The sequence below is a fragment of the Bos indicus genome, chromosome 4 (assembly GCF_029378745.1).
Source record: "Bos indicus isolate NIAB-ARS_2022 breed Sahiwal x Tharparkar chromosome 4, NIAB-ARS_B.indTharparkar_mat_pri_1.0, whole genome shotgun sequence".
In the NCBI taxonomy this organism is placed as follows: Eukaryota; Metazoa; Chordata; class Mammalia; order Artiodactyla; family Bovidae; genus Bos; species Bos indicus.
This window is the reverse complement of record NC_091763.1, coordinates 103,094,043-103,146,995: the sequence shown is the minus strand read 5'-3', so window position 1 is coordinate 103,146,995 and position 52,953 is coordinate 103,094,043. Positions and strand designations below refer to the sequence as shown.

Genomic DNA, 52,953 nt, shown 5'->3' with positions numbered 1-52,953 from the left:
TCAAGCTACTCATACCTTTTTAATGGATAATTACTATCTAAAACATCTTCACAGCAATTTTGATAACTTTACAGACTCTCAAATCTCAGGTTGAGGATTAATATTCTGTCCAGGGTGCGGTAATCTTACACTTATGGAGAACTATACTTATAGAGAAAGAGCAGGTCAATCTGATCCTTAATTTAATGCCTTTCCCTTAATATTCTGTCCTAGAGGCAGAGCAGCAGGATTGTCCCCAAATCCGTGTCTTCCCCAGAATGAATTTAGCAATAAGCTTAAAACAGCTGCTTTGTGGAGTTAAATAGGAAAATCTTAAATGGTAATAGCAGAGACAAACAGAATTAACATGAATAGGTAGATTTAAAGACAGTTCAGTGTCATGTTAGTTCCTTTTATGTTAATCCTCTCTGAGAATGACAGGTTTAAGACTAGAATGTCTTGGGAAGATCCAAAGGCAGAGTATCACTGAGAAAGAAACGCAAGTGCAAAAGGTCTGTGTAGGGAGTAAGTCGGAGAAGGCAATGGCACCCCACTCCAGTACTTTGCCTGGAAAATCCCATGGATGGAGGAGCCTGGTAGGCTGCAGTCCATGGGGTCGCTAAGAGTTGGACACGACTGAGCGACTTCCCTTTCACTTTTCACTTTCATGCATTGGAGAAGGAAATGGCAACCCACACCAGTGTTCTTGCCTAGAGAATCCCAGGGACGGGGGAGCCTGGTGGCTGCCGTCTGTGGGATCACACAGAGTCGGACACGACTGAAGTGACTTAGCAGCAGCAGCAGGGAGTAAGTGGGACAAAAGGTCAGAGTGGCTGGAGCACAGTAAGCGAGATGGGGAAAGAGGCAAGAGACAAATCTGAGACAAGAATAAAATTTTATTTCACACCTTACAAAAGGATAAATACGTAGTGAATCAAAATTTTAAATGTAAAAAAAAGAAAAGAAACTTTAGAAGTAATCAGCTGAGATGTTTTTAAAAACTCACACTAGGAAAGGCCTTTCCAATTATGATTGATAATTTTGACTATTTAAAATAAATTTTATGAAAGAAAAATAGCCTTAGTCAAAAGACAAATTGGAAAGAAACAATTATAACACATTTCACGAAGGGTGAATTACCCTGATAATAATCGAGGAGAAACAACAACAGTACCCTGGCAGCTCAGTGGTAAAGAATCTGCTTGCAGTGTAGGAGCCTCAGGAGAAGCGGGTTTGATCCCTGGGTCAGGAAGATCCCCTGGAGAAGGGAATGGCACCTCACTCCAGTATTCTTGCCTAGAGAATCCCATGGATAGAGGAGCCTGGCGGGCTACGGTCCATAGGGTTGCAAAGAGTCAGACACGACTGAAGAGATAGCACACAGGCACACAATAACCTAATAGAAAAATGGAGAAATACAAGAACAGATAGTAAAGCACAAAACTCAGGAGCTAATTTTATGAAATTAAATACATGTCTGAATACTTGAATGACAGTTTCTAGTTGGAAACAGTTTTTCCTCAGAATTATTAAGGCTTTGCAACACTGTTTTAAAGCTTCCAGAGTTGCTACTGAGAAGTCCAAGGCCATTTATCAATTTGATTTTTGGATGCTGCTGCTGCTGCTAAGTTGCTTCAGTCGTGTCCGACTCTGTGGGACCCCATGGATGGCAGCCCACCAGGCTCCCCGTCCCTGGGATTCTCCAGGCAAGAACACTGGAGTGGGTTGCCATTTCCTTCTCCAATGCATGAAAGTGAAAAGTGAAAGGGAAGTCGCTCAGTCGTGTCCAACTCTTAGCGACCCCATGGACTGCAGCCTACCAGGCCCCTCCGTCCATTGGATTCTCCAGGCAAGAGTACTGGAGTGGGTCGCCAGTGCCTTTGTCTGCAATCTGTGCAGACCTTCCCCATTATAAGCTTTAGTTCTCTTTGTCACCAGTGTTCCAGTAATTATCTTTTTTAGTTCCACTGACACACTGGACAGATGGCCCAGGTCTCATGCCAGTTTCCAAACAGTGGTTGCAACCATAGCAGGTGAGCATGAACTTAAACCTGGGATTCTTTTGTATTTCTATTTTTTATTTTATTATTATTTTGGCTATACCTTGCAGCATGTGGAATCTTAGTTCCCCAACCAGGAATTGAACTCACACCCCCTGCACTGGAAACAGAGAATCATAACCACTGACAACACCAGGGAAGTCCCCTGTATTCTTTTTTAAAAATAGCTTTTTTATACCAAAAAAAGCATATATATATATTAACAAATCTATATATAACATATATATTTTATTCATCGGAAGGACTGATGCTGAAGCTGAAACTCCAATACTTTGGCCACCTGATGCGAAGAGCTGACTCATTTGAAAAGACCCTGATGCTGGGAAAGATTGAAGGCGGGAGAAGGGGATGACAGAGGACGAGATGGTTGGATGGCATCACCAACTCAATGGACATGAGTTTGAGTAAACACTGGGAGTTGATGATGGACAGGGAGGCCTGGCGTGCTGCAGTCCATGGGGTCACAAAGAGTCAGACACGACTGAGCGACTGAACTAATGACTGTATACATTTGTCAAAACCGTCGAACCATAAAAAACATACATTTGGTGATTTCCCCAGTCCTTTCCCAAAAGGACCTATGGCCATTTACTCAGATGATAGTAAACTGAGGAATACTTCACTTTTCTGAGGACTAGGAGACTCAAAGTCATAGTTGACATTGATACAGAGACCCAGGATGTACCATTGCCCTTTTGGTACAGCTTTGGAGTCTGGGAACTAAGTAATAAGTGCAGCCCTGGTCCAAGTCCATCTTACTGTGGGTCTGCTGGTTGGCAGACCCACTTTGTGGTCATTTCCCCTTTCTTTAACATATAATCAGGATCTACAAACTTGACAGAGAAACCCCAATGACTTCTTACCCTGGATATTGGAGCCTTTAAGGCACAGTGGAGTGTGAATTATTTTGTGTCAAATTAGATGTCAAAGCTTCATGCTTATTATGTAATAACAGTGTAGTAATTCTAGAAGAACACAATATGTCACATTTCCAGATTAAGCAGTCCCCACACTATTTCCAGCTCACAGGAAAGGAAAGTTTGAAAACACAGGAAAATTTAAAACAATGTTTCATTACAGCAGAATTTCTTCACAAAAATAAAATGTGAAAATGAGGCTGCAGTGGTTTCTGAGTGGCTCATCTGTTAGTCAAGCAAGGAAAGCCATTTACCAATGGAGAGTTAAACTGTGTTTGCTTGTAGCAGTCAATGAAAAATGTATGCAAATAGAATAAATCAGCCTTTTGTTCAAGGAGCTAAGATATTGGGAGCAACATCAAGAGTCAGTCCAAAAACAAGGCAAATGATTTGAGTGGTTTCTGTGGGCTCTTTGGTCTGAAGTGTACTTTGAAGTGAAAGTGAAAGTTGCTCAGTTGTGTCCAAATCTTTGGGACCCCATGGACTATACAGTTTCTCCAGGCCAGAATACTGGAGTGGGTAGCCTATCCCTTCTCCAGGGGATCTTCCCAACCCAGGGACTGAACCCAGGTCTCCCACATTGCAGGCAGATTCTTTGTCAGCTGAGCCACCAGAGAAGCCCAAGAATACTGGAGTGGGTAGCCTATCCCTTCTCCAGGGGATCTTCCTGACCCAGGAATCAAATTGGGGTCTCCTGCCTTGCAGGTGGATTCTTTACCAGCTGAGCTACCAGGGAAGCTAAAGTCTACTTTGCCTGGTTATTAATATAGACACGGCAGCTTGCTTTTGATTATTATTTGTATGGTATATCTTTTTACAGTCCTTTTTTTTTTTCATAGTGATTTTAAAAATCGCATAATATTGATGATCTTAATCATTTTTAAGTGTATAGTTCAGAAGTACCTTCATGTTGTTTTGGAACAGATCTCCAGAACTTTTTTATGTTTTATTTACTTTTTATTCTAGTTTTATTGAGAGACAGTTGATGTACAGCAGCACTGTAGAAGTTTACAGTATGCAGCATCATTTGACTTCATCATGAATTACCACAAATTTAGTGAACATCCATCACCTCATATAGATACAAAAATTAAGAAATAGAAAAAAATACTTCTCCTTGCGATGAGCACTCTTAGGATTTACTCTTTTAACAACTTTTATATATAATATACGGGCTTCCCTCATAGCTCAGTTGGTAAATCATCTGCCTGCAATACAGGAGACCAGGGTTCGATTCCTAGGTCAGGAAGATCCCCTGGAGGAGGAAATGACAACCCACTCCAGTATTCTTGCCTGGAGAATCCCATGGACAGAGGAGCCTGGCGGGCACTGTCCATGGGATCACAGGAGTCAGACATGACTGAGTGACTAACAGTTTCAGCTTAGCGACTAAACCACTACCACCACCATACATAATGTACACTCCAGAACTTTTTCTTCTTGGAGAACAAGAAATTCTATATCCATTAAACAATTCCCTCCCTGCCTCTGGCAATTACCATTTAACTTTCTGCTTCTGTGAATTTGACTGCTTTGGATACTTCATGTAAGTGTAATTGTGTAGTATGGGAGCTCAGAGAAGTCCCAACAATTTTTTCAAGCAACCACACCTTGCTTGAAAGTTTCACTTGAGGAAAATAAGGTAATATTCTAGGGCAAGAGTCAAAGAACTCTTTCTATAAAGAATCAGTTAGTAAATACTTTAGGTTTTGCAGACCAAGAGGCAAATTGAGACTATTCGGTAGCTATTTACTTAACAAGAGAGAAAACAAAGCTTCCCAAATTTCTTATTGATGAAATTAAAAATAGAAACTGACCACAATTTTTTTGGTAATACAAGTCTACTAACAAGAATAGAATTCTTCTCAAGTGGGAGAGTCTACACACCACGTGTTTCCTGACATGACAGGCGTCTCTTGTTGCAGAGCACAGGCTCTAGGTGCTCGGACATCAGTAACTGTGACACACGGGGTTAGTTGCACCATGGCATGTGGAATCTTCCTGGAACGGGGATCGAACCCATGTCCCCATGCACTGGCAACAGATTCTTAACCCCAAGACCACCAAGGACATCCAAGAGTCTCTCCTGAACATTTACTGAAGAGTGGAATTCCTGGGTCATAGTATGAAGCTAAAGTTTGCAAAAAAGGCCATACTGTTTCTCAAAGAATAAATGAAAGTAGGTAAATAGGAACAATTAAAGTTAAGATTAAACATCTTATAAATATTATTCAAGCCTTCATTTATGTTATCTTCATTGGACATAATTATTGACTTATTCTCTATGTGGTTAAAGTCTGTACTTCAAGTTTCATCTTAAGATGCACTTCCCCTATGTAGCCTTTTCTGTGTGACCCATCCACAGTATTTTCCCCTGTTACATTTTCTCAGTAAATGTATTAATATAAGCTATACTATCCTATCATTTCATTGCTTTTACTGTACCTTGCAATTATTCTTTAGATTGCTGTTATCTACATTTTCATCCTAACATACACTTTCAATTTTTAAGACTTGAATAACATGTCTCATCACCACCATATTAATAGCTACTTCTCAGTTTAAAACTAGCAAAGGAGGGTATAATTATATGTCTATGGAGGAAATGAAAAATTGGAAGGGCTCATGTAATTAACTGTACATAATATGTATGTGTAGTTTATACATAGTGGGAAAGACTTATACATATTTAGAGATGCAATAAGATTCCCTTGAAATTTCTGTTACACATATAGCTATGTCTAAGTTATGATGCAGAAACCCAACTCAGAACCCCATCAACAGAGATCTCAGTTTTTTTTCCCTGTAAGGAGAAAGGGTTCATTTACACAAGTGGACTGAGTTTTTTATCTGCTTGTATTTCTCTTTTTGCTTTGGTTTGTGGGAAGCTTGAAAGTAGATTTACGGCCCATTTTTCATAGTTCTGGTATGTATTTTTGTGTATTAACTTTACTCGTGCCTTCCTTTTTTTTGACCAGACTGCATGGCTTATGGGATTTCAGTTCCCTGACCACGGATCAAACCAAGACCTTCCGTAGTGAAAGCACAGAATCCTAACCACTGGGCCACCAGGGTATTCCTTCTTTTACTCTTAAATGCCTTCTATTTGTTATATATATATGTATGTATATATATATATATATATATTTGCTAATTTATCTCTAATTGTTTCTTGAACACAGTAGAAGTAACTGACCAAATAAATACATGAATCATTACACACACACACAAAGGTGAATTAAATCAAATGCTTCTGTAATTTGCAGTATGGATGCTCACATCTGTGTTTCCCACTGCCCTCTCTCCTGAGGTTCACCTAGCAGCCTCCTGCTTTCCTGTATCTGAGGTTTGTAAACTGTGTTGCCTTGTTCGGTAGCCTGAGTGGTGGGCCTGCTGTGTCTGCTTCCATTTCTCTTTTTGCCCCAACCACCAAGGCAGTCCTTTGGCTGCTGCTGCTGCATCACTTTAGTCGTGTCTGACTCTGTGTGACCCCAGAGACAGCAGCCCACCAGGCTCCTCTGTCCCTGGGATTCTCCAGGCAAGAACACTGGAGTGGGTTGCCATTTCCTTCTCCAATGCATGAAAGTGAAAAGGGAAAGTGAAGTCGCTCAGTCGTGTCCGACTCTTAGCGACCCCATGGACTGCAGCCTACCAGGCTCCTCTGCCCATGGGATTTTCCAGGCAAGAGTACTGGAGTGGAGTGCCACTGCCTTCTCCGAGGAAGGGGTTTGATGCAGAAAAGAGTGCAAGGTTGTCTATACACTACACAGTCAATACACATGCATCAGCTGATTGTGTTCACACATCCTTTTGGTGTGTGGCTGCCTCATAATATCACATATTCCTCCAGAGTCGAGGCAGGTTGTGGGCACATCATCAGGTCTCTAGCTCTGCTTTTCTGAGAGCATCTCTAAATAAGCAGATGACTGTTTGGACATTATCATAAAATACACACAAACCTGAGAAGTATTTTATAGGATGAAGAAGAAAGATAACTATTTATCTAAGTCATATTAAGGGAGTCATAAATACAGGAACTAGTAAATCACTAAAATTAGTAAAAACTAAGATCATAGCATCTGGTCCCATCACCTCATGGCAAATAGAAGGGAATAACTGGAAACAGTGACAGATTTTCTTTTCTTGGGCTCCAAAATCACTGTAGACAGTGACTGCAGTGAAATTAAAAGATGCTTGCTACTTAGAAGAAAAGCTATGATAAACCTAGACAGTGTATTAAAAAGCAGAGACATCACTTTGTCAACAAAGGTCTGTATACTCAAAGCTATAGTTTTTCCAGTAGTCATGTGTGGATATAAGAGTAAGTCCATAAAGAAGGACCCCAGAGACCCCAGAATTGATGCTTTTGAACTGTGGCACTAGAGAAGACTCTTAAGAGTCCCTTGGACAGCAAAGAGATCCAACCAGTCAATCCTAAAGGAAATCAACCCTGAATAGTCATTGGAAGACTGATGCTGAAGCTGAAGCTCCAATCCTTTGGCCATCTGATGCGAAGATCGAACTCATTGGAAAAGACTCTAATGCCGGGAAAGGTTGAAGGCAGGAGGAGAAGGGGATGACAGAGGATGAGATGGTTGGATGGCATCACCGACTCAATGGACACGAGTCTGAACAAAGTCTAGGCGCTAGTGAAGGACAGAGAAGTCAGGCGTGCTGCAGTCCATGGGGTCTCAGAGTCATACACAACTTAGTGACTGAATAAAAACAACAAAGGAAATCACAAATTCATTTTTGTTATTAGAAAGTAGATATAACTATTGTGATTTAATGCCCACTAGCTTGAAACTTTTTAAGTGTATCAAGCCATAAAGAAGGAAAGCAGTCCTTTGGCTTCTGTGTACTTGGATATATGTTGCATGTGCTGCACAAACGGCAGAGGTCTGGGCGTCTTGGTAGCTGTTGAGTTCTAGGATCCATTCTGGTTGCTTCTCCCAAATGGGGAAGGAGGTGTCTCCTATATAAGGATACAGACATTCCCACTGCCTTATTTTATCTCTCAGTAGCTTGTTCCTATTGAGACAACAATCACATGTTACTGTGTTTCGGTGGGTATACTTCTTTTAGACTGAGTTTCTTAAGGATCAGGATTGTGCGTTCTCTGCATCTCTAGCACCTAGCATATGCTTGCTGTGCTATGCTGTTCTTAGTCGTTCAGTCATGTCCAACTCTTTGCAACCCCATGGACTGTAGTCCGCCAGGTTTCTCTGTCCATGGGGATTCTCCAGGGAAGAATACTGGAATGGGTTACCATGCCCTCCTCTGGGTGATCTCCCCAACCCAAGGATCAAACCCAGGTCTCCCACAATCCAGGTGAATTCTTTACTGTCCGAGCCACCAGGGAAGCCCAGTATATGCTTGGCACACCAGAAAACAATTACTGCTATATTTAAAATGGATAACTAACAAGAACCTATTGTACAGCACAGGGAACTCTGCTCAGTGTTATGTGGCAGCCTGGATGGGAGGAGGGTATGGGGGAGAATGGATACATGTATATGCATGGCTGAGTCCCTTCACTGTTCACCTGAAACTATCACATCATTGTTAACTGGCTATATCCCAGTACAAAATAAAAAGTTCAAAAGGAAAAAAAAAATTAGATGGGAACAAGAATCCATGAGGTCAGATCTCACAAGTACCCTGCTCTTCCAGTTACTATGTTAAATTATTCAGTCAAGTATTTGGAAGCTTTCTATATATGAGACTTGTATAGTGTTGTATAACGTTTGTTAATGTTGTATAACGAACTTCTGGAATGCACTGTGACTTAGTAGAGAGCCAAACCTAACATGGCTAAGCAGGAAATACAAGCCTTAGTAGACAAGGCTTCTTAGGGCTGTCTATTCTCCTCTCAGAAAGAGTAACTTGTGGAGAGTAAAACTTGGTGTTTCCCCCTTCACTCTGAGGTCAGGAAAGAAAGGGGAGAAGGCACATTATAAACCCACCACCCTTACTCACCGCACTTAAGAGAATACCATAAATAACCAAATAATAAGCTTTAATTTAAATATGTTACAGTGGAACATAACAATTCTTTTGAAGTATAAAAATAACATTTTTTCCATTTGCAAGTAGTATCTGCTACAGAGTATAAAGAGCACATTGATGCTATGAATTGTACACATTATCACTCCATTCCCAAGCCTGGACCCTCTCCTCTCCATGCAACACTACTCTGCAATCTTGAGGCCCCGTCAAGGGGCCAAGCTACTTCAGAAGTAGCAATCCTTAATAACAGAATTGGGTAGTAGCTCTCTTAAACTAGTCTCTATGGGTTTTTTTTGGCGGGGGGGTCGGTTCTATAGATAAAAAACTTTTTTAAAAAGTTAATCTAAAATTCTGAGAATTGCTCTTTTTGGATTATGTTTTTTCCAGGAGACAGAAAAATGGCAGGGAGAAGCTGGAGCATTAAGATCAACAAGAGCTCATTTAAAAGTATATCACCATCTGTGGAAAAGCTTTCCAAGTATAGGAAATTTGAAAATAACAGCAACTAACTGGAAGACAAATTTCATTGCCAAAAACCACTGAAGAGGTCCATACGTCTTTCTCTACTGTCATGTTTCCTAATATTTTGAGTGAGGTAAGTAAGAATCACAAGGATTCTAAAGATTATGGCAGGTTCTGTCCAGATCTGATCCACCTAGTAACTTAGATACTGAGGACCAACTAGTGAAAAAACAGAAACAATATAATAAGGAACAGAAGCTTTTGTATATAAAAAATTGTGGTGTAATTTTGTTTTCTAAAACTCAGCTATTCTGGCCAGTTTATTTTGATTTGTGCTTTGACTTGATTAGATCTGGGTCTAATAAAAGACTGGAGAACTGGCCACCTTCCTGAGTGGAGGTGGGAGAACCCTCATAATCGTCCAGGAGGCAGAACCCTCTGCCATCACTGACCTCACCTCCGCTGCGCCGACTTCTGCCACGTTCCCGTCTCCATCCTATGCAACTCCTTCATCCTCAGTGGATGCTGGGGTGGGGTGGAAAACCTGACTCAGTGCTTATAGGAATTCTTGTCTTTAGTGCTTCAAGGAATGGTGACCTTGAGTTCTCCTGCTGGAGAGGAATGGCTCTGCGCTTATGTAATGCTGGTACCTTCAACTGGCAGAAACAAAGTATGTAATATAGAAACAAAGTAACCTGGTACATAAAATGTGTGGGTCGATCTTCCAAAAATGGGTTGTGAGCCTAAAAATGCTCAGTTGTATAAGTTGTGTTGCGAGAGCTCAGCAACATTGAGCTGGAATAGGACTTAGGACAAAGTCCATCCATTAGGGAGGGAATCCCTCAAAGAACTTTACATGATTCATATTCTATTATCATTGCATTAATAAATAAAATAATCTTTGGAGCCCTACTTTCAAAAATTGATGTTTACTTAGTGAGATAGAGGAAGGAAAACCTAACCTGTAAGACCACCTAAAATATAACGGAGAAGTGACTGATGAGACCTGTATACTTTGTTTCCTGAATATCTTTAAAATGTCCCACACAGATTTTCTTCATATAGAACTCACCTTTTAAAAACTGCAATATACATGTTACTCTGCTGTAACATGTTATTATCATCAACAATTCAACTATCAAAAGAATAACCCCATAAGTCTATTATCTATTAGTGCCTGGACAGTTTGATGAAGGGTCTTACTGCCATTCTTAGAACCAGGTAGCTATTTATAACTTCTGCTCTCCTAAGATTCAGAGATGCATTACAAAACTTTTTATGGATTTCCCCAGTAACACAGGATCACGTACATAGATGGCTAAAATTAAGATGACAGAAATGATGTGACCCTTGAGCAGTAAAGGCATCTGTTATTGCAACTTGGAGAAAATGCCATGGAATGCTAATAAATAAAAAAAGTTTATGTCATTCTCCTTTAAGTCAGTAAATTACATAAGAGTGCTCTGAGTATTTTTAGAATAAAGGCACTGGACAAGTCCAAAGTCTTATTGCTCATGGGATCATATGGGAGCCACAGCCCAGACTACAGCTCTTAACTCAGCCAGGAGGCTTGGTCTAAGCTAGCCTGTCACTGATCAGGAGGCTTGGAGACCAAGGAAGGAGATGTCAATAAACAGAGCCTTGTCTCTAACATAAACTTGAGGGAAATGATCTCCAATTTTATGTCAAAGTGGTGATGGGTTCTGGAGGACTTGGGGGCTGTTTTAGACAGGCACTCTGTTTTCTTTGGCCCATTTCTTCATGATCCGGACGATGTACTCGACTTGCGGGTTACCCGTGCTTCTCAGTAAGTGGAGCACTTCTCGAAGGGTCTCTCTGAGGAAACGGTGTGAAAGGACAAGAATGCAAATTAACAGCTAAAATAACTTGTGACGGTTCTTCACATCCTTCTAGCAGGCATATCTGCCTACCCTTTTCCTGTGTTTTCATAAACCAATCACAGACTTCCTAGCTTTCTATTCTTATGGTGCCATAGTAAAATGGAAATTCTGTGAACTCCTCACCAATCTCAGTTTTCTTTGTTTGCATACACACACATATACACATATTTTTTTTGTCTGAATATGACATAAATATTTCTGTTTCTATGGTTATTCTGTAGGACAGAATAGAAAGTGTGTATTAAGGAGCTGGGTTCAAATTCTAGCTCTGTGCTAACAGGTCACTTAACTTGACTGAGTCCCAGAGTTCTCCTTTGTTTAATGTGGTAATCACCCCAAACTGGGTGTCACTGCCATAAATGAAAAATGTCAGAAAGCTGGGGTAGATGATCTCTTCAAGAAAAGTGACACATTAATAAATACAGAAGAGGGGAAAGTTAAGGACCATGATTTGGCAAATATTCAATATTTATATCTAACTAATTTAAATTTAATTTAAATTAAAACTCATGTTTTAAGTAATACATACTAAATCTTCCCTGTTACATCATCAGATCTATAGATGACTGCCTACTGATCCTCTTCCCTAAGGGTTCGCTCATATTTTATCCTTTTTCCCTCAAGTATCTTCTTTCAACTACCCAAATTCTTTTAAACTTTTAATAGTACTAGAAATACATACAAGGTAGGAACTAATTTTTGATAGATTATTTACTTATAAAATAGTCATTATCTTCTATCATAGATCAGTAACAAATACATTCCATGAAATTACTTTCAGAAAATGGAATTTAGTTTTCAGTAGTTTAACTGTTATTACAAATGGAACTATATGCCATGTAATTTTGTGTGGTCTAATGTCTCAGTATTTCCTGAAATATGAGAAGGCAAAAAAAATTAATTTTTAACCACACTCACTCCATTTCTAATTCTTTGAGGTCTAAACTAAGAGACACAAGAAAAAAACCAACAGGCAAAGAAAAGAGCAGAAGAGATTGAAAAAGACATTGCTTGTGAAAATGGCAGTATAAAACTTAAACTTTCATTCATCATTCTAAAACGTCATTATTTTATTGCATTGAATCTATAGGTTGCTTTGGGTAGTATACTCATTTTATTGCATTGAATCTATAGGTTGCTTTGGGTAGTATACTCATTTTATTGCATTGAATCTATAGGTTGCTTTGGGTAGTATACTCATTTTATTGCATTGAATCTATAGGTTGCTTTGGGTAGTATACTCGTTTTATTGCATTGAATCTATAGGTTGCTTTGGGTAGTATACTCGTTTTATTGCATTGAATCTATAGATTGCTTTATAATTTTTAGTTTTCAGAGGATGTTAGCCAGGAAAACAATTGTCACCCCCCAGGAAACCAGCAAGTGCACAGAATAGCGTCTCTTGTCTGTCTACTTACTTGGGTTCCCTCCCAGCCAAGATCATCTGGAATATGCCCACACAGGCACCCCGCTTGCCTTCCCAGTATTCAGGGTTGGGGTCCAGCCTCTCTAAGACATCAAATGCTTTGGCTGAATAGTAAAACTGGCCCATCTGAATAAAAGAAAGTATTGTGGTAATACTTGTAGTCAAAAGACCCCACAAAATGAAACTAAATGTAAAGATACCATGAAACATAACATAAGTACATAAAACACGTGTATGGGTAATGACAACATTCTTAGTTAGCAAATTAACTTCTATTCCTTATTAAAACGAGAAGGGAAATCACAGTTTGTGTACATGGGTTCAGTTTAAATCCCCTTACCTTCATTAAGTTTTCAGCAATACAACATTTCTTCTACATATAGTCAAGTTATGCTATAATCAACACATTTCTCATTTCTTCTAATTCTATTCTTCTGTTCTTGAGGATAAATACTGATGACTGATCCAGACTGGTTATTTTTCAAGTTTCCTCAATACATTCCAAAGCTGACTACTTTCATTCATTTTCTGCTTATTTGATCATGTTTCACCCAAGAGAATGATCTTTCCCTGACCTTTGCCCTGTCATCTCAGAATGCCTAGATGTATACTGACTCCTAAACAGCAAACCTCTTAAATATTTAATTCCTTTTGACAAACTTCTTTCCCAAACACACTACACACTCCCATGGCCTTGTACAGTATGCTATCATTAAATTTTGCTTAGATGTTGCTGTTGTTGTTCAGTTGCTAAGTTGTGTCCAACTCTTTGTGACCCTATGGACTGCAACACACCAGGCTTCTCTGTCTTTCACTTTCTCCTCGAGTTTGCTCAAACTCATGTCTATTGAGTCAGTGATGCCATCCAACCATTTCATCCTCTGTCGTCTCCTTCTCCTCTTGCCCTCAATCCTTCCCACCATCAGAGTCTTTCCAAAGAGTCAGCTCTTTGCATCAAGTGGCCAAAATATTGGAGCTTCAGCTTCAGCATCAGTCCTTCCAATGACTAGTCAGGGTTGATTTCTCTTAGGATTGACTGGATTGATCTCCTTGCAGTCCAAGGAACTCTCAAGAGTCTTCTCTAGCACCACAGTTAAAAAGCATCAATTCTTTGGGGCTCAGCCTTCTTTATGGTCCAACTCCTCATCTGTACATGGCTACGGAAAAACCATATGGACCTTTGTTGGCAAAGTGCTGTCTCTGCTTTTTAAAATGCTGTCTAGGTTTGTCATAGCTTCTCTTCCAAAGAGCAAGCATCTTTTAATTTCATGGCTGCAGTCTCATAAATATATAGGGTTACCAATTTCACTGAAGTCTTCAAGTTGCTTGGAAATCCTCCCTTATTTAGTGTGGTTTAATTACTTCTCCTTTTCCATAAACTGTTGCTTTAAACCTTTCCAATTTCCTTAAGATCTCTATTGCATTCTTAGCTTAGCTTTTTTCTCTACTTCATAGGGAAGACACAATTTTCCTGCCTTCCATTCAAATTATACTTCATTACTCTGCCTATCTCACAGAAAGAAGTGTTCTTATACATTTTCAAGGTTAATCCTTCTTCCTATGTTCACCTAAAATATTTTTTTTGGTAAAGAAACACACCAAATGATGTGAGAAACATACATGCACAGTTTAATGACTATAATGTCAATACAAGTGTAACTACCACCCGTGTCAAGAAACAAAACATTGAGAGCAAAACCAAAGCTCTGTGTTTCACTTCTATACCACAGCCCTCTCTTCCCATATTTTCATAACTACTAGTCTGACTCTTATGGTCATCAGTTCTTTGACTGTATAGCTGTATCAGCTTTGTATATATGTTTAGACAACATAATTGAGTGCTGCCTCTTAGTATGTTAACTATATGAAATAATGCTGTAAATATTATTTTGTATCTTTGTATATGTTTTTACAATTTGTCTATATTGTTGGATATAGCCCTAGTTGGGTCATTTGCTAAAGCCTTTTTTATTTTGGAATAATTATAAACTGACAGGAAGTTACAAAGATAGTACAGAGTGGTCCCATGGAACATCAAACCCAGGAAACTGACATCACTACAATGTATGTGTACATTTCTGTTATTTAATCAAGTGTGTCAGACTCATGTAACCACCACCCCCAGCAAGACAGAACTATTACATCACCACAAATATGTACCTCCCAGCTGACCATTCCTAACCTCTGGCAATCATCAATTTTTTCCTATGTCTCTATAATTTTGTCATTTCAAGAATGCTTTATATATATATATGTATACATATGAAATCATATATCAGTTTTTTAAAGATTATGGGTTATGTTATTCTCGTTCAATCTGTCTCCTAATCCAATTCTCTTCTGTACCTAGTAGTGTTTTCTCAGGCCTCATGCAAGTCAATCTAGCTGCAGATTCGACATTTTCCTTCCTTGGCATTTGATAAAATAGAAACAAGAAAAAGAATAAGGAAAAAGGCTTTTTTTCTCTCTCTCCTGGTTCTTCTCTTTCCCTTCTGTTCATCCTCGTCGTCTGTTTCTTTTACTAACTCCTCTGTTTCTATCCCTTAAATACTGACTGGTGTTCCACACGGTTCCTCACCCCAGTCACTGGCTACTCTCATTCTTTCCCATACTCTGCCGCTGCCACAACCACCGCCACCATTAACTTCTGTTAACTTCTGAAGTCACATATTTAATCCAAACCTTTCACATGCTTTCCTGAGCTCTGGGTTCACCCTGCGTATTTCCTACTATAATATCTCTACCTGAGAGCCCCAAACATACTTCAGATTTAATACATTTAAAACTGAACTAAATTCCTGTCCTTTAGTGTTTTCTTTCCTTCTGCCTTCTCTAACTTACTTAATATCATTGCCGTCCACTAAGTTATATTAAACATTTTCAAGTTTCCTATGTTTTAAAACCTTTTCCACTGATGGTGATTTATTTTTGTAATGATTTACTTTGCAATGAGCAAAGTAAATAAATCACTGATGGTGATTTATTTTTGTAATGATTCACTTTGCAATGAGCTATTATTGATTAAGTTGATACTAGACTTTCTTTACCTAATGTTTTCCTGTCTTTTGAGCAGGAAGAAATATTCACCAAATAGTTTTCAGAATTTGAGGTTAGTTTTGTAAAAAGCTTTTAATCTATAGGATAGGGCCCCAAACTCTTCCCTGTCTTTCCAACTCCCTACACACACACACATACACACACACATACAAAGCTCCTCTTTTACTAAATCTGACTCTACTTTTTTCTGGTTCCTTTGTCCTTCCTGTCTACTATTTACATCAAGGTTTCCCAAAGGTTTGGTTTGCAACTCTTTATTCTTCTTACTTGACTCCCTTATCTGGGAAATTTCACTATTTTTCAGGGCATCTATTACTATTGATGGAGAAGGTAATGGCACCCCATTCCAGTACTCTTGCCTGGAAAATCCCGTGGACGGAGGAGCCTGGTAGGCTGCAGTCCATGGGGTCGCTAAGAGTCAGGCACGACTGAGTGACTTCACTTTCACTTTTCACTTTCATGCACTGGAGAAGGAAATGGCAACCCACTCCAGTGTTCTTGCCTGGAGAATCCCAGGGACAGAGGAGCCTGGTGGGCTGCCGTCTATGGGGTCGCACAGAGTCGGACACGACTGAAGAGACTTAGCAGCAGCAGCAGCAGCATTACTATTGAAGTGGTGATTTCTCCAGATCTGTCTCTCAGTGTCAGAGGACACTGTTGTTTTCTCTAATGTGTTTAATTTTGGCTGGATTGGGTCTCCATTGCTGTGCATGAGCAGGGGCTACTCTCTAGTTGCAGTGTGCAGGTTTCTCATTGCGATGGCTCCTCCTGTTGTGGAGCACTGGCTCTAGAGCAAGCTGGCTTCAGTTGTTTTAGCAGGTAGGGTCAGTAGTTGTGGCAGCTGGGCTTAGCTGCCCGGCAGATGTGGAGTCTTCCCAGACCAGGATCGAATCTATGTCCTCTGCACTGGCAGGCACATTCATAACCACTTGACCATCAGGGAAATCCAGAGGCCATCATTCTTGAGCTTCAGAACCAAACTTCCAACTACCAGATGAATATCTCTACCTGCATGATACCTAAAGAGTCATAGCCTTTAGAAATCTAAAACCTCCTATCTAAACCACTATTTCCGTACATATGATTTTCAGATTTCATTTATATGTATACATGTTTTATATATACATAAAATCCTGCCTATCTCTGAGTTCAGTTCATTTATAAAAGGGATGACATTTCTGATATCACTATGTGAATTCGCTCACCTATGACCATTTAGTCTCTAGGACACTTTCCCCTAACATTTAGTCAATGCACCAATGTAATACTGATCTTCACTTTCCCCTTAGATTTCACTCAGACTCACCTTGTAGCAGTCATTAGCAATGAGCTGTAGGAGGCTAAAGGACTCTCCAGAGGTTTCCATCTTGAGATAAAGCTCCCAGGCTAGTCTTGGCTTCTTATTCATAATGTCTACAAAGAGAAACAAAGATTTATGTTTTCTAAATGTACAAGAAGTACACTTCTGCATCTTGCTAGTCTATGGATTTGGTTTTATGTTAGAAACATACTAAGTAATAGTAGACAGTGAACATTTTACATGGAAAGCTTGCAATGTTGGCATTAAACTGGTTCCCCATCAGGACTCTATATACAGTGCTTAAAATACTTGTTAGGCTTCAGGTAAGTATGTCTTTTTAGACTGAGTTGATTTTCAGTAGTTCTCACTTTGCTCATCTGCTTAAAAAGTCATCTATCATTCATTCAATCTGACTCATACAGTTTCAGCCTCACTTAGAAGATCTAATTGCTAAAATTTTCCTAAGACGTCAAAAACTTAGTGAACATTTTAAATCCAAGTGAAAAAAAGGAACAAGAAAAAACACTGGAGAGAGAGAAAGACAGAGGTGATAGGCTATATATATAGCACACAAAAATTATGTTTTTGACATTTTACTACTTTTCAGGCCTGTACCATAGTGAAAAGGTAAAATTAACATAACAATATCATTTAGCAAAAAAACAAAGCAAAGTAAACTGAGATTCTGGAAGGTGGAACACGCTAAAGAAAGAACTTGGCATCTTTTAGGACTGCTGGTGCTAGGTCACGGCCATATGGAAGAACTAACCGCAAGGCACACTCGTATACATACACACACATGGCCACCTTTACTGAGCAGCACTAACAACACAATCTCAGAGTTTAACCATTCTACAAGACAAAACCAGAAAACACTCAATAAAAGGAAGATTCATCTATAACGTTTAAAAGAAGACTCACAGCACCGAGCTAACCAGCTGAGGTAAATGTAGTCATTTTTCATCTTCTCACTTTGGATTAAAAGGAAAACCTGCAAGAGGAGGGAAAAGGGAACAAACATACAGAAGCTTTTACAGTGAAAATATCCACAGCAGCTTGCCTTAGACTAATGAGCATTATAATGACCAAATTCTACACAGGCTGCTGAGAAAAGTGAAGGATAAAATTGTGGTGATTTAAACACATTTCTCTCAGTTACTGAGGCTTCCCTCGTAGCTCAGTCAGTAAAGAATCTGCTTGCAATGCAGGAGACGTGGGTTTGATTCCTGGGTTGGGAAGATCCCCTGGAGAAGGAAATGGCAACCCACTCTAGTATTCTTGCCTGGAGAATCCCATGGACAGAGGAACATGGGCTACAGTCCATGGGATTGCAAAGAGTCAGTCACGACCTAGTGACTAAGGACGAGCACTCAGTTATTGATATCATAAGGTGACATGAGGTTAGTAAGGAATAGAAGATTTGAACAGAATAATTAACAACTGCAGATGCTACTGGGCAATAAAGCAAGTCTTAACAGATTTTAAACGATTCATGTTATACAGACCACACTCTATGACCACAATACAATTAAGTTAGAAATCAAAATAACCCGGATATATATATTTCCCCTTCTGATTCATGTTGAGGTTTGACCAAAAACAGCAAAATTCTGTAAAGATTGTCCTTCAATAAAAAATATATTAATAATAAAAAAAAACTGGAAAAGATAACATACATAACTTGAAAATCATGAAACATGTTTTAAAATAACTCACACTTAAAGATAATAAAAAGATAATTTCTAAACACGATGGAAATTGGAAAACACTTAGAATTTCAATAATAATAAGTTGAGTCATTTGTTGAGTAATAACAAAACTGAATTAAGTAACTTAACTGGAATATTTTGAATCATTTGGATAATCAATCTATGGAGTTAGATATCAAGATAGTGGTTAGCCTTGTGGGAAAGGGATTGACCCCAAAAGGGATGAGAGGGTTCCCTGCTGCTGCTGCTAAGTCGCTTCAGTCTTGTCTGACTCTGTGCGACCCCATAGACGGCAGCCCATCAGGCTCCTCTGTCCCTGGGATTCTCCAGGCAAGAACACTGGAGTGGGTTGCCATTTCCTTCTCCAATGCATGAAAGTGAAAAGTGAAAGTGAAGCCGCTCAGTTGTGTCCGACTCTTAGTGACCTCATGGACTGCAGCCTACCATGCTCCTCCGTCAACGGGATTTTCCAGGCAAGAGTACTGGAATGGGGTGCCATTGCCTTCTCCGAGAGGGTTCCCTAGGTTATGATAAAATTCTGTTTTACGATCTGGGTGCTGACTATTTGGGTATGTTCACTTTAAAAATTCATCAAGCTGTGTACTTTGATTTGTATATTTTTCTCCATGTATGTTATGTCTTTATACAATTTATCCAAAAAAAGAAAATATGAATGTGGTTATACATGTATGTCTCTCAATATGGACTGTAGCCCACCAGGCTCCTCTGTCCATGAGACTTTCCAGGCAGGAATACTGGAGTGGGTTGCCATTTCCTTTTCCAGGGGATCTTCCCCACCCAGGGATCGAAACCCGCATCTCTTATGTCTCCTGCACTGAGAGGTGGGTTCTTTACCACCAGCACAACCTGGGAAGCCCCATAAAATTTATCCAAACAGGAAAACATGAATGTGGTCATAACCTATGTGTTTATTTATATTGTACTTTTTAATGTAACCTAAGAACAATGGAACTGTCAATAATCCTTTAACTTTAAACATGTATTTCCGTGAGAAAAAGATAATGTTTTTAGATAGAATCATTCAAAAGTCTTCAAAAGCAGGTACCTACCTCTTCACCCTCACTGGTATTGCCAGTTGCAGCTTTGGCTTGGGCATAATTAAAGTTAAAGATGTCATCGTTATAGAAGTAACTCTGAAAAACATCCCAAGAACAGATCACATTGAGCTTTAACATATAAAATATAAAAACAACAGTTACCACTACTACTCCCACAGTAAAAGGGTCATCTCCAAAAGTATCTTATCTGTGACATATTAGAGTATTTTGTATACAAAATCACCTAGAAAACTCTACACTGACCTTGAATGAGTTGAGGTAAATCAAGACATCATCAAATTGCTTAAGCAGGAAGAAACAGGAAGCCATGCACTGCCTTCCTGGTATTGTATCTGAAATGGAATGGGAAAAAAATCAGGTGTATTCCTGAAACTAAAAGTTCTCTTTAGCTGAAATTTGAGTTATTTCATAATTTAGCAATAAGAAATGTATTCCAAGACATCTTTCTAGATTCTGAGATTAGATTCTGTTCATTGGACAGAACCTCGGCATGTGGAAGTCACAGTACTCAAGAATGACCAGCAATCTCTCCTGAGAGTCCCACATGAGCATGTGTCCTTCGGGCTACAGTTTTCCCTAGGTCTTTTTTCCAGGGCTTTGATTCTCTCATTCAGCTCCAACACCTGCACATTCAACGAATATGAATTAGTATCCATCATTACTCACCTAAGACAACCTAACACTTTTGATCTCAAATGGAGAAATATTTGGCCATGGAACCATCTGATCCTGATTCTGACCAACTTGTCTGATAACAGATTCCTATTTGAAGTGGCAGAGGATTTGTGTAATACCCTACCTTCACCATGGTCACTCCTGATCCTCCTTCCTCTGTTCAATTTTTTCTCCTGTAACACTTATCACAGTCAGATATACTAAATAATCTATTTCTTATGTCTATAGTTTGTTCTCTCTAGACTGAACACTGCACAAGGGTGGGGGAATTGGCTGGTTTTGTTTACTGCTGTATCCCTAACACCTCAATAAATTTTTGTTTTAAAGAATGAAGTGAAATGGGGAAAGAAAATATTATGCAATAAATGGTTTTGGTGAAACATTTGAAAGAAAATGAATCCCTGGGGTGATCAGAATATTTAATAATAACTTCAGCATGAACACTGTTTGTCAGAATAGATGCCAGCCATTGAAGACAGGTACAGCCAGCCATACTGGTTTATACTGGCTAACTATCAGTCCTGTTTAGATGCCTTTTTCAAAACTTGCACTGAATCTTGAGTGATGAGATCAATAGTTTAATAACAAAAATGAAGCCACGAAACTACTGGCAAAATATAGGTGAATATTACATAACTTCAGGAATAAAAAAGCATTTTCTAAGCTTGATACCCATGTAATAAATCATTATAGAAAAGATAAATAAGATTTAAATGTTTTCATATGGGAAAAATACCATAGGCAAAATTAAAAGCAAATGACCTTCTGAAAAAATATCTACAGCATGACAAAAGCTCTATACCTAAAGAGCTCTTGAGAAATCAATCAAAGTGAACATTTCAAATAAAAAACAGAATCAAAATTTTAAAACTCTTATGAACTACAGAATATACTTATTCTCCTCTGTTTATGTATCCTCTCATCCCATTTTAGCTGAGCTGCTAAGACGGGCTAATCTAATATTCTCTCCTATGTCTGGGTTCCTGCTTTATAATGGGAAACCTAACAGATATATCCCTGGACACAGAATCAAACTTCACCAGTCAATATACGACCAACTCCAGTGATAAATCGTGCTCACATGTACAGATTCAAACATACCACATTCGCTAGCTGATCCTCCCACCAACTGGAAGAACTGCTGGGCAATTTTCATATGATCCCTCTAAAAAACCAAGCAGAGCTGATAAGAGGAATAAACTGAAAATACATTATTTGTATTACACTCTATGGTTTCAACATATCTGTCAGGATCTAACAAATTTTAAATTCTCAAATCAGCAGTACTAATTTTTATTAGCATCACCAATTAAAAAGTAATAATCTATAATTGAATTAAAACTTAATTAGGATCAGATAGAAAAGGAGAGAAAAAAAAAATTCAATTCCCAAATCCTATTTTAAAAGTACCTTTATTAAATGAACTCATTCATTCATTTAACAAATATTTATTGCTTTTATCATATATCAGAACTTGTGGTAGGAGCTATGGCTAGAACAAGGAGTAACTTACTAAGTAGAATCATTAATTTATTCAATAGCTATTTACTGCCTATTTGAGGCAATTTGGAGTGAGCTGGAGATAAAAAGATTTATTTACATCCCATTTCGTTCCAAAAAGAACCTACTATGCCATATTCAGGTGAATAAGAGCTTAATTTTAGTCAGCGTTTTGTATTTATAAAAAACTTTCCCAAAGAAACAATTATTCTCATTTTACAGATGCCAAAATTATAGCTCAGAGGTATACAAGGTTAAAAAAAAAGTCAGTGAAAGTAAGAATGAAGTTTTGCAATGATTTGCTGTTGTTATTAGATAAACACGTTGTTCAACAGTTGGGCTTTTTTTTCCCCTTAAAAAGCAGTAATTCTTAAGGCTATAGCTTTCTATTATTTTTTTTTTTTCGGTTTTTATTCTATTCTGCTTTATATTTTGGACAAGCCACCTAGTTTGCGGGATCTTGTTCTCCATCCAGGGATTGAACCTGGGCCCTTGGCAATGAGCGTGCCAAGTCCTAACCACAGGACCACCAGGGAATTCCCTTTTTTTGTCTTCAAATAACACAGAACTCTGTCACAATGGAATCTGGATTGGTGGATATGGAGAAATAAAAGGAACTGCAGAGGAGCCTATAGTAAGCTTATTACTAGTTGAACTTTGAAAGTCATTTTTATTTTTTCCACACACTGTAACTTTACGAACTATAGATACCAGTGGTTTTATACTCACTGAACACATTTCCTGGCCAAGGGCTGCATTGACCACTCCTTTGAGGATATACTCCTGGAAACGTGAAATATCAGTAATTAATTTAAAAGGAACATAAAACTAAGAGATATCACTCAAAAAAATCATTTGCATCAACTCAATGCTTTATATCCAAAAGTCTACAAATAATAAATGCTGGAGAGGGTGTGGAGAAAAGGGAACCCTCTTACACTGTTGGTGGGAATGCAAACTAGTACAGCCACTATGGAGAACAGTGTGGAGATTCCTTAAAAAACTGGAAATAGAACTGCCTTATGATCCAGCAACCCCACTGCTGGGCATACACACTGAGGAAACCAGAAGGGAAAGAGACACGTGTACCCCAATGTTCATCGCAGCACTGTTTATAATAGCCAAGACATGGAAGCAACCTAGATGTCCATCAGCAGATGAATGGATAAGAAAGCTGTGGTACATATACACAATGGAGTATTACTCAGCCATTCAAAAGAATACATTTGAATCAGTTCTAATGAGGTGGATGAAACTGGAGCCTATTATACAGAGTGAAGTAAGCCAGAAGGAAAAACATAAATACAGTATTCTAACGCATATATATGGAATTTAGAAAGATGGTAACAATAACCCTGTGTACGAGACAGCAAAAGAGACACTGATGTATAGAACAGTCTTATGGACTCTGTGGGAGAGGGAGAGGGTGGGAAGATTTAGGAGAATGACATTGTAACATGTAAAATATCATGTAAGAAACGAGTTGCCAGTCCAGGTTCGATGCACGATACTGGATGCTTGGGGCTAGTGCACTGGGACGACACAGAGGGATGGTATGGGGAGGGAGGAGGGAGGAGGGTTCAGGATGGGGAACACATGTATACCTGTGGTGGATTCATTTTGATGTTTGGCAAAACTAATACAATTATGTAAAGTTTAAAAATAAAATAAAAATTTAAAAAAAAAAAAAAAAATATATATTATCAAAAGTTACCCAAAGTCACTTTGCTCTGTTCTATCCCTGGTAAGAATAAAAGAATTAGGAGACTTTCATTTGGTTCTCAGGAAAGTGTTTATATAACAGAATTAATCATATTTGTAAATTCTCAATCATAAGGGGAAAAACTCAGTGGACATGCATAGGAGTTTTGTTTTTATTTCAATTCAGTGGAAAAATTAACCATAAAATGTTTATGTAACAATTTTTACACTTTATCAGCCACTGCCATTTTCTGTGACCATATCACACACACACACACACACATACACACACATATATAATTTTCCCTTTCCAATGATATAATAACCTTCCTTTGCTAGTGATTCCTTTCTTCAAAAATAAATTAATTAATAACAATAATCCTCTGACTCTCATTTGTAAGGTATTCTCATTTTGGAGTCCTGAGGCCTTATCTGTATCTCCTTTAGACTTGGTTCTATTCTTTAACAGATACTCTCCTTAGCTTTATGAATTTTTTTTTTTTTTTTTGCACCGCACAGGATCTTAGTTCGCTGAACAGAGATCAAACCAGTATCCCCTGCAGTGGAAGTATGGAGTCCTAGTGACTGGATCACCAGGGAATTCTGATTTTTATGTGAGTACTATTTTTATTTAAGACAGCTCTTTAAAAGAATAAAACAAAAAATGCTGAAGCTTTTAATACACTTGAGAAATATACCAACTTAGACCTGGAAATATTTTTCAGCCTTTCACCCCATGAGTGGGACGCCTAGTACATGCTTAGCGTTCGTATCACTGGAGACACAATACGAACTCAGTGCCTGCCTTCAGGGAGTGGACCCGCAGCAGGGGACACAGACACAGCACAGACAGGCATCCTGGTGACTGAGTTCCCGTGTCTAGTTTCATCAGAATTCTAGATTTCAGTATTTTCAAACTTCAACCCTTTTGAGGAAATGACCATATTTATGGGAGTTTACAAATTTCAAAAAAGCCCAGAATATTGATTCTCATATCAAAAGTCTCATGTAATATTCCCAGATCAACATACACAAACTTTCCTGAGAGTCTACAAGCAGGAATCTTCCCTAATATGCCTTCCAACTACCTTTCAACAGAAATTCCACCTTTAACAGAACTTGGTTAGTAAAAATGTAACACATTGTCAATTACCTGAGGAGTAGTAGGTTCCAGATCCTTAATTAAGTTATAAGCTTCCTGTACATCATCTGAAATATAAGAAATATGTAGCCATATTAATCTGTATCCTAGCAAACAGTTGCCCCAAATGATAAGGTCCTTCAAATATTCATGAGAAGTATGATTTGCTTTTCTTGTCTCTTAACTCTCCATGAAGTTCAATGCTTAGTAGTAGATAACCAAATATCTGTAGGAAACCTGTATTAAGCCACGAAGCACTTAAGGGTTCAAGCTAAAAATAAGGAACAGGGAAGTATATGCTTATGGCATTGTAATTATATAAGAAAAACATCCATTTTATATGTGTGTGTGTGTATGTGTGTATATATATATATATATATATATATATACACATAAAGTACATAGGAGTAAAATGACACGAAGGCTGGGATTCGCTTTAAAATATTTCATAACAAAACTGGAAGAAGGAGGATAAATTAAGAAAGACTGGCAATATCTACAAAACTATTGTATCTGGGGTTATTATTTGGGTGTTCATACTATTAACTTGTTTTGTTTGTGTTTGAAAGTTCCTAGAATAAAAATTAGTTTATAAAATATATAAGGTGTTTCTTTAATTCTTGTCCAAAAGCTTATTTCTTTGCGCTGATGTACCAAATTAGAGAACTATTTGCAAGTTCACGGTCTCCTGTTAATAAACACTTCACATTTCCCTCAGTGAGGAATATGTTGCCTGGTTGGTTCCTACCGTGCACCTTAAAAGGCCCACACTTAGTCTGAGGCCCATGACTGAGTGCCAGCGCCTCTGCGTGGGAGCTCCCACCCCGCGTTCACAACTGTGAGACAACACGCTGCTTGGGCCTGTGCCTACAATTTATCCTTACTCAGGGCAACAAATACCATGCTCATTTTGCATCTTCATATTTTGCAGGAGCTGGGGGTACAAAGAAACAGAAAGACAGATAATTAGAGCAAATAAAAAAGTTAATGATGGGGAAGAAAAGACCCAAGGAACAGCAGATGGACTTTACACACAGAGGAACACACAACAAAGAAGAAATGAGGGAGGGAAAGGAAAAACAACAGAAAACCTGAAATAAAATGAATAGAGGACAAAGGGCAGAAAAATAAGAGGGAAAGAAAAAACCAGAATGGGCGAGAGATTGGAAGCAACAGAAGAGGAAAGAGGAGATGAAGAGAAAAGGCACAACAGATAAATATCAATAAGTTTGCTCTGTCCTGAGAACCTGCTGCAAATATATTTTTGGGTATTATGAAGTGATTTTAAAGGTTAAACAAGTAGTTCAGTTGGAGAGTAAATGTTCTAAAATATCTTACATAGGCAAGATCAAGACATATTTCTCTTACCTTGACGAAGATAGTAAATCACTAAGTTTAGCCTAGCTTCAGGAATGACATCAACCAGGGGAGGCAAAACTTGCAAAGCCCCTTCTCCTCCTCGGAAGACTACCTAAAGACAGAAAAGCCATTATTATGGCAGCAAATATGAGTACGTTTACTGGTGGAAATACACACGGACCTGACACAACAGTTACTCTTTGAAGGGAGGAATATATTTTTGAAGCTTTTTCTATACACACATGACCTTGACCTCATTAAAAAAAAAAAAAAAAGGCATCCTAGGGACTTCTCTGGCAGTCCAGTGGTTAAGACTCTGTGCTTCAAATGTAGGGGCTATGGATTTGATCCTTGTTTGGGGTGCTAAGTCCCATGTGCTTCACAGCCAGGAAAAAAAAAAGTCATCCTAAATGTAAGAAATAGAATAAGGGCATGGCCCTATTGCATATATTTCCTTTTTGCCTCATAAGAACTATACGAAACTCTTAAAGTACCCAATAATTAATGAAACTTCTTTCTAGACAGATATTCTACATTAAAAACTCCATGAAGGAATTTATGAAATCCTTCTGAGATTATTTCCTCATCTCTAAATGGCATTAGTAATGTCCACCTAATTAGTAATGGCATTAGTAATGTTCAGAGTTATCATAAGGATGAAATAAGTTAAAGTGGGCTACATGCATGGCATATCATACGTTATATTTTGTTTTATTAAAATATTAGTAAATATTCATTAACACCTACTATATGCCTGGTATTGTAATACCAGGGCTACACCAGGAAAAAGTCCTTCTCCTGTCTATGACTTATAGTATAGTTATGCTATACTATATGCTGCTGCTAAGTCGCTTCAGTCGTGTCCGACTCTGTGAGACCCCAGAGACGGCAGCCCACGAGGCTCCCCCGTCCCTGGGATTCTCCAGGCAAGAACACTGGAGTGGGTTGCCATTTCCTTCTCCAATGCATGAAAGTGAAAAGTCAAAGTGAAGTCGCTCAGTCAGGTCTGACTCTTAGCGACCCCATGGACTGCAGCCTACCAGGCTCATCCATCCATGGGATTTTCTAGGCAAAAGTACTGGAGTGGGGTGCCATTGCCTTCTCCGATATTGTACTATATAGTCCTGTCTGTATACTCAAATGAGGAGAGACCTTCAAAGAGCAAACTTAAGTATGTTGTCATATAATAATAAAAGCTACAGAGGACAGCTAAAACAAAAACACCATCCATGAAAGGACTGTTTACATGCTGTTTTGTACCCACAGCCTAGCACAGTATCTGACACATAGTAAATTATATCACAAATATACAGAAATTAAGGCAATCAGGCATAAACTACCTAATCTCTTCTTTCTATATCAAAATATCCATCTGGTCATTTTTTTTTTTTTTTTGGTTCTCTTTGTCTAAGATGCTCCCTTCCCTTGCCAAGATTAATTCCTACAATTGTCTTCTTTGATGTCATGATTTTAACTCCATTTGGATTTTGTTTCTGCATTAATATTCTATTTCATTAATCCTGGTCCCACTTCTCAACTTTAAATATGCACAAAGGTTTCTACTCTCTTGAAAAATCTTCACTTCACTTGGTGTCACTGTTCCCTCTGAACAGCATCGTACTTTTTCTCCTTTTTTCAATGCCACACTTGAAAAGTAAGTGGCTTGCTGTTTCAACTTCTTCTCTTCCTCTCCTTAACCTCCCAGAAAACTTGCTGCTGCTCTCTGCACACTAATAAACCCATTCTACAAGTCACAAATATCAACCCCTTTGACCAAATTCAATAGACTTTCCTCTCTTGTTGCTCCATGACATATCTGCAGTTTTGACACCGGTGGCCATAGCATGACAATAAAAGCACTAGTCACTAAATGCTGACTGTATGCTGTATGCTGCCTGAGGCACCTTACATATATTACCTCCTTTCATCTTCACAAGGAAATGAGGTAGGTGCTGTGATTTCCTCTATTCTACATAGAGAACACAGAGACTCATCAGTGTTTAGTGACTTACCCAAAGTTACAAAGCTAGTATCTCGTGTACTTGATTTTGACATCAGGTCTGACTGCAAAAGCTGATGTCAGTAACAATTTATACTGCTTAATATTTTTTTCAGGTTTTGTCTTAAACTATAAAATTAATCTGTATTTACTAGAAAAAACTTACATATAGTATTACAACAGGCAAAAGGAAAATTACCATTCTCTCACTTTTCTTTTTAATCCCACCCTCCAAGTATAACTCCCATCACTAGCTAATATGCACCTTCCAGTTATATGTATATATAAAGGTTCTTTACTCTGGCTGTATATTATATCCACTTGGAAAACTTTTAAGAAAAGTATTGATAGTTGAACCTTAGCCCAACCATTCGATAAAAATCTCACACATTAATATTTTTAAAAATCCCCTGGGTGATTAAAATGTGTAGTTATAATGACATTACAACTTCCATGATGGCTTCTCTGGTGGCTCAGACAGTAAAGAATCCACTACAATGCAGGAGACCTGGGTTCAATCCCTGGATTGGGAAGATCCCCTGGAGGAAGGCATGGCAACTCAGTCCAGTATTCTTGCCTGGAGAAGCCTCATGGACAGAGAAGCCTGGCAGGCTACAGTCCATGGGGTCACAAAGAGTCGGACATGACTGAGCGACTAAGCACAGCACAACACAATGACATTACAGTCAGAAGCAACCTACGTGTCCATCAACAGATGAGATGAATGGACGAAGAAGATGTGGTCTGTATATACAATGGAATATTGCTCAGCCATAAAAAATAATGAAATTTTGCCATTTGCAACATGATGGACCTGGAGGGCATTATGCTAAGTGAAGTAAGTCGGACAGAGAGACAAATACTGCTTGATGTCACTTATATGTGGAATCTAAAAAAGATGCAACACATCTGTGAATAGAGCAGAAAAGAAGCAGACAGACTCACAGATATAGAGAACAAACTAGTGGTTACCAGTGGGGAGGGCAGTATGTGGGGGCTGGGGGAAGTACAGACTATTGGGTGTAAGATAGGAATAAAGATGTATTTGTACAACACAGAGCACATAGCTGATATTTTGTAATAACTGTAAATGGAGTATAACCTTTAAAAATTATATAAAAATTAGAAAAATTTTATAAAATGACTGTTGACCATTGAACAATGGTGATGGAGATTGTTTAAGGGCACTGACTCTCCACACAGTTGAAAATTCAAATGTGATTTACAGTCAGCCACCCACATGCAGGGTTCCTCCGTATACGAGGATTCAACCCACCTCAGATGGTATAATATTTACGACTGAGAAAAATCTGTGTATGAGTGGACCCATGCATTTCAAACCTGTGCTGCAGAAGGGGTTGTACATTATGTAGGTGTTTTCTCTTGCCTGCCTTTTTTTATTTTCTTATTCTCCTCTTTCAGCCCCTTAAATACAAACACACTCTTGGAACCGTATTTCTCTTTTTTTAACCTTTTCTTCAGCTATCCCTACTCTTATGAAAACTCCTAAATCTTAATCTCTTAATCTTCCAGTCTTCATCTCTTTCCAAGTTTAATTTCCAGACTACTCTCTCTAACATCATATTCTCCACAAAAATCAATCTGGCTTTAATTTATAGACTAAATTAGAAGTGAAAAGGTTAGAGGCAGAAGCTCATAATGCAAAATAACCTCAGAAAACCCTGTGATGGAGGCCTGAGTTAGAGGAGGAATGGAATAAATAGAAGAATTAATAGGATTAAGCGGCTGAGTATCAGAAATAAAGGGGAAGAGAGAGTCTAAACCAGCTACGGTTTTCAGCATTGGTACTGGGAGACTTAGTGCTAATGAAGGTGCAGAGAAATCAGAAGGAAAAGGTGTAGTTATTACTACTGCCATATTCACACGAGGAATCTGAAACTCAACAATACTGAGTAATTTGCTCAGTGTCCCCAGGTGTCTGAGTTGAATACAGCTGCTCTGCACCCACTTTACTGCTGAGTCAATTGAATCCAACTTGAAACTTCATCTGAATCTTTTTTTTTTTTAGCAACTATCCCCGTGCAAATTTTCTGTCCCAGTAAATTCAGTCTGCTCACATATGTCGTCTTCATTCATTCATCCATGTCCTTGCCACAAATGAACCCTTTAAATCCAAGTCATTCTTCAAAGACCAACTCAAGTTTTACTTTCATCAGAAAGTAAAGGATTTTCACTTTCATCAGAAAGTAAAGGATATGTTCCTTTGTCTTTGCCAACAACATGAACACTTGGATCTCACTGCCTCACACTTCTTTCTAAATGTTAAGTATGTGTTACTGCCTTCCCAGTAAGGAAAGAACCTGGTATCTTAAACTCATTCTCTCTCCTCCACAAGAAGAAAGAGTTCACTTGGAGTAGAGAAATACTTGTCGAGATATCTCCCTTCATTCATCTTCCCAACCACTGTAATGTACCCAAAATAGGGTAGGCCTCAAATCATCAAGACTAGAAACTCTTATTCACCAGATTGTGCCTGATGAGCTCTTTAGCAAATTCAAAGGAAGAAGAAGCGTTGTCCATCAAGCTTTTGAGTTCTGCCTGAAATTAAAAAAAGGAAAGGCTTATGAAAATGACAAGTGTATAGTTCTTACATCACCTGTAAGAATTACAAAGTTTTATAGCTTACGAAGAATTTAACATGCTGCTTCCTTTGTTCTGCAGGGCTCTGAGAAATAATGTAATTATTATTCTCCTTATTTTACAGATGAGAACCTTGAGGCTTATAAACGTTAAACAACTGAACCTCTACGCAGCAAGTCTGAAACTGGTGAACCCAAGTCTGAAGACTCCTAGAGTTAGTCTTCGGAGAAGGCAATGGCACCCCACTCCAGTACTCTTGCCTGGAAAATCCCATGGATGGAGGAGCCTGGTAGGCTGTAGTCCATGGGGTCGCTATGAGTCAGACACGACTGAGCGTCTTCCCTTTCACTTTTCACTTTCATGCATTGGAGAAGGAAATGGCAACCCACTCCAGTGTTCTTGCCTGGAGAATCCCAGGGACGGGGGAGCCTTGTGGGCTTCCATCTATGGGGTCGCACAGAGTCGGACACAACTGAAGCGACTTAGCAGCAGCACAGTTAGTCTTTCCTTTTGGGTGATCAACTTTTAACAACTAAGGTTGGTTATTTTTCTTTATTTAACATTTTAAATTAATTAACTTATTTATTTATTACTTATTATTTTTTACTGCCCTAGGTCTTTACTGCTGCACGTGGGCTTTCTGTAGTTGTGGTGAGAGGGGGCTACTCTTCACTGAAGTGTATAGGCTTCTCTTGCAGAGCACGGGGTTGAGGCACTTGGGCTTCAGTAGTTGCAAGGCTTGGGCTCAGTAGTTCAGTAGTTGTGGTCAAGGGCTCTAGAGCTCAGGCTCAGTAGGTATGGCACACAGGCTTTAGTTGCTCAATGGCAGGCAGAATCTTTCTGGACCAGGGATTGAACTTGTGTCTCCTACATTAGCAGTTGGATTTTCAACCACTGTAACACCAGGGAAGTCCACTAAGGTTGATTCTTCAATCTGACCATTCCACCTGTGTCCTGAATTTTCCTATACTTTCTTCCTGCTGAATTGGCCTTTATTTACATGATGCAATTAATGTACCTTCTCCCCTCTATGTTACTATTTATCAAAACTATCAGATCTCTTTTGTTTTATCCTGTTTCTTTAACTTCCCCTAGAACAAATGGTCAGCCATTTCTACAGTGTCTTTAGTAATGTCTGAGGCTTATTTATCCACTCCCTCAGCTTTCTGCTATTCCCTCTTGCCAGTCTATAATTTTGACTAATTCTCACCTTCTTTTTCTACCTCCATCGTGGATACCTAAGATTTTCTGGATAAAATAATTAAATTCTTGACTGTTCTCACTAAGCACTACAAACTTGTTCTACCTGATATCATATGGGAATGCACACCTATTTAGCAACCTTTTACTAATCTCCTCTTGTCTACAGCAGGAATTCCAAAGTCTTGGGTAATATTAGGCTAGTTCAGCAGTTTTCAAGCTTTTTGATCTCAAGATCTTTTTTAAACCTTAAAAATTACTAAGGATCCCAAAGAGTTTTTGTTTATGTGAGTTACAGCCATTCATATATATTGTATTAGAAATTAAAACAGAAATTTAAAGTATTCAATTAATCAAAAGTACTAATAAACTTACTACACATTAACACAAATAATGTATTTTTCATTAAAAAAAAAAACTGTATTTACCAATACATAAATTTAGTGACAAGAATGGTACTGTTATCTATTTTTGCAAGTCTCTTCAATGTCTGCCTTAACAGATGACAGCTTGATTGGCATATCTGTGCCTGTAATCAATCTATTTTGAAATCATGCTGTCCCTGGAAAACTTCATTGCACACTCAAAAGTGAATGAAAGTGAAAAGACAAAATCTTTTAGTATTATGAGGCTAGCTTTGATCTTTGGCTAGCCAGGATGAAAGGTGAGGCAAGTGAGATGCACAGGGCACAAAATTCAAAGCAGTGCTCACTGCACATGAAAAGATGCTCAACATCATTCCAGCTGTCAGGAAAATACAAATCAAGATTACAGTGAGATTCCACTCCACATCCCCGGGGATGGCTAGAATAAAAAAGACAGATAATAACAACTGTTGGTAAGGATGTAGAAACATTGAAACTCGAAACTCTTACACACATTGCTAGTGGGAGTGGAAACTGGTGCAGCCACTTTGGAAAATAGTCTGAAAGTTCCTCAATTAAATATAGCTACTATATGACCCAGGATTTCCATTTCTAGGTATATGCCCAAGATAAATGAAACTTATACAAAACGTGCCCCAAAACATGTATATACCTGTTTACAGCAGCATTATCATAATAGGAAGCATGTGGAAACAATCGAAATATCCATCTCTGACAATTGGAAAAATACAATGCGGTATATCCATACAATGGAATATTATTTGGTGATAAAAATGAATGAAGTACTGAAACATGTTATAACAAGATGAACTTCATAGACATTAAGCTAAAGTAAAACAGGCCAATCATAGAAGATGATATATTATTAAAATATGACTCCTTTTTAGAGGAAATATCCAAAACACACAAATCTATAGAAACAGAAAGTGGATTAGTAGCTGTTTGGGGTTGGCGGGATGGCAGTTGATAGCTATAGATTATGGAGTTTCTCTGTGAAGTAATGGAAATGCTTTAGAATTGACTGTGGTGGGAATTCCCTGGCAGTCCAGTGGTTAGGACTCAGCACTTTCACTGCCAAGGGTGTGGGATCAATCCCTGGTTAGGGAAGTTAGATCCTGCAAGCTGCATGGTGTAGTCAAAAATAGGGGGCGGGGGGGAAGTGTTTAAAAATAAATAAATAAGTGAGTAAAATTGACTGTGGTGAAGATTAAACTCAGTGGTGAATACACTAAACCCCACAGAATTGTATATTTCAAAAGGGTGACTCCATGGTACGTTAGTTATACCTCAATAAAGCTGTTAAAACATTGAGGTATAAATAGAAGACGTAGGTCATCTTATTTTAGAGTTAAAATGTCAAAAATATACAAGCAACTCCTACAGCTCAACTCCAGAAAAATAAATGACCCAATCAAAAAATGGGCCAAAGAACTAAACATACATTTCTCCAAAGAAGACATACAGAGGGCTAACAAACACATGAAAAGATGCTCAACATCACTCATTATCAGAGAAATGCAAATCAAAACCACTATGAGGTACCATTTCACGCCAGTCAGAATGGCTGCGATCCAAAAGTCTACAAGCAATGAATGCTGGAGAGGGTGTGGAGAAAAGGGAACCCTCTTACACTGTTGGTGGGAATGCAAACTAGTACAGCCACTATGGAGAACAGTGTGGAGATTCCTTAAAAAACTGGAAATAGAACTGCCTTATGATCCAGCAATCCCACTGCTGGGCATACACACTGAGGAAACAAGAAGGGAAAGAGACACATGTACCCCAATGTTCATCACAGCACTGTTTATAATAGCCAGGACATGGAAGCAACCTAGATGTCCATCAGCAGATGAATGGATAAGAAAGCTGTGGTACATATACACAATGGAGTATTACTCAGCCATTAAAAAGAATACATTTGAATCAGTTCTAATGAGATGGATAAAACTGGAACCTATTATACAGAGTGAAGTAAGCCAGAAAGAAAAACACCAATACAGTATACTAACACATATATATGGAATTTAGAAAGATGGTAACAATAACCCTGTGTATGATACAGCAAAAGAGACACCGATGTATAGATCAGTCTTATGGACTCTGTGGGAGAGGGAGAGGGTGGGGAGATTTGGGAGAATAGCATTGAAACATGTATAATATCATGTATGAAACGAGTCGCCAGTCCAGGTTCGATGCACGGTACTCGATGCTTGGGGCTGGTGCACTGGGACGACCCAGAGGGAGGGTAGGGGAGGGAGGAGGGAGGAGGGTTCAGGATGGGGAACACGGGTATACCTGTGGCGGATTCGTTTGGATGTTTGGCAAAACTAATACAATATTGTAAAGTTTAAAAATAAAATAAAAGTTAAAAAAAAAAAGTACAAAAACATGATAGAAATCATGTAAGAAATATTCCTCATGATATACATGCTTTCACATTCAAATTTTCTGTGTCCTATATTTAAAATGAAAATCCCTTATGATTATACAGTGGAGATGACAACTGGGTTCAAGGGATTAGATCTGGTAGACAGTGTCTGAAGAACAATGGATGGAGGCTTATACATTGTACAGGAGGCAGTGACCAAAACCATCTCAAAGAAGAAGAGACGCAAGAAGGCAAAGTGGTTGTCTGAGGAGACTTTACAAATACCTGAGAAAAGAAGACAAGCAAAAGGCAACGGAGAAAGGGAAAGATATACCCAACTGAATGCAGACCTCCAGAAAATAGCAAGAAGAGATAAGAAAGCCTTCTTTAGTGAATAAAGAGGAAAACAACAGAATGAAAAAGACTAGAGATCTCTTCAAACAAACTGGAGATAACAGGGGAGCATTTCATGCAAAGATGGGCACAATAAAGGACAGAAATGGCAAGGAATCACAGAAGTAGAAGGAATTAAGAGGACGTGGCAAGAACACATAGAAGAACTGAACAAGAAAGGTCTTAATGACCCAGATAACTACAATGGTGTACTCATTCACCTAGAGCCAGACATCTTGGAGTGCAAAGTTAAGTGGGCCTAAGGAAGCATTACGATGAACAAAGCTAGTGGAGGTGATGGAATTCCAGCTGAGCTATTTCAGATCCTAAAAGAAGATGCTGTTAAAGTGTTGCACTCAGTGTGGTAGTAAATTTGGAAAACTCAGTAGTGGCCACAGGACTGGAAAAGGTCAGTTTTCATTCCAATCCCAAAGAAAGGCAATGCCGAAGAATGTTCGAATTACCATACCATTGCACTCATTTCACATGCTAGCAAGACTATGCTCACAATCCTTCAAGCTAGGCTTCAGCAGCAGATGAACTGAGAACTTCCATATGTTCAAGCTGGATTTAGAAAAGGCAGAGGAACCAGAGATCAAATTGCCAATATACACTTGATCATAGAAAAAAGCAAGAGAATTCCAAAAAAAATCTACTTCTGCTTCATTGCTAAAGCCTTTGGCTGTGTGTATCACAACAAACTATGTAAAATTCTTAAAGAGATGGGAATATCAGACCACCTTAACCTGCCTCCTGAGAAACCTGTATGCAGGACAAGAAGCAACAGTTACAACTGGACATGGAACAATGGACTAGTTCAAAATTGGGAAAGGAGTATGTCAAGGCTGTATATTGCCACCCTGCTTATTTAACTTATACGCAGAGTACATCATGTGAAATGCTGGGCTAGATGAAGCATAAGCTGGAATCAAGATTGCCAGGAGAAGTAGCAATAACCTCAGATATGCAGATGATATCACTTTAATAGCAGAAAGCAAAGGGGAACTACAGAGCCTCTTGATGAAGGTGAAAGAGGAAGGTGAAAAAGCTGGCTTAAAATTCAGCATTCAAAAAATGAAGATATGGTATCTGGTCCCATCATTTCATGGCAGATAGATGGGGAAAAGTGGAAACAGTGACAGATTTTATTTTCTTGGGCTCCAAAATCACTGTGGACGGTGACTGCAGCCACCAAATTAAAAGATGCTTGCTCCTTGGAAGAAAAGCTATGACAAACCTAAACGGAGTATTAAAAAGCAGAAATATCACTTTGCCGATAAAGGTTTGCATAGTCAAAGCTATGGTTTTTCCAATAGTCATATACAGATGTGAGAGTTGGACCGTAAAGAAGGCTGAGCATCGAAAAATTGATGCTTTTGAACTGTGGAGCAGGAGATGAATCTTGAGAGCACTTGGACAGCAAGGAGATCAAACCAGTCAATCCTAAAGGAAATTAACCATGAATATTCATTAAGGACTGATGCGGAAGCTCAAATTCTTTGGCCAGCCAATGTGAAGAGCTGACTCTTTGGAAAAGACCCTGATGCTGGAAAAGTCTGAGAACAAGAGGAGAAGGGGGCAACAGAGATGAGATGGTTGGATGGCATCAATGACTCATGGACAGGAGTTGGAGCAAGCTCCAGGAGTTGGTGATAAACAGAGAAGCCTGGAGTACTGCAATTCATGGAGTCCCAAAGAGTCAGATAGGACTTAATGACTCAACAACAGCAACAATAATACTTAAAACATGTATTAGGGTTTTGTCTTTTCAATCTAACTTGTCAATCTTTGTCATTAATTGAGAAACAAAACCTTGTAGATATAATTACAGATAATTTGGATTTGTAAAAGGCAAAACAATAGGCTTTTAGAATATCAGAGAACAACATTTGGGCTAGGAAATATTTTTTTAAACAAAATACGAAAAGCACTAAACATAAAAAGATAAATCTGACTGTGTTTCAGCCTATAAAATCTTTGATAATTGCTCAGTTCACTATCTACTAAAAACCTACAATAATTCAGTACTGTTATTTTGCATACTTTGTACTGAACCACATAGCTAGTAACCTAAGATTGGAATTTGGATAAAATTTCTTTATCCTCTGAAACTATTCCTTCCTTTCACAAGCATCCTATACTCACTGCTTCTGTTTCTTCATCATCTACTTGTCTTTCTTTTGCCATATCCCTCAGGACATTTCTCAGTCCAAGAGGTTACTCATTCACTCCTTATCTCCTTGACATCTAGCTTCAACACTCAATAATAATGATACCCTAATCAGCATAGGAAATACCAGTTATGAAATCCAATGGCCTTTTCTTAATCTTCATCTTTATTGACCTGTTTTGAACGTCCTCCTGTTTTTAAACATGACTCGCCCTTAATCTGTTAGTCATATTTTAAATTTCTCATTCAACCATTACTTCATTGGCATCAACTTTGTATATACATTGTGCCAGGTCTTGGGATATAAATGTCACAAGGCTCAAGCCTCAATAAGCTTATCTAGATTAAAGATAATTAAAGCAGGTTCATGAGGCCTTGCTCCAGTAGGACTCACCACCATCTGGACCCTAAGGGCCCCCATGCAGCTCAGTGCCACGGCTCTGTGCTACCCCATGACCGCGGGCATCAGCAAGGCCTACAGGATGAATAAGAACGTGAGCCAACAGAGCTATAGCCACTGTTCCTGTGGGCACCTCACCAAGAACAAGCCTCATGATCTGAGAGGTCTGCAGCTTCACCCTTTAGGAGTGGCAAGCCGTGGAGCTGCTCAAGGTCTCTGAGAACAGAGCCTCAAGTTCATCAAGAAAAGGGTGGGGACACACATCCATGCCAAGAAGAAGGGAGAGGAGCTGAGTAATGTCCTGGTAGTCACGAGGAGAGTCGCAGCCAAGGACAGAGCTCCTTCCTCTCTGTGAATAATAAAACTTGTTCAGGAAAAAAAGGTAATTAGGCAACTACCAAACAGTAAGCATGATTTTATATATAGATATAGAATCATATATAATAGCCATATTATTACCAATTATCTGTTGGTAAGATATAATAACCATATTGTTTGATATATATATATAAAAATCATTCTTGTTATTTGGTAGCTGTATTATTACATGTGTATGTGTGTATACATATATATGTTATATATATATAAGTTTAGAGCAGAGAAGAAGAATGCACACCTAAATTTGCATTAAATTTTAGTGGTTAAGTCTATGGGCTTTATTTTTTGTTTTGTTTCTTTTTTTTAATTTATTTTTTAGTTGAAGGATAATTGCTTTATAGAATTTTGTTGTTTTCTGTCAAACATCAACATGAACCAGCCATCTATGGGCTTTAGAGATCTGAATTTCTCACTTGTTAGTTGTATAACTTTGAGTGAGTTATTCAAAGGACTTTAAGAATTGAATGAATCATTACATAATATTTCATGCTTACTATAGAAGAGCAGAATGCTTTGGTGTTTGAGAAGAGAATGAATTATACAATATAGAGCCCATTATAAAAGATTCTAGAGGAATGCTTGCTTTTTAGAAGGTTTAATAAAACTATCGTAAGTAAAAACAAACTATATCCTATTGCTGTCAAAAAAAAAAAAAAGAAAGAAAGAAAGCTCCTTAGGGTACATTTGTTACAGTTATCTACTGCTGGAGAACATTATACAATCAATATGTAATCTGCACAGACACAATTTCAAATGAAAAAGCATGCTTTTAGTGAACAAGAAGTACAATTTGCTGTCCTGAGTTGGATAGCATTAGATCTAGAACATATTGGTTAGCCAAGTCACCCATTCCAGACTATGGAAAGAACATGTGCAGACAAAATATAAGCATTTAATAGGTTGGACCTTATGCCAAAATTGGCAAAGCCCCCAAGACGGACTTAATATAGAAAGACAAAAATATACTTCTTTTATTTATTTTAACCAAAACTCTAATTAAAGATCAAATTGCAAATCCAGTTTACTATTAAACTGCTGATGCTGGGAACTAGTCAATTAGGCAGGGACTTTAGCTGAAATGAGGATATCCAAGAATGTATTTTATTTCATACATAAAGCAACCGTTCCATTGCATACTAAGCAGTTTAACTGTGGGCATTTCTTTTGCCTCAAGTGAGCACCTTTATCAACACAAGCCATGAAAAGTGAACCTGAGCAAATGTTAAGGATATGTGTTCTCTATCCACCAGCTGATAAATGCTGTTTCACTCACCAACTCAATCTGCTGTTAGTGTAAAGTGTATTAATAGTGCTTCCTACTATTACACAATAAATTTTGCTTTGATATAGTAGTTAATTTTCCAGTTTCAATTTCTCCCTTCCTCCACCTATTCTGGACTTCCCAGGTGGTGCAGTGGTAAAGAATCCATCTGCTAATGAAGGAGGCGCAGTAGATGCAGGTTTGATCCCTGGGTTGGGAAGACCCCCCTGGAGGAGGAAATGGCAACTCACTCCAATACTCTTGCCTGGAAAATCCCATCGATAGAGGAGTCTGGCGGGCTACAGTCCATGGGGTCACTAAAGAGTCAGACACGACTGAGCACAATCATTCCTTCCCCTACTCTAGGCTGATACGATGCCACATACACTACCTTTTGGGCAGGGTATTGACACATAAAGAAATTTTGAATTTAAATTTTGGTGGCTTCTGACATCAACTAAAGTAATGGCCAAGGAAGTAATTTGTACTCATGGACCCCCTCGTAGGGTTAACCTAAGCATATCTGTACATAAAGTATATTCAAATATATATACCTGAATCTGTATAGATATAGTATAGAACATGCTATCTATATATCTATTTATAGATCTATTTATATCTATGTTTATGTATATATGTGTGTATGCATGTGTTTGTGTGTAGTTTAATAAAATGAGATCATAATGTATGGACTCCTGTATATTCTGAGTTTCAAATAAAACAAGAGCTATAACAACAAGGGAAAAAATTTAAAAAAGAAAAAAAGAGAGAGCTGTTTAAACAGAATTTATCCACAGGATTGTCAGGGAAACTAAATAATGGATACAAAGTACTCTGCACAGGGCCTATAAGTTAACTTTCTAACTACTTTTAAATAATGGATACAAAGTATTCTGCACAGGGCCTATAAGTTAACTTTCTAACTACTTTTAAATAATGGATACAAAGTATTCTGCACAGGGCCAAAAGTTAACCACTTTCTAACTACTTATAAAATGCCTCCCACTATTGCTTCTTGGCAACCTTAAAGGAGATACTGCAGTATCACTGAGCAGAGAAAGGCACTCCAGGAAACAGAAAGGAGTGTACAAAGCCATGGCAGTGGGAGGATATGGGTGTGTGAAACAAACTCAATGACTGGACTGAAGAGAACAAAGACGAGAGGCAGGGAAATTATTTAAGGAGTTGAAACAAGAGGTAAGGAGTGCCGGAACTAGAGCAGTGGCAAAGGAGACGGCACAGGGAAAAGAGGTATCTAGAACCGAAATGACAGGAACGGGGAGAAAATTAGAGTGCGGATGAAGGAGGAGAGAGCGAGGGACACTCCAGCCTTCTGATTACATGTTGATGACTCTGAGCCACAAACATATTTCAGAGAAAGAAGCAGAAGTATTTGGTTTTTAACATGTTTAAGGTAATGTAAGACACAGATAAAGATCATCTACAGCATATCAGATGCACACAGAGAATTCAGAAGTCAACATTCTTTTTTAGAATATCTGGTAAATATAAATATTTATACAGTTGGGTTCTTATAGAATCACACTGGCAATAACAAAGGGATATTAATCAAGAGTAACAGATACTAGTTTTATGAATAACCTGGGAAGTACAGGGTAATTCAAACTGGAATTTAGTGAATTAAGAACAAATTTCATCACTACCTCAGCGGCTTTGCCGTTGTAAAGGCGAAAGTGATTACAGGCCTTAAGATTGAGTGCGATGGTGCTATCGGGAATTTGCTGAAGATAAACAGCCAGAACTTCTTGAGACACGTCATAGTAATCCAGCTTGTAGTAACACAGGGCCACATAAACATTGAGGGCAAGGTATTCCCTATTAGATGAAAAAATTAAGGATTAACAATTTAAGTCTACTTCACAAAAATGTTGTCAAACTACAGACATTTTTAATGGCTCAACTGGACAGTAAGGCAAAGAGGACATTTCTTTTTTTAAAGAAAAAGGCAGTATGATCAGTGTAGTCTTTTTCTTTTTGTGTTATAATATTTGAGTGTTTTGATATAAGTAGAGTAAAAAGTGACAACTAGAGGAGAAAGGGAAAAGTTCAACTACTAGCTGTTCATGTTAGGAAAAAAACCAACAAAACTAATATAATCAGTAATGAAGTATAAATGCAAATAAGCTGACACCGTACAGAAGATGGACAGACAAGGCAAGTAGGTTTGATGACTGAGAATGGGAACAGGTGGGAGACTATGACAGTAATGCAAAAGGAGGGAGAAGGGAGATGGACGAGATACTTTGGGATACAGAAGAGAGACCAAGTAGTCAGTGATAAAGTTGGAATGCCAGTTCTTTAGAACAGTTTGTTTCTAATTTTGTCAGCAAATTACCTTCAATGTAACTACAACACTGAAATTGATACATCTAGACCATGCATTTTCAACAGGTGTGATATCACCCCCAAAGGGGCGAAAATTGGTTCTTATGGAGAGATGAAAAATATTTATTTTATATATATATACATACATACATATACATACAGGACTTATACATATATCTGTATACAGATATACATATAGTACATAACCAGATATACAATATACCTGTGGTACTGAAACTTAATAGGAGGGCAATTAAGAGGGGGAAAGACAATCTACACAATGAGTCTAGACTATAAGGAGTTCTTAATCTCACCAGATTATTAAATAGACTTGAATACATGGTGATATTAGAACCAAAGGACACTAGGTTCTCAGCCAAACTGGGGTACAGAAGAAAGTAACAAAATGAGAGTTCAAGGAGGCGTAACAGGACACACACCTGTTATCTAGCAGTATTCGCTTGTAAATATCAATAGCTTCTTGGTAGTGAGATCGCATATAGTGGATTGAGGCCAAACTGAGTTGATCTTCTGTGATATCCTGAAGATTCTGATGGAAGTTCATCAATTTCTTCTCATCGTTAAACTAAAATTGTAAGAGAGAAAAAAGACATAAAAATTCATGTTAGAGAATGGTTAGAGAAACCAACACTTATGTAACACAAATTTAACTCCATCCACCCTTCAGCCACTTGCCTCTGTTCTCCCTATTTCTCTTCAGCTCCCAGTCTTCTTTATCTCTCCTTCAGACACAGAATAAAATAGTCTCTAGAGGCAGAGCCTTAGTCTTTAGTTACAACTCATTAATTACTTGACCCCCCTATTCTTACTTTGTTTCTTTTCTATTTCTTTCTTTATATCTTCTCCCTCCCTTTTTATCTTCTATGTTTCTATCTTTTTTATATGCTGTTTATAAGAGAGACATTTAAAATAGGACATAGAAAAGTAGAGAATGAACAGATATAAAAAGATGTAATAGGCAACCACTAACCAAAGGAGAGCTGATAGAGCTACACAAACATGACAAAGTAGTGTTTACATGAAGAGAGAGTTTTAGAGATAAAGATAGGCATTTCATAATGATAATGATAAATGTTTCCATTTACTAGATGGACATAACAATTCTATATCTGTATGCACTTAATGAGAGTCTGTAAAACATGTAAAGCAAAAATTGAAAGAACTAAACAAAGAGAGATAATTACAGCATGAAAATTTTAAATACACCAAGAACAATTATTTTCAAATACTACCTATAGATAAACTTCCTGTAAAACAGTTTAGCACTATCAGTTAACAGCTTTAAATTTTTATTGTTCATACTCAATAACTCAATAAGTCTATTTCTAGGGTGTTAGAATTACATTTTTATAATTAAAATCGAAACCAATCTTGAAGCCAAATAACTAGGAAATGCTGAATGAATTGTGGCACACACATATGGTGGATTGTTATTTAAAAAGGACGGGTTTGAAGACTAGTGACTCAGGGATACGCTCATAATTTAAAGGTAAGTTGTAGAATACAAAAGTATATATTTAACATAAATCCCATTCTGCAAAACAAATGAACAAAAATACAACTATGCATATAAAAAATAATTATCCCTAAAGGGATATGCCCAAAGGTTGAAATATAGTTAACTTTAAATATGGTAGATGTTTGAACAAACTCCGGGAGATAGTGAAGAAAAGGGAAGCCTGACATGCTGCAGTCCATGGAGTCACAGTCAGATATGACTTAGCGACAGAACAACAACAACAACAATATCTTTTTATTGCATATTTATATTTTGATTACTAGAATGTGTGAATTTTATAATATGAAAAAGTATTCATAAATAATTTGATGATGATGATCAAAATTATTGCTATAAGGCAGGCAATTCAGAAAAGTATGTATTTATTTTCAGGAGTCAGGACAAGCATCTTTGCTTCTGTTTCCTAAGAGACAATAAGATGGTGGAAACAAACTAATCATAAAAGACTACTGCTTAAGAAGAACTAAAACCTAACATCTCTGAATAAATTACCAGGGTAAAAAACATTAATGGGGGAGAAAAATCCTATAAAATTAATACCTGTATTCTACTTGCTCTAAACATATCATTAACAATAATTTCTACTTAATTCTCTTTCACCCATGCTGGTAACAAGAAAGAAAGAGAAAAATATTTTAAAAACAAAAGCTTTAATTTATGTCAATTAAAAAAGAAAAACAAAATTTTACATTAAAAAAAAAGTGTGAAATAAGCAGAGAAATACCTTGTGAGCCAAGTGGAAGAGGAGGCGGTTTTGAAGTCGGCTTTTTGGAGCTGAGGAAAGAATCCAAGGTGCTTATTAAAGATTTCAATTGTCTATGGCATTTAGTCCCTTGTAGGAGTGACATGAGACTCAGATAAGGATACTCCCAAATCCTTACCCATGGGATCCTGCTATGTCTCTGTATAATATATATTATTTTAGTCTAGTCCTACTGCAGTAGAAGGAACATCATCAAGAACCAGAAGAAAAACACTCTAGGGTTCTGCTCGTGCCCACACTGGTTCCTCCTGACTCTCGTGGTAAAGCACAGCCTGCACTCTTCACAGTGCCCGCAGCAGCCCATCCTGTGTAGTTCACACGCAGAACCAAACACGGGAAGCAAACGTTGTGGTCCTAGCAGTACATGTAGGAATCCAGTGCTGTCAATTCCTTCTGAACTCTTCTTTTCATAGTTACACTGCCATGTTTTCCTAAATGGGGCTTCACAGGTGCCTCAGTGGTAAAGAATCTGCCTGTCATTGCAGGAAACGCAGGTTTGATCCCTGGGTCACGAAGATCCCCTGGAGAAGGGAATGCCAACCCACTCCAGTATCCTTGCCCAGAAAATCCCATAGACAGAGGAGCCCAGCGTGCTACAGTCCATGGGGTCGCAAAAAGTCAGACACAACTGAGAACACTCACATGCATTTCCCTAAATACTAGCCCATTCTCCACAGATCTTCTGGCATGATAATAGTACCATCTAAAAGAGGTAGCCAAGCAAAAAAGTTAACATCTTTTAAATTCCAGATCCGCTTTGTGCTCTTGGAGAATCTTCCTAATTCTGGACACTCAATATTATTAATCTATCTCTTTACAACAAAAAGTCATACTTCAATGTTAAAAAAGAAAAAATATGCATGGAAAGAGAGATAGGTACCTTGATCATCTCACATGCATCTAACTGTTCTACGCACAAAGTCTAGAAACATGAGATAAATAACTCACAGACCATTATAAATGAATTGGGAAAAACTACATCAGTAAATTGAAACAACTTGGGTACAAATCAAGAGATTTTCCATGACCTTGAACTGGAATTCTATCTAAATATGTATGTGCCAGTTAATTCTCTAAGAATTCTACCCTGGAATACACTCATCACTCACATATTTCCTAACAAACATTCTTTTGCCCACTTTCTCTATTTTTCTTTGATTTTAATTTGATTCATACTCTAATTATTCTTAATCTTTCCTCCCATATTTCCATTCTGCCCTACACTTATTTGCAAATTTGAATTCACTTCTCCTAAGATGACTGACTTCATAAAACAAACAAAAGGGAAGAAATCTGGATTCTTCAACCTGAAATCACTAGGCTTCTCATTTCGAAGTAGGGCAAGAAGCGATAAGATCCACATTCATGAGAGCTTGACCAACTATACCCAACTGCTACCAACATCATGAATGTCCCACCACAGGAGGGCCTAAGAAAGGCACCTTGTCTTTTTCTTCTCTCATCCTTCTGCTTTTTGGCTGTAGATTCTGGGGAAGTGAAGTGGGGAGGGTAAGGGTAGGGCATACAGAGATTAACTCTGTCTTTAAAGATAAAGTTGCTAAGATCCAATATGCTTTGAAGAGTAGAGCTTTTCTTTCTTTTTTTTTTTAGCTTTCTAATGTCACTTGATTTTTCCTCGAGAAAGGTATTAAGTTTAAAAATCTCCAAAATGACTCTTAGTATTAGTGGTGAATTTCAGATATTAAAAGGGCTCATTTACCTTTAAATCCAGCTGCTTCAGCTTGTTTATACATTCCAAGAAAAAAGTACGTACAGGCTAGGTTCACCCAGACTTCAGGACTGCAATTTTCGTCTTTTGTTGCATTTTCATATTCCTGAAATATACAATAAGCAATGATCCCATATAGCAGTAAAGCAATCAATGGGCCATTCCTTCTCCTGTCTATGACTTATAGTATAGTTATATTATACTACACGCTGCTGCTAAGTCGCTTCAGTCGTGTCCGACTCTGTGTGACCCCGTAGACTGCAGCCCACCAGGCTCCCCCGTCCCTGGGATTCTCCAGGCAAGAACACTGGAGTGGGTTGCCATTTCCTTCTCCAATGCAGGAAAGTGAAAAGTGAAAGTGAAGTCGCTCGGTCGTGTCTGACTCTTAGCGACCCCACGAACTGAAGCCTACCAGGCTCTTCCGCCCATGGGGTTTTCCAGGCAAGAGTACTGGAGTTCTTGATTGGGCAACTTCACATTTAGGAGAATTCTATATGCTCCTTAGGGCTTCCCAGGTGGCGCTAGTGGTAAAGAACCTGCCTGCCGACGCAGATGTAATTTCAGTCCCTGGGTCGGGAAGATCCCCTGGAGGAGCGCATGGCAACCCACTCCAATATTCTTGCCTGGAGAATCTCATGAACAGAGGAGCCTGGAGGGCTACAGTGCACAGAGTCACAAAGAGTCGGACACGACTGAAGCGACTTACCACGTACACACATGTGCTCCTTATATTCTATACCTGTAATATTAAATACTGCAGTTAGGGCTCAAGCCTACCCATGTGGGACTGTTGCCCATAGAACCCTACACTTGTTTTTTTTCTTTCCCTTTTAATACTGACATGGGCTAACAAACTGCAGAAATGAAAAACAACTAAAATATTTTGTTTTTGCTAACTTAAAAAGATATTAAAAATGCATAGTTTCAGCTAACTTAAAATCCGATACCTTAATATGCTACAAATTTGATTTCATTCTAATTGTTTTCTGGCTTTGTTTACTTGGCTTTACATTTTAAAAATTTGGTCTTTGAGGGTTTTTTTCCTTCCCTTCTAAGGATAGTTTCTGAAATTCACTTTGTCAACTACATTTTCCATATACTCTTTTACTATCAGTGTTTACCACATGCCTATTTTCTTTTTTACTCCATTTGAACTACTCTCTCTTCTCCTAAATCTTTCACAAATACTACCAGCTTCTATTCTGCCCTCTTCACATCTTCACTTTTCCTTTACTGATTTTGTTGCTTTTGTTCATATCAGTTTCTCATTGTGTGATCTTGGATATTTTTCATTTTAGTAGTGCAGGTTTTTAATATCCTTAAATTACATTTTGAGAGTGAGAATATGTAAGAAAGGTCAAAACAATTTCATTTATGAGTTAAAAATCATTGACATAAGGCATCTACAATTTTATGTACAGCCATAATTCTATAGATTGTTAATTACATTGTAGGGTTTACAATGACCAAGAAAAACAACTTTCAAAACTATATTTTTAAAAATATAAAAAATAAATAATATATTAAAATATTTTAAAATATAAAGATAAAATAATATTTCCTATGTCTAAAATTAACCTTTAAAAAATAACCATGAACTTTTTTTGAGAAAAGAATCATAAAATTTTTAATCAAAAGGGCTTATTTTTCTTCTCCTAAAGGTTTTCTTAAGAAAGACTAATATTAATATATTGAACAATCTCATTAGTATATATCTAAAAGGAAAAAGTAAATAACATTGCTATATATATTTGAACATATATAGAAGATTTCTGAAGCAATACATCAAAAAAGATCCAATGTTTACTCCTGTTAACAAAGAAATAGGATGGAGGAAGGCAGACTGGGTGACTTTTTTCCTTTTTCCTTTGTTCCCCTCTATATTGTTTGAATTTTACCATGAGTATGTATTATTATAATACAAAACTTAAAAACATTTCAGAACCCTACAGTTATTTAAAAAAAAAAAAAAAAAACTTTAAACTAACCTCCAAAGCTCTCTTGTAGTCACCCAGATGAAAAGCACAGTATCCAATCCACAAATTAGTATCCTCTTCTTGTTCCCCAACATGACGTTTGAACTTGATGTTAAAATTCCATGAAAAAAAAATCATGAATACTTTGAATGGTAAGCCCTTGTTTAAAAAACTATGTTATTAATGAACAATAGGAAATTGCAAATTATGGAAGCAAGATAACCTCAGTTTAATCAAACTGATACCTACAGAACTCAGCACAATTAACTACCTTTTCCTCAAATATTTCACAACTGTTTTTGTGTTTATTGACACCCTACTCCAGGAAGTATCTAAGAGTTATCCTCATAAAAATTCTGGGTGATTTATAAAGATCATAAGAACTCTCTGAAATATTTAATGCCAAATAACTGAAGGTTAGAGAAATTAAGCAATGACCTCAAGGCCACACACAGCCAGTAAGTGTGGTGGAAGGGACCACGTAGCCAACTGACTCCAAAGCCCATGTTTTCACCCCCTATCCCATGTTCTACTGCATTTAACTTCACACTTTAAACCCGTCCCATGAGCACACACATATATTTATTCATAGGTTATAACTTTTCACTGAAGACAAGGCATTAAATCATTCTATTACCCTTGAACAGGCTTGCCAGGGCCTATAAGAATTAAAGATTTTAGAAGACCACCTAATCATTTATGTCCATTGTGAAAAAATATTCATGAATTCATCATCCATGAAAGAAAAGTCCTGTTTTGGAGGAAAGGTGTGAGATCCTGAAGAAGTCTGAATTACCATGAGCTTTTTTTTTTTCCACTCTATGTGATGATAAGTCAAAAACATAGGTGAAAAGCAAAAACTAAACAGATCATTGTTGATTTGTAGTGACCTAAATAGAAATGAAATCTAAAAAACAGTGGAAATATGTATGCGTATAAGTGATTCACTTTACTGTACAGTAGAAGCTAACAACATTGTAAAGCAACTATACTCTAATAAAAATAAGATAAAATTTTAAAAAACCAATCATTGTTACAAAACTTCAGGTGCCTTGACCAGTACAAGATGAAGATATCTATTGATACTCTGTCTAAATAAAAACTTACTCTTGTAGCTAACTCTATAATATTAGAAATTCTCCTCTCACCTAGAGAAGGAAATGGCAACCCACTCCAGTATACTTGCCTGGAAAACCCAAAGGACAGAGAAGCCTGGTGGGCTACAGTTCATGGGGTCTCAAAGAGTCGGACACGACTGAAGTGACTAAACAATAACAACCTCTCACCAAATACTGTGAATCTGAGTGCAGTGCCTTAAGTCTGAAGAAACTCTTATTTGAGGTCTCCCTGAATTTGCTCCTGGAATTCCCTGGAGCCACAGCGAAAAGAGAGAAGAGAAAAAGAGACTAACAAAAATCACACATGTATCTACCACTCACTCCACTGATTTACAGAGCAGGAGGGCCCTTCCAAGGCAGCTCCCCTGATTTAAAGATAAGAAATCCAACACCAGAAAAGTTTAAGCAATGTGCTCAACACCAGGGGACTAGCAAGAAACACAGGACTTTACATGCAAGACTGAGAAAGATATATAAAGCTGATTAAAACACTTATTGTTGATAGAGTAATACAGCTGTTGTAGTGCTTTAGAGAAATGATTATGGCACAACACAACCAGGCTGTGCCGTCAAAACTCCTCCCCTCTTCGTTCTTTGGTGCGCCCCATTCATTTCTCCTACAACACGTGCTTCCCACAAAGCACGTATCCTTGGACCATCTACATCAGCACTTAGGCTATTTGCCCAAAATACTGGGTTCTTGAGTCTCCCTGGTGGCTTAGATGATAAAGAACCTGCCTGCAACTTGGGAGACCCGGGTTCAATCCCTGGGTCGGGAGGATCCCGTGGAGAAGGGAAAGGCATCCCACTCCAGAATTCTTGCCTGGGAAATCCCATGGACAGAGGAGCCTGGCGGGCTATAGTTCATGGGGTCGAAAAGAGTTAGGCACAAGTGAGCGACTAATACACACACACACAGGGTAGGAGTCCAGAAATGCACATTTAAACAAGTACCACAAGTGACTCTGCTGCTGCTAAGTCGCTTCAGTCGTGTCCGACTCTGTGTGAGCCCATAGACAGCAGCCCACCAGGCTCCCCAGTCCCTGGGATTCTCCTGGCAAGAACACTGGAGTGGGTTGCCATTTCCTTCTCCAATGCATGAAAGTGAAAAGTGAAAGGGAAGTCGCTCAGTCGTGTCTGACTGTTCGTGACTCCATGGACTGCAGCCTACCAGGCTCCTCCGTCCATGGGATTTTCCAGGCTAGAGTACTGGAGTGGGGTGCCATCGCCTTGAGTATTAAAAGTTGAGAACTACTGCCATAGAGATTTGAAATATCTTCTGAAGATAGAGTATTTCACACAATAAGCATGAAACATGGTAGAATTATTTAAATTTGATCAAAATGTTATAACATATTAATAGGAATAAATCATAAACTGGTCAGGGGGTGGAATAGGCAATGTGTGAACTGACACTGTATTAAATGTCCCTCTACATTTTTAGGCTAGATTTGCCATCAGTGGAACTAGACATAATTAAAAGTGTCCCTCAAGAAATAAGTCTATCATGTAAAAAAAGAGAGAGAGAAAGAAGTCTATCTTTTTAGTTCATCTTTAGTCAGGTTTATAGTTAACCTGGAATCTGTGCCTGACTAGATTTACAGGAAGTCCCAGAATGCACCCACCTGTTCCATGCATAGCAACCAGCATTCACCCATGCATTCCTCTATATTCTGGTTATTTACGTCCTAAGAAGCAACTTTCTTTGGACATTACCTCCAACAGGGTAATAGCTCCAGTGAAATCTCTTTGTGAAAGTAGCTCCTCCAGCTTTGGAATCTTCCTACCTTTCTTCTTCCTTTTGTCAGTGTGCGGTGGGTCCCCGCCTACAGCAGGTTTGGCCCTTGAAAGCATCTGTGAAAGAAAAAGCAAAGATAGCTGTATGATCCCAATCCCGTGGTCAATTTTAAACTGAGAGTGACGGCTCCCGGATTCATAAGTCAAGTCCTGAACAACGAACCCCTTGTAAGCCTATTTAAACTCTTTCCGTAACACGTATTTTACTAAAAGGTCCGTCACCCGGTGCTTGAGCTGAACGAAACCGCTATTCCCTACTTCTTCATCTCCTCCAACGAGAATGAGGTAAAAGATGCTTTCGCGGAGCTGTTGTCATCTCAGCCTTCCCTTGGTCCACTTCCCATCTCACGCGCAGCTCAGGAGTGGGAAAACGGAGAAACAGGAGGGAAGAAAGCAACGATGTATCTACAGTTGCAGCCCTGTCCCCGGTGGGAACACGGGAGCGGGCACAGACATCTGCCTCCGCTAACACTCCTAGACTTAAACCAGAAGTGTGCTAGGAATCTCCAATCTCCAGTCCCAGGACCTACTCAAACTTATTCCTCACTATTCGACGCCACTAACCATCTTGGCGCCGGTCCTGTGAACACCCTCTGCAGACAGACAACAGAAGGCCTGGCTTCAGCGCGCCTCAGCATCCATGAAGCTCGCTTGGTCTCCACGGCAACCCCGCCAGGGGACTGGTCCTGCCCGGAGTAGCGCTCGCCGGAGAACTGGTGCCCTGCGCATCTTGGTTCCCATAGGCTTATCGCTGCTGCCGGGCGTGAAAGGTTTTCTTTCCGGATGAAGGTGTCTTTCTCTGTTCTGAGAGCGACAGTTTGTCTGTATTTCTATGAGTTCATATTAGGAAAAGCGAATTAAAATGACACGGTTTTTCAAAAACAGGTTTCCCGGGAAAGTCATTTTAAGGAACCACTTCCGATTTGGACCGCGTTGGGCTCCAGAGCAGCCTTGGGCGCCGACTGGCGCGTGATCGCGGGTCTCCTGTGCTGTGCGGCTTAGAATCAAATTTCTGCCGGAGCGAGGATGCTGATGTTTGGTGGCGGGAGTTCCCCTGAATACGATTTCTGATTTCCATAGATACATCTCCATTGTGATGTGACATTGTAATTCCTACCTCGAATTTAGAATAGAACCTCTCGTTCGTTAGAAATAGGGAAACACAAGATAAAGTCACAGTGGCCAATGCAGCACCCGTCTTGTTTCTAAAGGTCTGATGTAATACTTTGAATATGTAAATTAAGATAACTAGAGTGAAATAATTAAATTTGTTTTGGCTGTGTGTGTGTGTGTGTGTGTGTGTGTGTGTGTAAGTTTCGTTGTTGTTTGGCTGTGTCACGGAGCTTGTGGGATCTTAGTTACCCAACCAGGGATGGAGCCGGGACCCTCCTGAAGCGAGGAATTCTAATCACTGGTCCATCAGGGAATTCCAGGAAAATTTTTTTAAAGATGTGGAGAAAGGGTTTAAAGATGTGTAAGTTGTAGTAAGTTTAAGTTTAAGTTTTAGTAAGGCTCTTTCTAAGGACTAAAGCCCAAGAAACAGCCACTTAGGCACTCCGAAGCAACCACTCAGTAGAAGTAAGGGGAAAGTTAGTCCATACATTACTTTTGGCTGGGAGATACCTGCAGTCAAGCATGTATCTTGGTACGATTACTGCTAATCGTAAAGAACAGATGTCTCCAGTTAATCTTTTTAGCTTTTCTATGTATGGAGGATGGAAGAATCTAGAGACATTAAAATTCTTCCTGAGATATACTTTTGACTACCTATGAAAGTGAAAGTGTTAGTCACTTGGTCCTGTCTGACTCTTTGCAACCCTATGGACTGTAGCCCAACAGGCTCCTCTGTTCGTGGGATTCTCCAGGCAAGAATAAGCGGAGTGGGTTGCCATGAGTATCTCCAGGGATCTTCCTGACCCAGGGATGAAACCCAGGTCTCCCACATTGCAGGCAGATTCTTTATTGTTTGAGCTACCCAAAGCCTGGGACCTGTCTATATTCATGTGCATCCAAAGCACAGATGCCTCATCCTGTTTTTGCCTTAAATTCCTCCGAGTCCTACTGTCAGTCACGAAATGTGGTGAGTTTACAAATGAACCCTTGTGGAAATGGGTGCTGAGCAATGATCTTTGTCTTAGCAATCCTGATTTTGGGGGGATCTATGCTTGTATGTTGGAGAAGGAAATGGGAACCCACTCCTGTATTCTTGCCTGGGAAATCCCATGGACAGAGGAGCCTGGCAGACTATAGTCC

At 38.6% G+C, this 52,953-nt stretch overlaps 1 protein-coding gene across 2 annotated transcripts; it reads right to left on the bottom strand.

Annotated features, from left to right (window-relative positions):
- Positions 1-8,958: 8,958 nt before the first annotated feature.
- IFT56 (intraflagellar transport 56) lies at positions 8,959-51,751 on the bottom strand. 2 transcript variants are annotated; one of them, XM_070788224.1, is made up of 18 exons: positions 51,265-51,749; positions 50,620-50,757; positions 47,798-47,890; positions 45,801-45,915; positions 44,042-44,091; positions 42,218-42,363; positions 41,096-41,267; positions 30,759-30,833; positions 26,285-26,387; positions 24,929-24,984; positions 22,804-22,857; positions 21,676-21,739; positions 20,143-20,231; positions 19,891-19,974; positions 18,033-18,102; positions 17,118-17,224; positions 12,747-12,880; positions 8,959-11,263 (listed from the first exon to the last, which is right to left on the bottom strand). In XM_070788224.1, exons 1-18 carry the CDS (start codon positions 51,265-51,267, stop codon positions 11,152-11,154), a joined length of 1,665 nt encoding a protein of 554 aa, XP_070644325.1. In that variant the 5' UTR covers positions 51,268-51,749; the 3' UTR covers positions 8,959-11,151. The 2 variants fall into 2 exon arrangements, with proteins under 2 accessions (XP_070644325.1, XP_070644326.1); XM_070788225.1 differs by lacking the exon at positions 30,759-30,833 and having other exon boundaries at positions 51,265-51,751.
- Positions 51,752-52,953: the final 1,202 nt, after the last annotated feature.

Coding starts and splice junctions, on each gene's coding strand:
- IFT56 (XM_070788224.1), bottom strand. Junction 41,268..42,217: donor CGAATACTGCTAGATAACAG/GTGTGTGTCCTG, acceptor TTCATCTAATAG/GGAATACCTTGCCCTCAATG. Junction 22,858..24,928: donor TGGAACCTACTACTCCTCAG/GTAATTGACAAT, acceptor TCACGTTTCCAG/GAGTATATCCTCAAAGGAGT.